Raw genomic sequence first — 72,089 nt, 5'->3', positions numbered from 1 at the left:
TTAGGCGGCAGATGCTGGATGTCCATTGGGATGTGCGGGAGGATTTGGCAGAGATCCGTGAAGGTCTGCGTGCCATGGTCTCTGTTGTGCAGGAGTCCTGCCTCTATGTCCTCAGCGTTCTCCTCACCGTGCTCCTCTTCTGACACACTACTGGATTCATTCTCTGTGGCCTCTGCGTCAAGATCCTCTTCCTCCAGTGGATCCCCCCTTGCCAGTGCCAGATTGTGGAGCGTGTAACATGCAACCACCATCAGTGACACCCAGTCAGGGGGGTATTGTAGTGCTCCCCCTAAATGGGCCAGGCGTCGGAAGCGCATCTTGAGAAGACCTATGGTTCTCTCTATCACAACGCTGCTCTGCCTCTGTTCTTGGGTGGTGGAGAGGTGTCATAAGCCACCTTTGCAATGGTTAGCCCTTGTCACCCAGCAGCCATCCATCCAATTGGGCTGGAGCACTGAATGGCCTTGGCACCTGGGAGTATCTCAGGATGTAAACGTCATGGGAGCTGCCAGGGCACCGTGCAGACTTGCAGAATCTGTGTCCTGTGGTCACACACTATCTGCACATTCATCGAGTGGAATCCCTGTTGACGAGTCACCCAGCTGACGTGCTGGCGCCTTGATGGCCACATGTGAGCAGTCGCTGGCACCCTGGATTCAGGGGAACCCAGTAACTGCTGCAAAGCCTCTGGCTCGCTCAGCCTGGCTGGCATTGTCCATACGAAAATGAATAACTATCATTACCCACCTGAACAGAGCTTCTGTCACCAGCTTGACACCACTGTGGACAGCTGATTGGGAGACTCCACACAGATCCCCCACTGACCCCTGGAAAGAGCCGGAGGCATAGAAGTTGAGGGCCACTGTGACCTTCAGAGCCACTGGCATGGGGTGTCCACCCACACAGTAGGAGCTGATCTCAGACCCAATCATCTGACAAATGAAGGTCACGCTCTCCCTGGAGAGGCGAAGCTTCCTTCGGCATTGCACCTCGGACATATTGAGGTAGCGACATCAGTGCCTGTAAACCCTGGCAGCAGGATAGTGGCGTCTTCTGTGGCCCCTTCTGCTTTGGACTTCCTGCTGGCCCTGCGCACCTTGTGCCTGCACCTCTCCTTCCACAGGTCCCTCCCCTGGAGGCTGAATAGGGACATCTGGCCTCCTCCCCCTTCTGCCCCTCTTTTCCTCCCCAGAGGAGGTACCTCCAGTGGACAGCATTATCCCCATTACCAGTGTAAGGGAAGGCTGTCTGATACCTGGAAGGGTCCACACGCTCCGAATCCTCCAGGGGCCTTGGAGGTACCAACGAATCCTGAAATGAAGCCTGGAAATGCTAAGGATAAAGCTCAGAACAGAGATGAAACTGCCAAGCTCCAATAAGAAACCAGTAGCAAACTATCTCCAAACCTCCTCACTACTCACACTGACAATGCTGCTGACCCTTTTTGTCCCGCCCTTGGGTGAGATTTTGCAAAATGTGGGCTGCCCGTTCGCCATTTTGCTTGAGTGACAAGTGCAAAATTACACGGGCAACATTCAATCGGATTCAATTGGGTTTGTAATGGCCTTAAGTGGCCTCTTAATTGATGGTGAGTGCGGCTCTGACTCCTACATGCACCCTCTGACCTGAAGATTGTACATGTACGGAATGATGTTCTGACGCTTGCCTGATGTCTTCTTGCGCTATTTTATTCCCAATCAGGTTGGGCACCGCCCACCTGCGAGGTAAGATTCTGGCCCAGGTGAGGTTGAATCAGTGTTTATGAAAGTTCATCGTAGCTTCCCCTCCGCACCGACCCCAGTCTGTGACCCTCCGCACTGCCCTCAGTCTGTGACTCCCCCCTTCACTGCCCCCAGTCTGTGACCCTCCGCACTGCCCCCAGTCTGTGACCCTCCGCACTGCCCCCAGTCTGTGGTCCTCCGCACCGACCCCAGTCTGTGACCACCCCCTTCACTGCCCCCAGTCTGTGACCCTTTGCACCGACCCCAGTCTGTGACCCTCCGCACCGACCCCAGTCTGTGACCCTTTGCACCGACCCCAGTCTGTGACCCTTTGCACCGACCCCAGTCTGTGACCCTCCGCACCGACCCCAGCGTGTGACCCTCCGCACCGACCCCAGCGTGTGACCCTCCGCACCGACCCCAGCCTGTGACCCTCCGCACCGCCCCCAGCCTGTGACCCTCCCCAATGCCCCCGGCGTGTGACCCTCCCCAATGCCCTCGGCGTGTGACCCTCCCCAATGCCCCCGGTCTGTGAACCCCCTCCGCACTGCCCCCGGTCTGTGACCTCCCCCGCACTGCCCCCGGTCTGTGACCTCCCCCGCACTGCCCCCGGTCTGTGACCTCCCCCGCACTGCCCCCGGTCTGTGACCTCCCCCGCACTGCCCCCGGTCTGTGACCTCCCCCGCACTGCCCCCGGTCTGTGACCTCCCCCGCACTGCCCCCGGTCTGTGACCTCCCCCGCACTGCCCCCGGTCTGTGACCTCCCCCGCACTGCCCCCGGTCTGTGACCTCCCCCGCACTGCCCCCGGTCTGTGACCTCCCCCGCACTGCCCCCGGTCTGTGACCTCCCCCGCACTGCCCCCGGTCTGTGACCTCCCCCGCACTGCCCCCGGTCTGTGACCTCCCCCGCACTGCCCCCGGTCTGTGACCTCCCCCGCACTGCCCCCGGTCTGTGACCTCCCCCGCACTGCCCCCGGTCTGTGACCTCCCCCGCACTGCCCCCGGTCTGTGACCTCCCCCGCACTGCCCCCGGTCTGTGACCTCCCCCGCACTGCCCCCGGTCTGTGACCTCCCCCGCACTGCCCCCGGTCTGTGACCTCCCCCGCACTGCCCCCGGTCTGTGACCTCCCCCGCACTGCCCCCGGTCTGTGACCTCCCCCGCACTGCCCCCGGTCTGTGACCTCCCCCGCACTGCCCCCGGTCTGTGACCTCCCCCGCACTGCCCCCGGTCTGTGACCTCCCCCGCACTGCCCCCGGTCTGTGACCTCCCCCGCACTGCCCCCGGTCTGTGACCTCCCCCGCAATGCCCCCGGTCTGTGACCTCCCCCGCACTGCCCCCGGTCTGTGACCTCCCCCGCACTGCCCCCGGTCTGTGACCTCCCCCGCACTGCCCCCGGTCTGTGACCTCCCCCGCACTGCCCCCGGTCTGTGACCTCCCCCGCAATGCCCCCGGTCTGTGACCTCCCCCGCAATGCCCCCGGTCTGTGACCTCCCCCGCACTGCCCCCGGTCTGTGACCTCCCCCGCACTGCCCCCGGTCTGTGACCTCCCCCGCACTGCCCCCGGTCTGTGACCTCCCCCGCACTGCCCCCGGTCTGTGACCTCCCCCGCACTGCCCCCGGTCTGTGACCTCCCCCGCACTGCCCCCGGTCTGTGACCTCCCCCGCACTGCCCCCGGTCTGTGACCTCCCCCGCACTGCCCCCGGTCTGTGACCTCCCCCGCACTGCCCCCGGTCTGTGACCTCCCCCGCACTGCCCCCGGTCTGTGACCTCCCCCGCACTGCCCCCGGTCTGTGACCTCCCCCGCACTGCCCCCGGTCTGTGACCTCCCCCGCACTGCCCCCGGTCTGTGACCTCCCCGGCACTGTCCCCGGTCTGTGACCTCCCCCGCACTGCTCCTGGTCTGTGACTTCCCCCGCAATGCCCCCGGTCTGTGACCTCCCCCGCACTGCCCCCGGTCTGTGACCTCCCCCGCACTGCCCCCGGTCTGTGACCTCCCCCGCACTGCCCCCGGTCTGTGACCTCCCCCGCACTGCCCCCGGTCTGTGACCTCCCCCGCACTGCCCCCGGTCTGTGACCTCCCCCGCACTGCCCCCGGTCTGTGACCTCCCCCGCACTGCCCCCGGTCTGTGACCTCCCCCGCACTGCCCCCGGTCTGTGACCTCCCCCGCACTGCCCCCGGTCTGTGACCCCCACCTGCGCTGCCCCCGGTCTGTGACCCCCACCTGCGCTGCCCCCGGTCTGTGACCCCCACCTGCGCTGCCCCCGGTCTGTGACCCCCACCTGCGCTGCCCCCGGTCTGTGACCCCCACCTGCGCTGCCCCCGGTCTGTGACCTCCCCAACACTGCCCCCGGTCTGTGACCTCCCCAACACTGCCCCCGGTCTGTGACCTCCCCAACACTGCCCCCGGTCTGTGACCTCCCCAACACTGCCCCCGGTCTGTGACCTCCCCAACACTGCCCCCGGTCTGTGACCTCCCCAACACTGCCCCCGGTCTGTGACCTCCCCAACACTGCCCCCGGTCTGTGACCTCCCCAACACTGCCCCCGGTCTGTGACCTCCCCAACACTGCCCCCGGTCTGTGACCTCCCCAACACTGCCCCCGGTCTGTGACCTCCCCAACACTGCCCCCGGTCTGTGACCTCCCCAACACTGCCCCCGGTCTGTGACCTCCCCAACACTGCCCCCGGTCTGTGACCTCCCCAACACTGCCCCCGGTCTGTGACCTCCCCAACACTGCCCCCGGTCTGTGACCTCCCCAACACTGCCCCCGGTCTGTGACCTCCCCAACACTGCCCCCGGTCTGTGACCTCCCCAACACTGCCCCCGGTCTGTGACCTCCCCAACACTGCCCCCGGTCTGTGACCTCCCCAACACTGCCCCCGGTCTGTGACCTCCCCAACACTGCCCCCGGTCTGTGACCTCCCCAACACTGCCCCCGGTCTGTGACCTCCCCAACACTGCCCCCGGTCTGTGACCTCCCCAACACTGCCCCCGGTCTGTGACCTCCCCAACACTGCCCCCGGTCTGTGACCTCCCCAACACTGCCCCCGGTCTGTGACCTCCCCAACACTGCCCCCGGTCTGTGACCTCCCCAACACTGCCCCCGGTCTGTGACCTCCCCAACACTGCCCCCGGTCTGTGACCTCCCCAACACTGCCCCCGGTCTGTGACCTCCCCAACACTGCCCCCGGTCTGTGACCTCCCCAACACTGCCCCCGGTCTGTGACCTCCCCAACACTGCCCCCGGTCTGTGACCTCCCCAACACTGCCCCCGGTCTGTGACCTCCCCAACACTGCCCCCGGTCTGTGACCTCCCCAACACTGCCCCCGGTCTGTGACCTCCCCAACACTGCCCCCGGTCTGTGACCTCCCCAACACTGCCCCCGGTCTGTGACCTCCCCAACACTGCCCCCGGTCTGTGACCTCCCCAACACTGCCCCCGGTCTGTGACCTCCCCAACACTGCCCCCGGTCTGTGACCTCCCCAACACTGCCCCCGGTCTGTGACCTCCCCAACACTGCCCCCGGTCTGTGACCTCCCCAACACTGCCCCCGGTCTGTGACCTCCCCAACACTGCCCCCGGTCTGTGACCTCCCCAACACTGCCCCCGGTCTGTGACCTCCCCAACACTGCCCCCGGTCTGTGACCTCCCCAACACTGCCCCCGGTCTGTGACCTCCCCAACACTGCCCCCGGTCTGTGACCTCCCCAACACTGCCCCCGGTCTGTGACCTCCCCAACACTGCCCCCGGTCTGTGACCTCCCCAACACTGCCCCCGGTCTGTGACCTCCCCAACACTGCCCCCGGTCTGTGACCTCCCCAACACTGCCCCCGGTCTGTGACCTCCCCAACACTGCCCCCGGTCTGTGACCTCCCCAACACTGCCCCCGGTCTGTGACCTCCCCAACACTGCCCCCGGTCTGTGACCTCCCCAACACTGCCCCCGGTCTGTGACCTCCCCAACACTGCCCCCGGTCTGTGACCTCCCCAACACTGCCCCCGGTCTGTGACCTCCCCAACACTGCCCCCGGTCTGTGACCTCCCCAACACTGCCCCCGGTCTGTGACCTCCCCAACACTGCCCCCGGTCTGTGACCTCCCCAACACTGCCCCCGGTCTGTGACCTCCCCAACACTGCCCCCGGTCTGTGACCTCCCCAACACTGCCCCCGGTCTGTGACCTCCCCAACACTGCCCCCGGTCTGTGACCTCCCCAACACTGCCCCCGGTCTGTGACCTCCCCAACACTGCCCCCGGTCTGTGACCTCCCCAACACTGCCCCCGGTCTGTGACCTCCCCAACACTGCCCCCGGTCTGTGACCTCCCCAACACTGCCCCCGGTCTGTGACCTCCCCCGCACTGCCCCCGGTCTGTGACCCCTGCCCGCACTGCCCCCGGTCTGTGTGACCTCCCTCGCACTGCCCCCGGTCTGTGATCTCCCTCGCACTGCCCCCGGTCTGTGACCCCTGCCCGCACTGCCCCCGGTCTGTGTGACCTCCCCCACACTGCCCCCAGTTTCTGACCCCTGCCCGCACTGCTCCCCCGGTCTGTGACCCTCCACACTTCCAGTGTAATTCCTGAAATAAATTCACTAAACATATCCCTTTGAATGTCAGTTCTCCTCCACATTCATGGAGACATATTGCAGTGACAGGATAAACTGGTGGTAAAATAGAAGAAAGACTTGGGTAAGAAATTTCCCTTCGGCGAGCGGAACTCCCAATGTCACCCCACGTCATTTGCATTTTCAGGTAGGCGGGGGCGCAGCAGCGTCAGCTGTATGCCCGCCAACCTCTTAACGGCCTATTCAGGCCATTTAAAAAACAATTAAGCTCATGAGCGGACCTGCCCGTCCAACCTTAAGGTTGGCGGGCAGGTTGGGAGCACTGGCGGCTGCCTCATTCACGGGCAGGATGAAGTTTCATTGTTGAATCAAAAAATTAACAGACACTTTTAATTAACATTATGTCCATGTCCCAACTCATGTGACATTATCATATGAGGGGACGCGGATGGTGAATGAAATTTTCAACGCAGTAACTTTTTTTTACTTTGGGAACCGATCTCCCTGAGGAAGCACTTCCGATTTTAGGAATCCACCCCCCCACCCCAGCCTACATAGGAAGTGAATAGGGCTTCACTGTGGACGTCACACTGGGCGGGCCTTAATTGGCCCACCCACTAAAAATGGCAGAGCCCAGCCCCCAGCCCCCGATCGGGGGCGCTGATCAGAGGGCTGCCCGCCCATGCCTGCCCCTGCACTTCCCCCCCAACCGGGGGAAAATTTTGCCCTTGCATTTACATAGCCTCTTTCACAAGCTCAGGATGCCCCAAAGCTTTTTACTTCCGAAGAAGTGTGATGGAACTATAGTCACTGTTGTAACGTAGGAACTGCGACACCTAATTTGTGCACAGCAAGGTCCACAAACAACTATGAGATAAATAACCAGGTCATTTGTTTTTCAAATGATGCAGGTTTAGGGTTATATATTAGCCAGAACACTGAGAACTCCCCCACCACCTTTTCTTCAAAATAGTGTTGTGGCTTTTTTATATATCCGCCTTAGAGGGCAGCCAGAACTTTGGTTTAACATCTCAATACAAAGGATAAGAACATAAGAACTAGGAGGAGGAATAGGCAATTCAGCCTCTCGAGCCTGCCCCGCCATTCAATACGATCAGGGCTGATCTCATTTCGGCCTCAACTCCAATTTCCCGCCCTCTCCCCATAACCTTTCAACACATTAATAATTAAAAATCTGTCTATCTCCTCCTTAAATTTATACAGCGTCCCGGCATCCACTGCACTCTGAGCTAGTGAATTCCACAGATTCACAGCCCTTTGAGAAAAGTTAATCCTCCTTATCTCTGATTGAAATCGACCATCTCTTAGTCTAAAACTATGGCCTCTAGTTCTAGAATGCACCACAAGGGGAAACATCCACTCCACGTCTACTTTGTCTATCCCCTTTAGCATCTTATGTACCTCAATTGGATCTCCTCTCATCCTTTACTCTAGTGAGTATAGGCCTAAACTGCTCAATCTCTCCTCATAAGACAAGCCCTGTATCCCTGGAATCAATCTAGTGAACCTCCTCTGAACCACCTCCAGTGCAACCATATCCTTCCTCAAGTAAGGGGACCAAAACTATGCACAGTACTCCAGGTGCTGTCTCACCAATGCCTTGTACAGTTGCAACAACACTTCCATAGTTTTATATTCTATTCTTTTAGCAATAAATGCCAAAATTCCAGTTGCCTTCCTTTGTACCTGCATACTAGCTTTCAGCAATTCATGCACGAGGACACCCAGATCCCTCTGCACTGAAGCATTCTGAAGTTTCTCTCCATTTAAATAATAAGCCTTTTTATTCTTCCCACCAAAGTGGATAACCTCACACTTATCCACATTAAACTCCATCTGCCAAATTTTGGCCCATTCACCTAACCTCTCCGTATCCATTTGTAAATTTCTTATTTCTTCTTTGTAACTTACTTTCCTACTTATTTTGGTGTCATCTGCAAATTTAGCTATAGTACCTTCTATCCCTGAATTCAAGTCATTAATACAGATTGTAAATAGTTGGGGCCCAAGGACCAAATCCTGTGGCACCCCACTAGTTACAGCTTGCCATCCAGAAAAAGACCCATTTATCCTGACTCTCTGCTTTCTGTTGGTTAGCCAATCCTCCATCTAAGCTAATATATTACCCCTAACTCTGTGTGATCTTATCTTGTGTATTAATCTTTTGTGCGGCACCTTATCAAAGGCCTTCTGGGTTTCCAGATATACGACATCTACAGGATCCCCATTATCCACTTTGCTTGTCACATCTTCAAAGAACTCTAGCAAATTAGTCAAACATGATATACTCTTCATAAAACTGTGCTGACTCTGATGGATTGCATTTTGACTTTCCAAATGCCCCATTACTACTTCCTTAATAATGGATTCCAACAATTTCCCAACAACAGACATTAAACCAACTGGTCTATAGTTTCCTACTTTCTGCCTCCCCACCTTTTTGAATAAGGGCGTTATATTACCATTTTTCCAATCCACTGGAACCTTTCCAGGATCGAGGGAATTTTGGAATATTATAGCCAATGCATCCACTATCTCCGCTGCCATTTCCTTTAAAACCCTGGGATGTAGACCATCAGGTCCTGGGGACTTGTCACCCTTTAATCCCAATAGTTTGCTCAGTACTTTTTCTCTAGTGATGGTGATTTTTCTAAGTTCCTCCTTCTCTATACCCTCTGCACTACCTGTTACTATTGGGGTGGTACTAGTGTCCTCCACCCGTAAAAACTGAGGCAAAATATTGATTAAGCGTCTCTGCCATTTCTGCGTTCCCCACTATTAACTCCCCAGTCTCATCCTCCAAGAGACCAACATTCACTTTAGCTACTCTCTCTTTCCTTTTATATACTTGTAGAAGCTTTTGCTATCAGTTTTTACATTTTGTGCTAATTTTCTTTCATAATTTACTTTTGCTCTTTTTATTATATTTTTAATAACCCTTTGTTGATCTTTAAAAGTTCCCCAATCTTCCAGCCTGCCACTGACCTTTGCAATTTGGTATGACTTAGTTTTTGCCTTTATGTTATCTTTAACTTCCTTGCTTAGCCATGGATACTTTTTCCCCCTCTTACCATCTTTCTTCCTCTTTGGAATATATTTTACTTGGGAGGAATTGAATATCTGCCACTGTTCATCAACTATCCTACCTTGTAGTCTTCCTGCCAGTCCACTAGGGCCATATCTGCCCTCATGCCTATGTAGTTACCTTTGTTTAACTCCAGGACATTAGTGGTGGGACTCAAGTTTCTCGCTCTCAAACTGAACTTGAAATTATAGCATGCTTTGATCACTCTTCCCTAGACGATCCTTTACAATGAGATCATTAATTAATCCCATCTCATTACACAAAACCAAATCCAGAATAGCTTGCTCCCTGGTTGGTTCCACAACATATTGCTCCAAGGAACAGTCTTTAATACACTCTATGAACTCTCCCTCGAACTTACTCTTGCTAATTTGATTAGTCCAGTCTATATCATATTAAAATCACCCATGATTATTGCCAGGCCTTTCTTACATGCTCCCTGTATTTCCTGGTTTATACTGTGCCCTACTGCTAAACTACTGTTTGGGAACCTATAGATTACTCCCACCAGGGACTTCTTTCCCTTGCTATTTCTTATTTCTACCCAGACTGACTCTACATCTTGCTCTCCAGTGCCTATATCATTCCTCGCTATAGCACTGATTTCTTCCTTTACTAACAAAGCTACACCACCTCCTTTTCCTTCCTGCCTATCCTTCCGAAACACTGATTACCCTTGGATATTCAACTCCCAAACCTGTTCTCCCTGTAACCACATCTCAGTAATCACCACCAAACCATACCGATTTATCTATGTTTGCGTTGTTAACTCATTAGTTTTATTCCGAATGCAACGCACGTTCAGATACAAAGCCTTTAAGTTTGCCCTATTGTCAATTTTCCCTACTCTTATATATTCTTTGGTGCAATAAGGCGTTCACACACTCTGTCCCTTCCTTTCACTTTTTGGTAATGACCAGCCTCGTCAATAACCTGCACTCTTACCCTCTCCTTAAACTTTGATTTTTTAATATTTCCATGCAACTGAACCATCCCCCTAATATCTAGTTTAAAGCCCTATCCACAACCTTAGTTATGTGATTCACCAGGACACTGGTCCCAGCATGATTCAAGTGAAGCCCGTTCGAATGGAATAGCTCCCTCTTTCCCTGGTACTGGTGCCAATGTCTCATGAATTCGAACCCATTTCTCCCACACCAATCTTTGAGCCACACATTCACTTTAATCTTATTGACCCTGCGCCAATTAGCTCATGGCTCAGGGAGTAATCCGGAGATTATTACCTTTTTGGTTCTGCTTTTTAATTTAGCCCCTAGCTGCTCATATTCCCTCAGCAGAACCTCTTTCCTTGTTCTTATATCATTGGTACCTACGTGGACCACGACAACTGGATCTTTCCCCTCCCATTCCAAGTTCCTCTGCAGCCCAGATGAGATATCCTTAACCCTGGCACCAGGTAGGCAACACAGCCTTCAGGACTCTCAATCCTGGCTACAGAAAACAGTACTTATTCCCCTAATTATACTATCCCCGATTACAACTGCATTTCTCTTTTCTCCCCCCACTTGAATGGCTCCCTGTACCACGGTGCTATGGTCAGTTTGCTCGTCCTCCCGGCAGTCCCTGCTCTCATCCACACAAGGAGCAAGAATCTCAAATCTGTTGGATTAGGGCAAGGGCTGAGGCTCCTGCAGTGCTACTTCCTAGATCCCTCTACCTGCCTCACTCATAGTCACACTCTTCTGACCCTGACCACTGGCTGAATTTAAGGTAGCTAATCTAAGGGGTGTGACTGTCTCCTGAAACACAGCGTCCAGGTAACTCTCCCCCTCCCTGATGTGTCACAGTGTCCGAAACCCAGACTCCAGCTCATCAAGTCTGAGCCAGAGTTCCTTGAGCAACCAACATTTGCTACAGATGTGGTCGCTAGGAACCACAATGGGGTCACCAGCTCCCACATCATGCAGCTACAACACATCACCTGGCCCTGCATCTCTACTTTATTTAATTAGTTTTTAAATTTGTTTTTAAATTTCCTACTGGTCTTTAGTTTCTCAATCTGTAAAATATTTCTCCTATTTACCTTTATTTATCTTTAATCTGAAACATTTAACAGTGTAGCAGTCCCTCAGTACTGCACTGTTAGCCTCGATTTTTGTCCTGAAGAAGGGAGTGGGATTTAAACCACAAACTTCTGACTTAGGGGCGTGTTACCCATTGAACCATGGCTGACACCATGGGTTTCGGGTTGACTGCTGCCATTGTACTTGTATGAGGGATGCTTCTAACAGGTCATTCAATTCAAATACAAACATTCTGTGGGAATGTTTATAGAACATATTTGCTGTCAACTCTAGTATGGGAAAATGTGCACGTTGAATCCTGTAAAATTCATCTCCCCTGTCAAACCCTTTTAGAATCTTAAATGTTTCAATATAATAACCTTTCATTCTTGTAAACTCAAATGAGAATAGGCAGAACCTGCTCAACCTTTCCTCATAAGACAAGCCTGTCATCCCTGGAATCAATTTAGTGAACCTTCTCTTCTTAAGTAAGGAAACCAAAACTGTATGTAATAGTCCAGGTCCAATCTCATCAATGCCTATTGTAGTAAGATTTCCCTACTTTTATACTCCATCTACCAAATTCTGCCCACTCACTTAACCTATCTATATCCCCTTGCAGAGCCTTTGCGTTCTCACAACTTGCTTTCTTACCTATCTTCGTATCATCATTAAATTTAGCTACAATACACTTGATCCTATCATCTAAGTCATTGATATAGATTGTAAATAACTGAGGCCACAGCATTGATCCCTGTAGCACTCCACTTGTTACAGCTTGCCAATTTGAAAATGACCCATTTATTCCAATTCTCTTGTTTCCTGTTAGCTAACCCTATACCAATGCTAATACATCACCCCCAACACCATGAGCTCTTATCTTGTGTAGTAATCTTTTATGTGGCACGTTATCGAATGCCTTTTGGAAACCCAAATACATTAAATCCACTGGTTCCCCTTTATCCACCCTGCTTCTTACATCCTCAAAGAACTATAATAAATTTGTCAAACATGATTTCCCTTTCTTAAAACCATGTTGACTTTGCCTGATTGTATTATGATTTTCTGAATGTCCTGCTATATCACAATGGATTCTAGCATTTTCCCAATGACAGATGTTAGGCTAACTGGTCTGTAGTTTCCTGCTTTCTATCATCCTCCTTTCTTGAACAGAAGTGTTACAATTATGGTTTTCCAATCTGCTGGGATCTTTCCAGAACGTAGGAAGTTTTGGAAGATTAAATGCATCCATTATCTCTGCAGCCACTTCCTTTCAGACCCTAGGATGCAACCATCAGGTCCAGCAGTTTTGTCAGCCTTTAGTCCTGTTAGTTTCCCGAGGGCAGGATCTTCCCCCTGTTGGGGGGGGTTGTGTGGGAGCGGGTGCGAGTGGGCAAGTTCCCAATTGGCACCCCAAGTTGGGGGCACGCTGCCATTTTACATGGGTAGGCCTATTAAGGCTCGCCCAGCGTGACGTGCCAGGAAGTGCTATGCGCTCCCTGTGCAGGCGAGGCGGGAGGGGTGGAAATTCCCTGAGCCGGGAGTGTGCTCTTTTGCACATGTGTGTGAAAGAGCGCGCAGATCTTCCTGAGGCAAAGTGCTGCCTCAGGGAGATCGGCTCAGGTTTCAAACATTGAATAAAGATGAGAAAATAAATTATTGATGTCTCCTCATGTGACATTGTCACGTGAGCTGAGACATGTCCATTACTTTTATTTTAAAATTTCTGGAACATTTTAAATCCCCCATGAAACCTCATCCCGCCTGTGGATGAGGTTTCATGTTTTTTCTGAAATCCGCTTGGGCTCTTCGTCTGCCCGCCAACCTTAAGGTTGGATGGGCAGGTCCATTAAGTGTTTTAATTACTTTATTAATGGCCTTAAGTGGCCGTTGACAGGTCGGTAGGCACACAGCAACATCTAAATGACGTAGGGTGACGTTGGGACGCACGCCCAATGTCACCCCGCGTCATTTTATGCGTCAGCGAGAGGGCCCTGCCCCCGATTGCCAACCTAAAAATTCTCCCCCTAGTACTTTTTCTCTAGTGATAGTGATTGTTTAAGTCCCTCCCTTTTGCCCTTGATTTTCTCCTATTGTTATTGGGATGCTTTTGATGTCTTCTACTGAAGACAGATATGAAATACTTGATCAAAGCCTCTGCCATATCTTAATTTCCCATTATTAATTCCGCACTCTCATCCTCTAAGGGACCAATGTTTACTTTAGCTACTCCCTTCCTTTTTATATACTGGTAGAAGCTTTTACTATCTATTTTCATATTTGTTGCTAGTTTTCTTTCATACTCCAATTTCTCCATTTTGTTTTTTTAAGTCAACCTTTGCTGGTTTCTAAAATTTTCCCAATCTTCTGGTCTACTACTAATCTTCATGGTATTACATATTTTTTCTTTCTATGATACCATTCTTAACTTTCTTTGTTAGCCATGGATGGTGTACCCTTCTTGTAGAATTTTTCTTTCTCAATGCAACATATCTTTGTTGAGCGTTATGAAATTTCTCCTTAAATTTCTGCCAATCCTTCCCTCCCATCTTACCTTATAACCTATTTTCCCAGTCCACTTTAACCAACTCTATCTTCCTACTTTTGTAATTGCCTTGATTTATGTTTAAGACACTAATTTCAAACCCAGGTTTCTTACCATCAAACTGAATGTGAAATTCTATCATGTTATTACAATACTTGCATAGATGTGGTAATTCATCAATCCTATCTCATTACACGTTACCAAGTCTAAACTAGCCTATTTCCTGGTTGATTCCAGAATGCATTGTTCTAGGAAACTGTCCTAAACATAGTCTATTAACACACCTCCAGGCTACTTTCCCAATGTGATTTGTACAATCTATATGAAGATTAAAATCGCCCAGGATTTTTGCAGTACCTTTCTTACAAGCCCTTATTATTTTGTGATTTATACTCTGTCCAACAGTGTAGCTACTGCTAGGGGTCCTATAAACTACTCCAACCGTTGACTTCTTTCCTTTATTATTTCTTATTTCCACCCAAGCTGATTCCACACCTTGATCTTCCGAGCCAAGGACATTTTTCACTATTGTACTGATCTCAGCCTTTATTAACAGAACTACCTCTCCTCCTTTTCCTTTCCTCCTGTCATTGCAAAATGTAATATACCCTTGAATATTTAGGTCCCAGCCTTGGTCACCTTGCAACCCCGTCTCAGTACTGGCTATCATATCATATCCATTTATTGCAATTTGTGCTATCAATTCATCCATTTTGTTACAAATGCTGTGTACATTCAGATAAAGAGCCTTTAATTCTGGCTTTTTATCATTTTTCCCTATTGTGACCCTATTTGCTTGTGCACTCTTTTGTTTGTATCTCTGTCCCTTCCTGTCACATTCTGGTTACTCTGTTTCACTACCCTGCACTATTGCTTTGTCCTTTCTCATTAACTTTCTAAACCTCCCCTCATGTGAACCCTCCCTCTGACTACTTAGTTTAAGGCCCTCTCTACAGCACTATTTATACAGTTCACCAGGACACAGGTCTCTGTAGGGTTCAAGTGAAGTCCATTCCAATGGTATAGCTCCCTCTTCCCCCAGTATTGGTGCCAGTGCCTCATGACTTGAAACCCATTTCTCCACACAAGTCTTTGAGACATGCATTCAACTCTCTGATCTTATTTACCCTATGCCAATTTGCTTGTGGCTCAAATATAAATCCAGAACATTTGTGGTTCTGTTTTTTTAATTTAGTCCCTAGCTACTCATACTCCCTTAGCAGAACCATTTTTGTTGTTCTTTCTAGGTTGTTGGTAACCCCCCATGGACCACGACAACTGGATCCTTTCCCTCCCACTTTGTGTTCCTCTCCTGCACCAAGGAGATTTCTTTAGCTCTGTCATGGGGCAGGCAATGCAGCCTTTGGGGCTCATGCTCTTGTTTGCATTAAAAAAGTGTCTATTCCCCTAACTATACTGTCTCTTATTACTATTGCATACCAGGAATGGGCAGGTTGTCACTTAATGAAAGATTGGACAGGTTAGGCTTGTATCCACTGGAATTTAGAAGAGTAAGAGGTGACTTAATTGAAACCTTTAATTGAAACCTGAGGGGTCTTTACAGGGCGGATGTGGAGAGGATGTTCCCACTTGTTGGAGAATATAGAACCGGGGTCACTGTTTAAAAATAAGTTATCCCTTAATTATGACAGAGATGAGGAGAATTTGTCTTTCTGAGGTTTGAGAGTCTTTGGAACTCTCTTCCTCAAAAGGCGGTGGAAGCAGAGTCTTGAATATTTTTAAGGCAGAGCCAGATAGATTCTTGATTAACAAGGGGGTGAAAGGTTATTGGGGGTAGGCAGGAGTGTGAGGTTCAGGTTACATTCGGATCAGCCACGATATTATTGAATGGTGGAGCAGGATTGAGGGGCTGAGTGGCCTACTCCTGCTCCTAGTTTGTATGTATGTTCATTTGTACTCCCCCCATTTGAATGCCCTCCCCCCACCACAGTGTATTGGTCAGTTTGCTCATTCTCCCTGCAATCCCTGCTCTTATCCACACAAACTGCAAACCATCAAACCTGTTAGACAATTGTAATGGCTGAGGCTCCTCCATTGCTACCTTTTGAATCCCCATACCTGCCTCACTCGTAGTCACATATTCGCGTCCCTGACCATGGTCCGAATCTGAAGTACCTCGCCTAAGGGGTGTGACTGCCTCCTGGAACAGTGTCCAGGTAATGTTTCTCCTCCCTCATGCATCGCAGTGTCTAGACTCTAGGTCATCAATTTCCGAGCCAAAGTTCCTCAAGCTGTAAGTGCTTACTGCAGACATGGTTACTGTGGATTACATTGGTGTCCACCACCTCGCACACGCTACAGCTGCAACACATCACTTGCCCTGCCAACTCTACTGTAATTTATTTATTAATTAGCATTTCAAGTTTAAAAATATCACTAAACAATTATTTGTAGTTACATCAAGTAGTTTAACTAGCTGAGCTATAAATTTAAGGAGTATTTATGCTCCCCAGTACTTGTTTAAATTGCACTCCCCAAAAAAGCTTTAAAACTCACCAGCCATTCATCTACCCTACTTACCTATTTTAGGATATGGCAGGTGGTTTTTGCTGGGCTGACAAAATCCCAAAGGGAAACTTGGTCAGGCTACTACAATGATTTTTCCAATTTGTATTTATTACGAGAAGGTATGTGTACTGAAGTCAGAAGTAAAGAATGTACTACCACTTTTGGAGATTTTAAATATTAAATTAAAACATTAACAAAAGAAAACTTAAACACACAAGATTACAGTTACACAGTTAAATTTAGTCTTATAACATTTCCCAAACAATTTCTATTTAGCTAGACTCACAAATAAACACCCCTTTCCAGGCAACAGTCCCTATAGATTCTTAATCTATAAAACATCCAATAATATTACCACAAGGCACCCACTGTTGCTATAAGGGAAGTATTTCACAAGCTTCTCTCTCCCTCTCACTTGACAATGGAAATCCAAGGCTTGGAACAAAACCTTGCTTTCTGGAACAACCAGTCACTTCTCTGGGGTGGCTAAAGCTGCTTTCTTCATAGAACTATCTCACACAGCACCCTCTTCAAGATCACATGGCCACACACACCTCATACAGCTTTCAATCTTTCCTGAAATACATTTCTTCCTCTTTCATCTTTAAACCAATTGTTTTTAACTTTCTTATGAAAGTTACCGTTCCCAGAATGTAAAATCTTTCATGCTGTCATTATGGCCACCACTTTCAGGAAAAATAAACTTAATAACTTTGCTTTATTCCTATATGATCTTTGCAAGTTGTAAAACTTCTTTTTCTCTCTTTGAAATTCAACAGCTAAAAATTCAACTATTCATTTATCTCCTAATGCAAATTCCTATTCATGTTGTATTCACTGGTATCCCATCTTAGCTCACCCATTTCTACTTCAAAATGCCTGCTTTACACCTAACTCTGATGATTTAAACCTTGCAGTCTGACTGCCTTCAGTCTAATTAAACTAGTCACACATGGCAGGTGGTATACCTGCGTATAGTCACGAGGACTAGGAGGTGCTTCTGGGTGAGTGAGGAGGTGTGCAGCATTGAGCATACACACAGCCCCCATAAACCTGCTTCACAGTATCCCACAGTAATATTGGAAACATGATATTTTCTTTACGCCTAGTTAATATGTCTGGGCCTCAGCTCTCTGAGGTCAGGTCTCACTGTCTCTCATTCCCTCACTTGGACCACTCTTTGCTCTTCCCAAACTGTGCCAGATTCTCTCACTCACCTATTTCCCTGAGTTAAGTAAGTACTCTGTCTAGCAGTACTCCATCAACCTGCTTACACGAGCAGATCTCAGTTCTATACTGGCCTCCAAGGTACATACAGTGTCAGTATCTGAGCTTGGGGCTGCAAATAATGGGGTCTCTTCATCAGTGGTGTGGTGCCTTGGGGATGCTGTGGCTGGGCAGGTGCATGGTTGTCTGAAAGCATAAAATGTGAAGAGGAAGGTTGAGTATGGAAAACCAGATGTCCAAGGTCACATCATGCTAGATAGCTGGATGAGCGTGAGCTGGGAGTTGAAAAGGGACATAAAGCAGGGACTTGTCCTCAATGTTCTCAGTGATACTAGATTCTGCATGCTCAGTTGCAGTCGGCACCATGTTGCAGTGTGCCATCTCTCCCATCAGGCTATGGGGATGGAGCTTGCCCTCTGCTGACCCTTTGCACCTCCCTGCGGTTATGTGTCATCTTATCCAGTAAGAGAGCAGGACAAAATCAGTGATTGTGTCTGGGTAATGTGTCTGCTATTGCTGAATTAGTAGACGTATGAGGGTAAAGTGGAGTATCTGGATGTTAGGCGTGAGTCACGAGGACTAGGAGGTGCTTCTGGGTGAGTGAGGAGGTGTGCAGCATTGAGCAGAGATGTTGGTGGTGTCGTGAGTAGGAGCTATCAAAGGAAAATGTATTCACTGACCTTTACCACCCAAGTGGTCCTTGCCTCCAGATTTCTTGCATTGACTCCCTTCAGAAGCATTACCTTATGGCCTTCTGGCCTCACGCAGAAACATGATTTCCTGATATGGAGGCAAGGCCAGGAGCCTGGCAACACATCAGAGATGGCTTCTTGGCAGGAGGTTGGAACAGCCATCATATAATTTTGCAGATTCATGTATCATGAAGCAGAAAGGTTGTTTTCAGCACATCTGGTGCCGTTTGGAACTGTTTCCCCTGCACACTGATCTCCAAGATGGTTCTGACTGCTACTTATGGGATTGTATTTGGATTGTTAAGTAAGTGCCTCCATCTTGTGGTGTCCTCTTGCTCTCCATCTGCCTCAGCAGCCCTCACTTTTCTCAGTGGGACTGGTGCCCAACCCTCCCTTTGGCCCCTCCAATTGGCTCACCCGTGCCTGTGTGCCGCCCGCTGTCCCTAATTGGATGGTGAATGCAGAGGTGGTCTACTAACTGTCTTCCTCCTTAAAATTAGGCTGGCAGATGGGCTATCGAAACACACGGACTCGGGACCCAGAAATGGCCCCAACGTTGGCTTCCCTGTGTCCATGGGAAAATTCAGCCCATCCTGTCTCTCTTCCGGAGCCATCTCTCTGCCCTGGTATTCCATTTCCCTTCCCTCCTATTTTAGCATGAACAGTCAGGAGCAACCCCCTTCGATTCATCGCAGCTTCTCTTGAAAGGGGCAGACTGCCTTTATGAGCTGGAACATGTGCTAGCCTCTCACATTGTTAGATCACCGTTGAACCTGTAGTCAGCCGACAGGGTGGGTCATGCTGGGTGGCATACTGATATCAAGCAATGGAGGAAACAGCATGAAGTTTACCTGCTGTCTATCTCAATGGGAACAGGCATGGGCAGATTGCAAATCGTTTTCCCTGTGACCAAAAACAGGTGGAAACCAATTTTTAACCTTTTGCCTTTTTAAAATTTCAACACTGAAAGTAACAAAGTGAGAAATTGCCTTGAATATGGTTTGTGTGAGCATTGTTAACTTATCTGATAAATCTGTTTATAGCCTGAGCCACAGGCTAACACAATTCGGCCATGTCTTACATATTGTAGGTGGAAAATCAGTACAAGAGCACTTTGTTCAGCCCCCAGCTGGTAAAGGTACAGTCTGGTTCATAGCTCACCTGGGGTCTGATCCATGGGAGGCCCAGGGAGAATACCTGGCTAATAATAAAAAGCCGTGTGCAACATTGACCACTAGAGCAATCAAGGCAAGGAAACATCTGAATAAAAGGCGCCTTCATTTCAGACTCCAACACAAGTTGGACATTGCCATTTTAAGAAAACAAACTGGGTTGGTGGGTGCAGCAAAGTACAGGATCTAATACAGGCACAGTAAGGATCAGCATCCTCACACGAGTAAAGAAAAATTGTACTAAACAATCAAATGTTTTGTTGAACTAGCTTTTTTAAACAAGGGCGCTTTGCAATTCTGAGATTAATGTTACTTTATTCTCCAGAATGAGTGCAACAGTGAACTTATTCACCCGATCAGACAGTTCTCAATCAACCCACGCACTCCAGCTTTATTTCAAATGATAGTGAGGCGTTACTTGCTGGGACAGAAAGTTTGACTATGTTTTTCATTCACACAAACAGCCTCACTTTTTCCTTGATTGTAAAATAATAAAGAAACTTTAAATTTATTCTTTCATGTGACGTGGGCATCGCTGGCAAGGTTAGCATTTATTGCCCATCATTAATTGCCCTTGAGAAGGTGATGGTGAGCTGCCTCCTTGAACCACTGCAGTCCCTGTGTTGTAGGTACACCCACAGTGCTGTCAGGGAGGGAGTTCCAGGATTTTGACCGAGCGACAGTGAAAGGAACGGCGATATATTTCCAAGTCAGGATGGTGAGTGACTTGGAGGGCAACTTCCAGATGTGGTGTTCCCATACACCTGCTGCCCTTGTCCTGCTAAGTGGTAGAGGTTGTGGGTTTGGAAGATGAATAACTTGCATTTATATAGCACCCTTCAAAAGCTCAAGCCATCTCAAATACTTTACAGCCAATGAAGTAATTCTTGAAGTGTCATCTCTGTTGTAACATAGGAAACACAAGAGCCAATTTGTGTACAGCAAGCTCCGACAAACAACAATGTGATAACGACCAGATGTTGTAATCTGTTTTATTGACATTGGTTCATGGATAAATCCTTGCCAGGAGATCAGAGAAATCTCAAAAGAAATGAAAAGTCACAGATCTAAAACTTTAACTCTGTTTCCCTCTCCACAGATGTCAGACCTGCTGAGTATTACCAGAAATTCCTGTCTTTATACCAGGGAAATCTCCACTGGTCTTCCTCAAATAGTTCGAATGGATATATTCTGTATAACTAAGAGGTCAGACAGGGCCTCAGTTTAAATTTCACCTAGAAGATGGTTTATATGGAGATGCACAAGTTAAATAAATGACTGACATTTGAGGGCTAATTTTAACCTAATCTGTGTTGCTGCATTTGGTTCCAACATTTGTTTAACAACAGCCCAATTGTTACTTTCTGCTCAATGGAGGGTTTGATGGGGCAGTGGAAAATATGGAGAAGTAGGATAGTGGGGTAAGATAGGACAGCTGGGTATGAGAATGGGCAGGCGAGAGGGGGCGGTTATGAGAGGGGACGGGGGCAGAAGTGAATGTAAGACAGGGGTGGGTGTGTGGAGTGGTGGGTGTGAGAGGGGCTGGGTGTGAGACAGGGTGAGTGTGAGACAGGTTGTGAGGGATTGGATGTGAGATGGGGTGAGTGCGAAAGAGGGGGGGTGAGAGACTGTGGGGGGGGTGGGTGATGAGACCGGGGGGGGGGGGGGGGGGGGGGGGGGGGGGGGTGTTGATGAGACTGGGGGGGGTGCGGTGAGACAGGCTGAGTGTGAGACGGAGTGGGTGTGAGACGGAGTGGGTGTGAAGCAGGCAGCTAGGCTGATCCTGTAGGTCCATTCTGCTGTGGGGTTTGGTTAAAATTATCCCCTGATTTTAGTTTTGAATGTATGATCTTTGCTCTAGACAGTCTGAGATTTGTTAATTTGTCACCTTTTATACGCAAACAAAAAATAGATTTCAATTCTTATGGTGCAGTTTAGTAACATTTTGCATTTCACAGTACTAGAGTTTTTCATTGTTTTCAGACACAAACATAATTTTTATTTGGAAGTTAAAAATAGGGGGATAAAGCAGATGAATGTGTGGCTGGAAAGATGGTGCAGTAGGGAGGGCTCTGGATTCTTGGGATATTGGGACCGGCTTTGTGGGAGATGGGACCTGGACAGGCCAGATGGGTTCAACCTAAATAGAGCTGGTTCCTTGTGGGCAATTTGCTAGTGCTATTGGGAAGGGTTTAAGCTAACTTGGCAGGGTGTGAGAACCAGAATGCAATATCAGAGAGGAATACCAAGGTGCACAGAATACAGGGAGGGACAGATAGCACTAGAGTAGGAAATAGTAAAGTATTAGGTGGGGTCAGAGTAAGGGAGAAAGTAATAAAGTCTGAATCAGGGTTAATACCCATGTATGTGAATGCACGGAATACGGTTAATAAGATTGGTGGGTTACAAGCACAGATTGACATGTAGAAATATGTCAATGGTAGAAAACTAGTGAGGGATGCAGACAAGTGCTTCTGCGGCTGTAGATGTGACTCCAGGATGGTATGATGCCTCTTGGGTGCCAGGGTCAAGGACATTATGGAACGGCTGAGGACATTCTGAAGGGGGAGAGTGAACAGTCAGAGGTCGTGGTCCACATAGGAAGAAAGAGAAATGAGGTCCTGCAAGCAGGTTTTAGAGAATTAGGTAGGAAATTGAAAAGCAGGACTTCAAAGGTAGTAATCTTTGGATTACTCCTGGGGCCACGCAGTAGTGAGTATAGGAACAGAAAGATAGAGCAGATGAATGCGTGGCTGGAGAGATGGTGCAGGAGGGAGGGCTTTAGATTCTTGGGATATTGGGACCGTTTCTGGGGGAGGTGGGACCTGTACAAGTTGGACGGGTTACATCCGAACAGGAACGTGACCAACATCCTCACGGGAAGGTTTGTTAGTACTATTGGGGTGGATTTAAACTAAATTGGCAGGGACATGGTATCCTGAAAAGTGGTTCAGAGGAGAAAGAAGCTGAAATGGAATTAGAAGTTAAAACACTAGTAAGTGCATCTGGAAGGCAGAGGAAACAGGCTAGATAAGAAAGAAGTGAGTTTAGTAAGGCTAAATGGAATATATTTTAATGCAAGGAGCCTGAGGAATAAGATAGATAGATGAGCTGAGGGCACTGATAGGCACGTGGGAGTATGATACCATAACTGTGACCGAGACTTGGCTAAAAGGGCAAGATTGGCAGCTCAACATTCCTGGTTATAGGGTATTCAGACGAGATAGAGAGGGGGATAGAAGAGGAGGGGGTGTGGCAATATTGATCAAGGAATCAATTATATCAGTGAGGAGGGATGATATCTTGGAAGGATTATCAAATGAGGCCATATGGATAGAAGTAAAAAACACAAAAGGGGTAAACACGCTGTTGGGTGTGTACTCTAGGCCCTTAAACAGTCAGGGAGAGATAGAGGATTAAATATGTAATCACATTTCAGAGAAGTTTAAGAATGATAGGGCAGTAATAGTAGGGGATTTTAACTACCCAAATATTAACTGGGATAGTTTTAGTGTTCAAGATAGGGAGGGAACAAAATTCTTAAGTTACATCCAGGAGAACATTTTTAGCCAGTACGTAGAAAGCCCAACAAGGGAAGGGGCAGTTCTGGACCTAATATTTGGAAATGAGCCTGGGCAGGTGGAAGGTGTTTCAGTAGGGGAGCATTTCGACCAAATCTCAGCTAGGTTTAGGATAGTTATGGAAAAGGATAAGGTTGGGCTAGGAATAAAAGTTCTAAACTAGGGAAAGGCTAATTTTACTAAGATCAGAAGCGATTTGGCACAAGTGGACTGGGAGCAGCTACTTGCAGATAAAACCTTGAGGTACTCGTACCTTGAGGAGGTACTAGTGGGTTTACTGGCCTTAAAAGTGAATAAATCCACAGGCCCGGATGTGATGTATCCCAGGCTGTTAAGGAAGACAAGGGAAGAGATATCATGGGCCTTGGCAGTAATTTTCAAATCCTCTCTGGCCACAGATGAGGTGCCAGAGGATTGGAGGACTGCTAACATTGCCCCATTGTTAAAAAAGGGAGGAAGGAATAGACCAGGAAATTACAGGCCAGAGACTAACCTCGGTGGTGGGGAAGTTACTGGAAAGAATTCTGAGGGGCAGGATATAGCTGCACTTGGAGAGGCATGGATTTTTTAAAGGTAAAATCATGTTTGACAAATTTGATTGAATTTATTGAGGAGCTACCCAGGAATGTTGATGACGTTAATGTATTTTACGTGGTCCACATGCACTTTAGCAAGGCTTTTGATAAGGTCCCTCATGGCAGACTGGTCAAGAAAGTAAGAGGCCATGGGATTCAAAGCAAAGTGGCACGTTGGATCCAAAATTGGCTGAGAGGCAGGAAGCAGAGGGTGATGGTAGAGGGATGTTTCTGCGACTGGAAGTCTGCTTCCAGTGGGGTTCCGCAAGGCTCAGTGCTGGGGCCCTTGCTGTTTGTGGTGTACATAAATGATTTGGACTCAAATATAGGGGGTATGAGCAAGAAGTTAGTGGATGACACAAATTGGTTGGGTGGTAAATAGTGAGGAGGATAGCTGTAAACTGCAGGAGGATATCAATGGACTGGTCAGGTGGACAGAGCAGTGGAAACTGGAATTCAACCTAGAAAAGTGGGAGGTAATGCTCTTGGGGAGGGCTAACAAGGTAAGGGATTATGCTATGAATGGTAGGACCCTGGAATGTACTGAAGATCAGGGGGACCTTGGTGTGCATATCCATAGATCACTGAAGGTAGCAGGGCAGGTAGATAAGGTGGTTAAGAAGGCATATGGGATACTTGCTTTTATTAGCTGAGGCATAGAATACAAGAGCAGGGAGGTTATACTGGAACTGTATAAAACACTGGTTAGGCCACAACTGGAGTTGTGCAGTTCTGGTCACCACATTATAGGAAGGATGTGTTTGCACTGGAGAGGGTGCAGAGGAGATTTACCAGGGTGCAGCCTGGGCTGGAAGGTCTGAGCTATGAGGAAAGATTAGATAGGCTGGGGTTGTTTTCCTTGGAGCAGCTAAGGTTGAGATGGGACTTGATAGAGGTGTATAAGATTATGAGGGTCATAGATAGGGTGGATAGGAAGGCACTTTTTCCATTAATAGAGGGGTCAATAACCCAGGGGCATGGATTTAAGGTAAGGGGTAGAAGGCTAAGGGGGGTGTTGAGGTGAATTTTTTTACCCAGAGGCCAGTGGGTGTCTGGATCTCACTGCCTGAAAGGGTGGTTGAGTCAGAAACTCTCAGATCATTTAAGAAGTATTTAGATGTTCTCTTGCATTGCCATAGCCTCCAGGGCTATGGGCCAAGCGCTGGAAAATGGAATTATTGTAGTCAGATCTTTGTTGACCAGCAAAGACATGATGGGCTGAATGACCTCCTTCTGTGCTGTAAACATCTATGAATCTAAATATGATATTGTGGCTATAACAGAGACCTGGTTCAAAGAAAGGCAGGACTGGGTGTTAAATATTCCTGGATACATGGTGTTCAGGAAAGAAAGAAAAAGGGGAGGAGTGCCAGTATTGATTAAGGGCAGCATTGCAGTGGTGGAGAGAGAGAGAGGATGTCCCAGAATGGTTGAAGACAGAATCAATTTGACTAAAGTGAAGGAACAAAAAAGGTACAATTACATTGCTCGGTGTAGTCTATCGACCGCCAATTAGTGTGAAGGATGTAGAGGAACAAATTTGCCCGAAAGTTACAAGAGGTACAAAAATTATATTGTAGTTATAATGGTGGCTTTAATTACCCAAACATACACTTGGACAGTAGTAGTGTGAAGGGCAGAGAGGGACAAGAATTCTTAGATGCGTTCAGGAAAGTTTTCCAAAGCAGTATGTTTCCAGTCCAATGAGAAAGGAGGCACTGCTAGACCTTGTTCTTAGGAATGAGGTGGGCCAAGTGGATCAAGTGTCAGCAGGAGAACATTTAGGGGACAGTGATCACTGTACCATAAGGTTTAGGTTGACTATGGAGAAGGACAAAGAACAAACCAGAGTAATTGCTGAAAAAAAGAGATATGCTGTTGGAGCTTTTTATCTTGCACTCATCAGGACAGACATAAGAATACCAAATCTCAAAGGGATTAACAATTAGAAGTGCATGAGAAGAGGGTGCCGATTGGTTGGCAAGTAGACGCTGATTGGCAAAGGCATTGCCTTGGAGAATGCACCAGGGAACAGTTAACTGCCAAGCCTTAGATTAAAATCAAACCCTGTGAACTCTGACTGGTCAAGGCATTGCCATGGGGAATGAACCAGGGAATGGTTGTGCCCAAGCTTTTATTCAGTTGAAAGAGGCACAATGCATGGACACGCTCTTTTTACTGGTAAAGGACAAGGCCCTGTGTGTGAATATATCTAGCTTCTAGCACATGCAAGTGAGTCACACTGCGAGCCCTAATGATAATCTTAAATTGGTTGTCAGTGTAATTCTTAGGACAATCAGGATTGTTTAGTGTTGTCCAATTGCAGAGTCACATCTAATGTTGGACACTATATTTTGAGTTTTGCAAGCATGGGCTGGTTGATTACGGTCAGTACTTTGTCTGTTGTGAACAGCCAAAGGGACGTGCTGTCTGAAACAATCCACCAGTTTGGGCATGAGGCCTACATACCGGCATCACACCAGCACTGAAATTCAGATACCTTATTTGGGTGGTAGGTAGAATGTCTTTTTGTCTTGACAGCAGCATCCTGCTCGAGTCCAGAGTAAGAATAATTAACTGGGGGAAAGCCAACTACAATGGAGTAAGAATGGATCTGGGCCAAATAAATTGGAGTCAAAGGTCAGCGAGTAAAATGGTAGCTGAACAATGGGCTACCTTCAAAGAAGAAATAGTTCAGACACAGTCAAGGTATATTCCCTCAAATGGGAAAGGTAGGGCCAACAAATCCAGAGCTCCTTGGATGACAAAAGAGATAGAGATTGGGATAAATAAGAAAAGTGTGCTGATGACAGGCGTCAGGTAAGAAATACAACTGAGAACCAGAAGGTTCAGAGGGGAGGTGAAAAAGCAAATAAGAGAAGAGGGAGTATGAAAAGAAACTGGCAGCCAACATAAAGGGAATCCCAAAGTCTTCTAATGGCAAATAAATAATAAAAGGGTGGTAAAAGGAGTAGGGTTGATTAGGGACCAAAAAGGAGATTGGGGGGAGGCGGTGGCATAGTGGTATTGCCAAAGACCCAGGGTCTCTGGGGGCCTGGGTTTGAATCCCACTACAGCAGATGGTGAAATTTGAATGCAATAAAAATCTGGAATTAAAAGTCTATTGATAACCATGAAACCATTGCTGATCGTCGTAAAAACCCATCTGGTTCACTAATGCCCTTTAGGAAAGGAAATCTGCCATCCTCACATAGTTTGGCTTACACGTGACTCCAGACCCACAGCAATGTGGTTGACTCTTAAATGCCTTCTGAACAAGGGCAATTAGGGATGGGCAATAAATGCTGGCCTAGCCAGTGACACCCACATCTCAATGAATAAAAAAAAATTACACATGGAGGCAGGCTGAGATATTTAATGAATACTTTGCACCTATCTTTACCACGGAAGAAGATGCTGTGCAGGCCATGGTAAAAGGGAAGGTAATTGAGACACTAGAAGGATTTAAAATTGATAGATATTAGATAGGCTGTTTGTCCTTAAAGACGATAAGGCACAAGGACTGGATGAGATGTATCCAAAGGTACTGAGGGAAGTGAGAGTGGAAATTGCAGATGCACTGGCCTAATTTTTCTGTCCTCCTTAGACTTGAGTGGTGCCAGAGGATTGGGGAATTGCAAACATTACACCATTGATAATTTGGGACAAAATTAATAGTGATATGGACAAATGTAGGTTAATTAAGGAAAGCCAGAATGGATTTCTTTTGGGAAAATTGTCTTTCATGAGGGCAATGCTGTAGGTGAGGTGTACGTGGACTCCCAGAAGGCATTTGATACAGTGCTGCCAACAAACTTGTGAGCAAAGTTAGAGCTCATGGAATAAAAGGGTGAGTAGCAACATGTATAGGAAACTGGCTGAGTGACAGGAAACAGGCTAGTGGTAAATGGATGTTTTTCAGACTGTAGGAAGGTTTGCGTGGAGTTCCCCAGGGGGTCAGTGTTGGGACCCTTGCTTTTCCTGATATATATTAACCATCTAGACTTTGGTGTACAGGGCACTATTTCAAGATTTGTGGATGGTATGAAAATTGGAAGCATTGTGAACTGTGAAGAGGATAGTGCAGAACTTCAAAAAGGACATGGAGAGGTTGGTGGAATGGGTGGGCAAGTGGCAGATGAAATTCAATGCAGAGAAATGTGAAATGATTCATTTTGGTAGAAAGAATATGGAGAGATAATATAAAATAAAGGGTACAATTATAAAAGGGGTGCAGGAGCAGAGGGACCTGGATGTATATGTGCATGTATCATTGAAGATGGCAGGACAGGTTGAGAGTGCGATTAATAAAGCCCAGTGTCCTGAATACAAGAGGAAGGAAAAATAAAAACAGAAAATTATGGCAAAGTTCAGTAGGTCTGGCAGCATCTGTGGAGAGAGGAACACAGTTAATGTTTTGAGTCCATGTGACTCTTCTTCAGAGCTAAAGAGAAGTAGAAATGGGATGGATTTTATACAGTTTAAGAGGGGGTGGAGCAGGTGGAGCAAGATAGAAGTTCAGGGACAGATGGGTGCTAAGGAGAGATTAACAAAGGCGTCATGGACACAGGACATAGGGAGCGTTAATGGTAGTGTTCAAGACTAAAGAAGGTGCTGATAGTGGCATAAAGGTAAGATAGCAGTTTGTGTTAATAGCAGAACAAGGGTCAGCACTCTGTGAAAGCACAACATAGAAATAAGTGACAGATGGCCCTGTGGGGCAGGGTGGGGAAAATGGATAAAAAATGAATAAATAAATATATTTTTAAATGAATTAAAAAAAGAGGTAAAGATGGAGGAGAGAGTTCATGATCTGAAGTTGTTGAACTCAATGTTAATTCCAGAAGGCTGTAAAATGCCTAATCTTACCTTTACATCACTATCAGCAACTTCTTTAGTCTTAACACCACTACAATTAATACTCCCATTGTCTTGTGTCCATGACATCTTTGGCAATCTCTCCTTAGCTCCCACCTGTCCCTGATCTTCTATCTTGCTTCACCTGCTCCACCCCCTCTTAAACTGTATAAAATCCATCCCATTTCTATTTCTCTTTAGCTCTGAAAAAGAGTCATTTGGCCTCGAAATGTTAACTCTGTTTTTCTCTCCACAGATGCTGCTAGACCTGCTGAGTTTTTCCAGCATTTTTTGTTCTTATTTCAGATTTCCAGCATCTGTAGTATTTTGTTTTCAAAAGTGGTAGGAGGTTATGTTGAACTTGTATAAAACACTGGTTAGGCCTGAGCTGGAGTATTGTGTACAGTTCTGGGCACCACACTTTAGGAATGATGTGAAGGCATCGGAGAGAGTCCGGGAAAAAATCATGAGAATGGTTCCAGGGATGAGGAACTTCATTTATGAAGATAAATTGGAGAAAAGAAGGCTGAGAGGACATTTGATAGAGGAATTCAAAATCATGAGATGTCTGGACAGAGTTGTAAGGTACAATTCTAAAGGAGGTGCAGGAGCAGAGGGACCTGAGTGTATATGTACATGTACCTACTCATGAAAGGATTGAGAATTAGAAGGCACAGATTTAAAGTAATTTGTTTTGTCAATATGAAATGAAAGAAATCCAAACTATATGTATCAAAACTTTATTCTTTTTGCCATTTTTAAAATGGACTTTCTGCTGAACCAAAAAAGATGGCTGCTACAAGTCACATGACTACAGGATTAGCCCTTCATTCTGGAAGTGAGGGGATGCAGTGGTGTAGTGGCATTGTCACTGGACTAGTAATCCAGAGACCCATGGTAATGTGACCCAAGTTCGAATCCCACCATGGCAGATGGTGGAATTTGAATTCAATAAGTGTCTGGAATTACAAGTCTAATGATAACAATAAAACCATTGTCGATTGTCGTAAAAGCCCATCTGATTTGCTAATGTCCTTTAGGGAAGGAAATCTGCAGTCCTTACCTAGTTTGACCTACATGTGACTCCAGACTCCCAAAAACGTGGTTGACTCTTAAATGCCCTCTGAAATGACCGAACAGGCTAAAAATAATTCAATAAGGAATGAAACTGGACAGACCACCCAGCATTGACCTAGGCACCAGAAACAACAACAGCAAATTCAGCCTTGTCGAACCTGCAAAGTCCGCCTTACGAACAGCTAGGGGCTTGTGCTGAAATTGGCAGAGCTGTCTCACAGACTAGTCAAGCAATAGCTTGACATAGTCATGCTCACAGAATCATACCTTACAGATAATGTCCCAGACACAACCATCACCATCTCTGTGTATGTCCTGTCCCTTCGTCACAGTGGTATGCAGTCAGGAGGGAGTTGCCCTGGGAGTCCTCAATATCGACTCTGGACTCCACGAAGTCTCATGGCATCAGGTCAAACATCTGCTGAATACCATGTGTTGGCCACACCCACCCCACCCCCCCACCCCCCATTGCCCTCAGTTGATGAATCAGTGCTCCTCCATGTTGAACACCACTTGGAGGAAGCACTGAGAGTGGCAAGAGTGCAGAATGTACACTGGATGGGGGACTTCAACGTCGATCACCAAGAGTGGCTCGGTGGCACCACCACAGGCCAAGCTGACTGAGCCCTAAAGGACATAGCTGCTGGACTAAATCTGCGGTAGGTGGTGAGGGAACCAACAAGAGGGAAAAACATACTTGACCTTATCCTCACCAAGCTGCCTGCCGCAGATACATCTGTCCATAACAGTAGCGGTAGGAGTGACCACTGCATAGTACTTGTGGAGACAAATTCTCGCCTTCGCATTGAGGATATTCTCCATCGTGTTGTTTGGCATGACCACCTTGCTAAATGGGATAGATTTCGAACAGATCTAGTAACTCAAGACTAGACAACCATGAGGGGCCTGTGGATCATCAGCAGCAGCAGAATTGTACTCAAACACAATCTGTAACCTCATGGCCCGGCATATCCCTCACTATACCATTGCCATCAAGCCAGGGGATGCAGGAGGGCATGCCAGGAGCAGGACCAGGCATAACTAAAAATGAGGCGTCAACCTGGTGAAGCTACAACACAGGACTACTTACATGCCAAACAGCATAAGCAGCATGCAATAGACAGAGCTAAGCAACCCCACAACCTACAGATCAGATCTAAGTTCTGCAGTCTTGCCACATCCATCGTGAATGGTGTTGGACAATTAAACAACTCACTGGACAAAGAGGTTCCACAAATATCCCATCCTCATTGATGGGGGAGCCCAGCACATCAGTCAAAAGATAAGGCTGAAGCATTTGCAAGCATCTTCAGCTATAAGTGCCGTGTGGATGATCCATATTGGCCTCCTCTGGAGGTGCCCAGCAACACAGGCACCAGTCTTCAGCCAATTCGATTCGCTCCACGTGATATCAAGAAATGGCTGAAGGCACTAGATAATGCAAAGGCTATGGGCCCTGACAATATTCCAGTAATAGCATGGAAGATTTGTGCTCCAGAACTTGCCGTGCCCATAGCCAAGCTGTTCCAGTACAGCTACAACACTGGCATCTACCCGGCTATGTGGAAAATTGCCCAGGTATGTCCTATACACAAAAAGCAGGATAAATCCAACTCAGTAACTACAGCCCCATCAGGCTACTCTCAATCATCAGTAAAGTGATGGAAGGGGACATCAACAGTGCTATCAAGTGGCACTTGCTTAGAAATAACCTGCTCATTGACACACAGTTTGGGTTCTGCCAGGGCCACTCAGCTCCTGACCTCATGACAGCCTTGGCCCAAACATGGACAAAAGAAATGAACTCCAGAGATGAGAATGACATCAAGGCTGCATTTGACTGAGTGTGGCACCAAGGAGCCCTAGCAAAACTGGAGTCATTGGAAATCAGGGGAAAACTCTCCACTGGTTGGAGTCATACCTAGCACAAAGGAAGATGGTTGTCAATCCCAGGACATCATTGCAGAAGTTCCTCAGGGTAGGCCCAACCATCTTCTGCTTCTCTATCAATGACCTTCCCTCCATCATAAGGTCAGAAGTGGGGATGTTCACTGATGATTGCACAATGTTCAGCACCATTCGCAACTCCTCAGATACTGAAGTAATCCATATCCAAATGCAGCAAAACCTGGACAATGTCCAGGCTTGGGCTGACAAGTGGCAAGTAACATTCGCACCACACAAGTGCCAGGCAATGACCATCTCCATCAAGAGATAATCTAACCATTGCCGCTTGACATTCAACATCATTACCATCACTGAATCCCCCACTATCAACATCCTGGGGGGGAGGAGGTGGGGGGGGGGGTTACCATTGACCAGAAACTGAACTGGACCAGCCATGTAAATACTGTGGCTACAAGAGCAGGTCAAAGGCTAGGGATCCTGTGGTGAGTAACTCATCTCCTGACTCCCGAAAACCTGTCCACCACCTACACAGCACAGATCAGGAGTGTGATGGAATACTCTCCACATGCCTGGATGAATGCAGCTCCCACAACACTCAAGGAGCTTGACTCTGTCCAGGACAAAGCACCCGTTTGATTGACACCACATCCACAAACATTCACTCTCTCCACCACCAATGCTGCAGCAGCAGTGTGTACCATCTACAAGATGCACTGCAGGAACTCACCAAGACTTCTTAGACAGCACCTTTCAAACCACAACCACTACCATCTAGAAGGACAAGGGCAGCATATAGATGGGAACACCACCACCTGCAGGTTCCCCTCCAAGTCACTCACCATCCTGACTTGGAAATATATCGCCGTTCCTTCACTGTCGCTGGGTCAAAATCCTGGAACTCCTTCCATAACAGCACTGTGGGTGTACCTACACCACATGGATTTCAAGAAGGCAGCTCACCAGCACCTTGTCAAAGGCAAATAGGGATGGGCAATAAATGTTGGCCTATCCAGCGATACCCACATCCCATGAATGAATAAAATAAAGCTACCAACAGGAGTTACAAGAACAAAAGAATCTTCCTCTCATCATCGTGGAATCTCATACCCAATTGTAAGAACATTATATTTAAATTTAAATTCAAAACCTTTGCACTCTCAAATTATGTTAATGGCAATGGAACTGAGCAGGAGGTTGTGGCCGTGATGCAGTGTCTTCCTGTTTGACCAGAAGGCTCTTTTATAGCTTACCTGTAGCTGTAGCATTGTCAGCTGATGACAGGTTTCACCAATGAAAAGTTTCCCTGCCATGTGATCGTGCTTATGTCCCGTGTATGTCATCAGCACTTTAAATTATAATTGTAATCATGTGGGAACCAGGAAAAGGCAAGAGAGTGGAAGTCGCGTCCACTTCCTGTTCTGCCGTTGGGAATGCTGGCAGCCAAAGGTAAAATTCCGCCTTATTATTAAATCAGTTGCAGGGATGATTGCATGAAAACTGTACAGGGATCCCTAAAACCCAACAGCTAGCACATAGAGAAGCACAGTTCCCATCACTTACAATGCCCTTGTCTACTATGTGCAGCAGCCTATCAGGCAAACAGTGCTAACCATTAGCCAACACCATAGGTGTCAATTACAATGGTGTCGCTTATATCATATTAAACACACCACCTTTCAGGTAGTTCTTCACACCTCGTTAACTGGTGTTCACTGTTTACTGATGGGTGATGTTTGGTTTTAATCCCCAATGTTAGTGCTGCCGTCTCTCTCTCAATTCTCTCTTCGCTGGCAGTCCCACAATTTCTGTTGGAGTTTCTCTGGGTCAGAACAGGAATTGAGTGGAAGCTGCACCCTGCTCCAATCAATGTTTCAGTGATTAGCAGAGGCCTCAGGGGTCCCAGCAGGCAGAGGTCAATTTTACTGTTCATTGCAGATCATGGGTAAATTGCGTTAACACCAGCAAGCCCAATATAAATGGTGGGGACGACAAGAGATTAACCATCATAAGCAATGTAACCAGCATTAGGTGAGGTACAAACCCACGTCCTTCCCAACACTACACACAATGAGGCATCTTGTTGTACTGGGTTAGCTCTGAAAGTGTCAAATTTTTGAGAGTGTAGAAATAAGACACCAGAACAACAAAGAATAGGTGTTAAAAGCAAAATACTGTGGATGCTGGAAATCTGAAATAAAAACAGAAAATGCTGGAAAAACTCAGCAGGTCTGGCAGCATCTGTGGAGAGAGAAACAGAGTTAACGTTTCAAGTGTGTGTGATTCTTCTTCAGAGCTGGGTCTTGATGGAACCTTGAGAAAATATGAAGACCGGTATTGATGAAGGTGTTTTGAGCCACTTTGTTATGTAAATGTGAACAGGACAGGGGTATGGTGGCGTACTGTTCCTGTTATAGAACTCATATTCCAGACAACATGAGTTCAAATCCCACTGTGAATAAAAAGCTGGTCTCAGTAAAAGTGATCATGAAGCTATCGGGTTGGAGTGTAAACCCAACTGGTTCACCAATGACCTTGGGAAGGGAACCTGCTGCTCTTACCTGGTCTGGGCCTATATGTGACTCCAGTCCCACATCAACGTGGTTGACTCTTAACTGTGCTGTGAAATAGTCTAATATTCATTGACCCCCAGTCCCACCAGCTTTTTGGGGGACAGAGTTCCAGATTTCCGCTACTGTGTGTGTGAAAAAGTGCTTCCAGACATCACCCTGAATGGGTGAGCTCTGGTTTTAAGGTTCTTCCCCCTTTTGCTGGTCTGCCCCCTGCCCCCCCTCAACCCCAGCAGGGTTTCCCTCTATCTCCCCTATCAAATTCTTTAATCAACTCAAATTTGATCACCCCTTAACCTTCCATATTCAAGGGAATCCAAGCCTATTCTGTTGCAACCCGTTCTCATAATTGAACCTTTTAACAAAAAGGTATAATTCCAGTGGATCTGTGCTGCACACCCTCAAAGGCCAATCCACCCTTCCTGATGTGCAGTGCCCAGAGCTGGATAGTTACTCCAGGCAAGTGTCAGTGTGGAGAATTTTATGTCTGCACCATTTGTACAATTACCATCTGAATTGCAACAGGCAAGCAGCTGCTGCTGTATGCAGTCATTCAGCATTTGATTATGTGTGTTAACTGTTCTCGTTCTCTGCGACTGCACAAACAGGCTTGACTAACAGCACACCGCAGAGAGAACAGTCAACAGACACACACAATCAAATGCCAAACAATTAAATACAATGGCACAGAGCTTCCAGTCTTCAGATGGTTGGAGAACAGATGTATCTCGGGAGGTGCACTATGAGACCCCTCGGAAGTCCTAAGGCATGGACTCCAAAGGAATTGCCCAGCAAATCTGAAATTCTAATGGGAAATTCCCCTGCTCCCCTGGACTTACTGAACAAGTCTCCAATTCTGTTACAGGAGACTTAGAACTGTTCCAACTTGCTTACCTGGATAGTTACCTAGGAAATGTTAGACAGAAAAAATGCTAATTCCTGGGTAATTGTACAACTGACCCCCCCCTCACCCAAATACACCCTTCAACCCTCCCCTGAACCCAACACCCCCCCCCCGATCAATGACTATCCTCCAACTTGACCTGACCTGACCCCACCACTTGATTCCCCCCTCCAGTCTCTCCAACTCGATCTGACTAGCCCCCAACCCAACCTGACTCCTCACTGTCCTGATCCTCATCCCAGGGCCCAACCCACCCACTTGCCACCCTACCCACCTGCCATTCCCCTTACCCATTTACATTATTCTCCCTACTGTCTTAGCCATCCTTATCCCCTTACACGCTTACCTTCTCTCTGTAGTATTTCAAAGGAGCTTTGGGGATATTTAAATTCTTTAATTACTGGAATATAGCAGCTCATGCCATAAAAAGGTGGGGGAGGGGGTGGTTTCTGCTGCTCTGAGATCTCCTGCATTGAGAAAATTGTGAAGGATCCTCCATCAAAAGATCACTCAGGAAAATCGGAGGGAGCGTGTATTTTTTTGTCTGATCAGGGTCGGAAATAGGATTTCCAATCCTAATTGGAAGATCTGGGCCAGTATCTTTTCCCTCCTTGTACTGATTTCCAGCTGTTTGTTTCATCATCATGAACAACAAGCAAAAATCATTGGTTCCTGAGGGCTGCTTGCACTTCTCAAAAAATATCTACTTGGAGGCGTTGTCATGATCTTGTTGTCCAGGGTGTTGGTTGTCGTGGTGAGGGACACAGTTTAATAGATTTTTCACTGAATGTACAAGCTGCAGTTTCTAACGAACTCTTCATGTGGTGATCTATTGCCGGTCACTAGACTACTTCACGGGGTCGTTGTTTCATTTTAACAACTCCCAGATGTCCATCATCGGCAAGAAGCAAATACTGGGATAACTGCTTGCGTTTTGCCTGAGATACAGGTGTCATCAAACAGCGCAAGTTCATTGCGTATTCTGTGGTATTGAACCAGTTCTTTCTCTATTTCGCAAGGCCACTCAGTTTTAAAGCACTGACTTACTTTCTGTAGTATGCTGTTTGTCTCCGATTCTGCCTTATTGCACAGGCCATGCATGAAGGCTGGAATCAGGAAGGCTCATCCTAGGGGCACCAATTACCTATGAATCATCCATCACATCAAACCTGGCACACAACTTTGTTGTGGCAACGCCTGGCATCCTCAAGGTTTACATAACGAGTTGGAACTGCCAGCATTCCTGGCCAGTGTCAATTAACTGGCACCCATATAAATTTCGAGACAGTCAAACTCTTGACTAATTGTGCATGACCTTAATAGTCCAAACCTCGCATCCCAGGTTTTCAGAACACTTCTCATCTGATCCACAACAGATCAGAGTGGAATTAGCTTGGATTTAACTCTAACCTTATACAAAAGCTTATGGATACGGGGGGGGGAGTTTCGGCGGGGGGGTGCGGGTGAGCATCAGTTGCAATTTTCAAGGTGATTGGCACAGGCTGATAGAGATTTTGATGAAGTAAGGGTTAAGGGATATGGAGTCAAGGCAGGTGAATGGATTTGAGGTACAGGTCAGCTATGATTGAGTTGAATGGTGGAACAAGCTCAAGGGGCTGAATCGTTGAATGATAAAGCACAGAAGTAGGCCATTCAGCCATTGTGCCTGTGCTGGCTCTTTGAAAGGGCTATCCAGCTTGTCCCACTTCCCAGCGCTTTCCTGGTAGCCTTGTAAATGTTTGTCGTTAATTTGAATGTTACTATTGAATCTACTTTAACCACCCTTTCAGGCAGTACATTCCAGATTGCAACAACTTGCTGCATTAAAAAGAAGTTTCCTCTTCCCACCCACTGCCAATCACCTTCAATCTGTGTCCTCTGTTTATTGACCCCACTGCCGCTGGAGAGTTTCTCCTCACTTATTCTATCAAATCCAATAATACCTTTTAAATCTCCTCTTAACCTTCTCTACTCTAAAGGGAACAATTCCAGTTTCTCCAGTCTCTCCACATAACTGATCCTCATTCCTGGTCCATTCCTGTAAATCTCTGTAGCCTCTCCAAAGCCCTGACATCCCTCTCGAAGTGTGATGCCCAGAATTGGACACAATCCTCCAGCCGAGGCTGCTAATCAGTGTTTTATAAAAATTTAACGTAATATCTTTGTTTTTTTGTGTTTCATGTCTCCACTTTTAAAGCCCACCATCTCGTGTGTGCTTTTAAACAGCCTTCCCAACTTGCCCTGTGACCTTCAAAAATGGCCACCTCCTGTTCCTGTGTTTCTTGAAGGGGTAGAGATTGAAGTAAAAGAAATTGGAAAGAGTGAAGACTCGGACAAAAAAGACAGGGTGTCCGGGAAGCTTTTTGAAGACAGGATGAAAGAAGCCCAGGCGACTTGTTTTTGATGGCAATTATTGGTAAAACTCATACTGTTGAAAACATGGGGTGCTCAGCACATTCTCTTTTGGGTCAGAAGGCAGCCAGAGGCTGAGTTAAAATCCAATTAATGTGATCCTGCATCTTTTATTTTTCAGTGTCTGTCCTCTCCACAAAGTGTCTGTCCTGTTGGGTGTTTCCAGATGCTTTTTTTTTTTTTACAAACATACAAATTAGGAGCAGTAGTAGGCCATTCGGCCCCTCAAGCCTGCACCACCACTCAATAAGATCATGGCTGATCTGATTTTAACCTAAACTCCACAATTCTGCCCATCCCCAATAACCTTTCACCCACTTGCCTATCAAGAATCGAACCACCTCTGCCTTAAAAATATTCAAAGAGCCTGCTTCCACCATCTTTTGAGGAAGAGAGTTCCAAAGACTCATGACCCTCAGAGGAAAAAATTCTCCTCATCTGTCTTAAATGGGTGACCCCTTATTTTTAAATGGTGAACCCTAGTTCTAGATTCTACCACAAGAGGAAACATCCTTTCCATATCCGCTCTGTCAAAACTCCTCAGGATCTTATATATTTCCCTCAAGTCGCCTCTTTCTCTTTTAAACTCCAGCAGATACAAGCCCAGCCTGTCCAACCTTTCCTCATAAAACAAGCTACTTATACCAGTATCAGTTTTGTAAACCTTCTCTGAACAGCTACATCCTTCTGTTTCAAGTTTACAGTATATGTTTTATCTGCCTTTTTATTAGGACTCACTCTTTACCTGAAACCAAACTCGCTCTCTATCTGGTGAGACGGAGCTACTCATAGAATGTACAGTTCAGAAGGAGGCCATTCAGCCCATTGTGTGTGTGTCGGCTCTTTGAAAGTGCTTTCCAATCGGTCTCACTTCCCTATTCTATCCCCATAGCCCTGAAAATGTTTCCTTTTCAAATTTATTATTCAATGTGCTTCCACCAACCTTTCAGGCAGTGCATTCCAGATCAGAACAACTCACTGTGTAAATTAATGTCTCCTCATCGCTCCTTGTTCTCATGCCAATTATCATCAATCAGTGCCCTCCAGTTGCCAATCTTGGTTAGGTTTAGAGACTTCATGCCCAAGTTAGCGAAATACAAGACTGGTGGAGTCCCAGGTGTTTGTAATGCGGTGACTAGTGTTTAAACAAGTAAAGCTGGCACAAACATGCTTTCCCCTGCTAACCAACTTTTCTTATTTCTTCTCAGGACGTGGGCATTGCTGCCAAAGTCCATTTATTGTCTGCTCCTAGTTGCCCAGAGAAGACAATGGTGAATCTACCAGTAAGTTATTTGTTACACAATCGACTAGCTTACTTGGCCGCTTCAGAGGCCATTATATAGTGTGGAGAAGAGTCACGTGTAGGCTAGGCCAGATAAAGGTGGCAGGTCCCCTTTCTTGAAGGACAGTAGTGAGCTAGTTAGGTTTCTCTGTCAGTTTGTTGTGGTTACTCCTGTAGTGCTAACACACACACATTACCAGATTTAGAAAACAGATTTATAGCTGATCATGAGGGATGTCATTCATGATGCCAAGATTAAGAAATTGCACCTATCCTGACCTCAGAATGCCCCAAAGTGCTGTGGAGTACTTTTGAAGTGTAGTCACCTGTTGTAGGAAACTTGGCAGCCAATCTGCAGATAGCAAGATCCCATAAAGTGGAATCATAGCCAGGATTAATTTGTTTTAGTGATGTTGCTTGAGGAATAAACAGAGAGAACTCCCCTAGTCCTCTTCAAGATAGTGCCAGGGAATCTTTTGCGCCCACCTGAGAGAGCAAAGGTTTAACATCTAATCCAAAGGACGGTAACTTCATCAGTGCAGCATTCCCTGAATGTCAGGCTGTATAATGTGCTTGAGTTAGAGTGGGAGTTGACCCCACTCAGATGTGAGAGTGATTCTCATGAGCTGCAGATGTTAATCTACCTGGGACCGCTCTCCCCACCAGGGCTTCGGTTTGCAGTGCTATCTGGAGATGACCAGTAGAAATTCTAGCCACACACCCTCTCAGTACCCAATTGGTACCATGTTAACCCTCCAGGGTTCCATAAGTGAGCCAGATTGACTGGTAGAGTCCTGTACATTTCCTTGGTTAATTTACCACATTACTGAGACAGCCAGAGAGGGTTAAATCCTTTACAAACTTCCACTGTTTGGTGTATCCTTCTGGAGCTAACTCAACGTCAAAAGGACCTTGTTTTAACTCCCCCTCCCACCCAGCCACCCTGCTCCCCCGCAAGGAAGACAACCACCAGCCACATATTCCAAAACCCTTAACCAAGAATCTGAGCCCTCAGTTGGAGAGCAGCATGACACACCACACCACAACATGAGTGTGTTCATTGTCACCATCATCCTGACCATGGCACAGCACACACCATATCCACTACACCATGGATCCATCAGCTGGCAATCCGGTAAGTCCGCCATTGGTGCTTACTTAGAATTTACAGCACAGAAACAGGCCATCAGCCCATCTGCTCCAATTCATTGCTCACAATCCAGAGAAACCTCCTCTCACTCTCATTAGCTCTTTCCACCTTGCTCCCGAATCCCTCTATTCTCATCTCCCTCATATTTGCATTAGGCAAATGTTAAATGCATCAGTACTCTCTGCTTCAACCACTCTTAAGTGGCAGTGAGTTCCACTCTATGTAAACAAATTCCCAAATTCTTTACTTGATCTGTTTGGGACTATTTTACATGCTATGCCCCCTTGTTCTGGACTCATCCACACGTGAAAACAAATTCACCACATCTACTCTATCCATTCTCTTCACCAATTTAAAGACCTCTCTCTGGTCTCCTCTCAGCCTTCTCTTACCACAGCCTGTTCAATCTTTCCTGACACTGATAATCTCTTAATTCAGGTAACCTGCTTGTAAATTACCTTTGTATTTTTTTCCATGCTTCAATATTCTTTTTGAAATATGGAGAGCAGAACTGCACATGGTGCTCCAAGTGTAGTCAACCCAAAGTATATAAATTGAATACTCTCTCCCTCCTTTCGTATTTTGTTCCTCCAGAAATGAACCCCAATACTTTGGAAGTCATTCAAGAAGTCAGTGGCACACAAGCACACCTGCAGCCAGCCTTCAGAATCCCAATCACACACCCTGCACTGGTCAAAGCCACCAAGTAGTGAAGTGGGGAGTGCTGATTCATTTAAAAGGAAGCTTGATTTATATTTAAAAGGAAAGAGAATAGAAGGATGGGAATGGCAGAGCGTGAAGAGGCTATTAGAGTAGGAAGAAGCTTCTGCAAGATTTAAACACAGTCATTGACAACTTGGGTCGACTGGCCTGTTTCTGTGCCAGATGCTGTATAGTCCACCTTGATCAAATATCTTGTGCACTAATTTACTCATCACAAATGTCAGGAAGGTATAATAATTTTCATAATGTTATTAGAATTTACTGTAGAGTAATAATGGGGTGTGTAAGTGATTGTGTGATTTACTTGAATTAAAGGCAGCTGGTCTGAAGGCTTTGATGTATCAGAAGATAAGCTTGGTTTGAAATGTTAAGTAGGTAAACATAGGTGTAAAGGGGACATTTGAATTTTAAATAAACCAGACTAGCTTGAATTCAAAAGGAGGAGTGAAATGTTTCACCTAGCCAGGAAAAGTTAAGAAACAGTGTGTTTATTTTCCCCAAAGATTACTGGTGAAATTTGGCACTATGAAGAGATTTTTATTATTAGAAAGATAAAGTCCAAAAACATAGTGAAACAATGGAATTTGCATTCAAAGGGGGAAAATATGGATAAAGGAGAGAAGGCTACATGCAAAGGAAGGCATTCTAAGATCTAACAAGTGTGAAAAGCCTCCAGCATCTAAGCCTTAAAGTGCTGTCTACAAAGAACTGAAGTTAAGAAAACTCGCTTTGAATTGAATTGTTCAGGGTATTGTGTTTCTTTGCCTGGGTCTTTTAAAATCTGTGTGTCTTACTGTTGCCTTAACAAAAATGTAACTGGGAGTTAGATTAACTAGGGGATTTAGAAGTTATCATAGTAGTAATTTGTAGATTATGTATGTATTTAAAATCATTTCTTCTTTTAATAAATGTTTAATTTAGTTTTATAAGAAACCTACAGGACTCAGTGGTCTTATTAATACTGAATTCAAGGCACGCATCTTGAAATATATACAAATTGCGAAACAGTTGTGGCAGTTGTTTCATGTTTCTCTTTGGAATTTGAACAGCTCAGCATTTACCATCGGCTGTGCCATAACACAAGGATGGTTGAATCTCTCAACATGTCATGGGTTCTGTGAATGTCTTTTTTCAGCTGTTATTACTGATTGAGAATTATCCTTACAACTTCAGGAGATAACCACATTACTTATAGACTCAGACTGATTTTATATTAAAACCTATGTCTTGATCTCTTGTTTTGGCTCAGTGTCTGATTGTGCCTCTGTGAAGTACCTTGGGATGTTTTTCTACATTGAAGGTGTTACTTTATCACTGTGTGGCACTCTTGCATCGCAGCCTCCCTTCAGGGACTTGAGCACGTTATTGAGTCTAGCCCTCCCAGTGCAGTACTAAGGGAGTGCTGTACTGTTGGAGATGCCATCTTTTGGATGAGATGTTAAATCGAGGCCCAGACTGCCGTCTCAGTAGATGTAAAAGATCCCATCAGCATAACTTAAAGAAGCATGGGGAATTCTCTCAACCAACATCACTAAAACAGATCCTTCACCATTTCTTTAATTGCTAATTGTGGGATCTTGGCATGTGCAAATCGGCTGCCTCACCTCTCCCATTACAACACTGTCTACACTTCAAAATGTACTTCATTGGCTGTAAGTTGCTTTGAGACATCCTGAGGTTGTGTATAGCACTATATAAAAGCAAGTTCTTTCTTTATGTTATTATTAAATTGACTTCACGTATTTATCATATTTTCTGCAGCCTGTTCCCTGATTGGTGTGTTTGCTCAAGACAGAAAGTAAATATAGCTCGTGTAAAAGTTGACCCCCTTATGTTTGGTCTGGAAAAAACCCATAATTTTTCATTTCCCTCATAAAAGTCAACCCTAGTTTTTCAGGGAATCAGAGCCCAAAAATTTCAGAACCAAAATATAATCCTGGATATGTTAAGGATTCAAATCTATTGTAAACATATTAATACTAATAAAAATTAATTAATTAATTATTAATAAAAATTACCAGGAAATAAATACTTAAAACACATATACATTTAAGTTTTGTTTTTATTTATTCAAATGATTAAGGTGATCAGATTATGAATGACAAACAACATTGTGCTAACTAGTTACAATTATTAATAATCTTCAGTATCGTTGGTTTTTACTTTAATCCATTGCAACCATCTATTTAGGATTTCACTTGGGCCCAAATCAAGCTAACGTGTCAACTGCTCAAAAACATCACAAGTGTAAAGGTCGACCCCATAACTTTTGGCCTAAAAATTGGTCTCCAAAATTCAACTTTTTCGCATGTCTATCCAGTAAGTCCTTACTTGCAATCTATTGGGGAAAGGACTATGCAGAAAGTAACTAATAAAGTACAGAGTAGCTTGTTAATAATCATTGTTCACATACAAATACATGTAACAACATAGCTGGCCTGAATTCTATAAAGGAATACATGATAGACTGGCTGATGCCTGTTACATTACCATTGCATTCACTGCTGGAGTTGTCTGCTCAAGCCCGCCTCTTTTGGCCCTCTCTCTCCACTTCCTGTGCAGCTTTCAAATAAATCCTGAGATGAAAATGTTCCGGAGCGAATGGGTTCCTTGTAGCATCAACAGTTTGATGCAATCACTGGTAATAGCTCCTAAGTGTAGAGATAATTAAAACGATCAGTAATTGTGGATTTTTAAAAATAGCACAATAGTACAAGTTCCTTCTTATTGTTAAACTCCCTCAATCAGAATCACCAATCAAAATTATTTAAAAATTGTGCAGTGTACCTCACATTCTTAAACTACACCTGATAACTCAATGAGATCACTTTCTCCAGGCACATCAGAAATACTTTCAGTCTAGTCCTGAGGTATTTATAATTGACTGAGGACTTTTGTATTGAACAGTTATTCATGTACATCAGAAATTAAGTGAACTTGGCAGCCAATCTGCGTGGAGCAAACTCCCACAATGAAATAATGACCACATAATCAGTGATGTTGTGTTGGTTGTAGGATGGTTGAAGGTAGAGATAGATGAAAACCACCTACACATTAGCCCAGAAGGGAATTAAGCGAGTAGATGGGAGTGAGAATAATTACATCTCCAATTGATTGGTGAGCAGCTACCTGCTTTATTACAACGGTGCAAGAGGCCAAGGTGAAATTGGAAATGGGCAGGATGCAGGCAACTCATGGTAACATAGGAATAGGAGGAGACCATTCAGCATTATTCTGACATGCGATCTAATCATGGTTGACCTGTACCTCAATTCCATTTATCAGCCTCGGTTCCATATCTCTAAATACTTTTACCAAAAAAATTCACAGTCTTAAAATTTGCAATAGACCCCCTCAGTATCATAGCTTTCTGGGGCAAGAGTCCCAAATTTCCACTGCATCTTGTGTTGTGAGAAAGCATTTTCTGATTTTCCCCTTTGAATTGCCCCTTATTTCCACCAGAGGAAACAGATTCTACTCTGGGTAAGCCCTTTAATAACACCTTCATTAGAGCATTCAGCTCCCTGCAGTGCGGCCAGCAATGATTATTTATAGTTTGTTGAAGCAAGTGGGTGAGAGATGAAAACAATTATCAGTTCCTTCCTTTTGGTGTTGAGTTTTATTTTTGCATCAGAGACAAAGGGAGAGAAGTTGATAATTCATTTTCAAGAAAAAAAAAACAAAAAATGCAGGTTAGAGAATTACATCCCCGTGAGTTTGGCTGCAAAGTGATTGCAGATAGTGATTGTTATTGTGTGTTGGGATGCCTGGGATTCATTTCACTGTTGCTCAGATCAGAGCAACTTTCCGCAGCCAGGAGCAGCAGCGGCGCATTGCGCGGCGTAGCGCGGGAGCAGCAACGGCGCAATGGAGGAGAAGCACCGGCGGATTTTGCGGAGGTTGCGAATGGAGCTGGCCAGGCAGCTCAGGGTGGATCTGGTGGTTGAGTATTTGTACCAGGAGGGGATCCTGAACCAGAGTTTCCTGGAGGAGATCCAGGCGGAGCCGGTCAGTGTCCGCAGGTGCCTCAAACTCTTGGATTACCTGCCGAGCCGTGGAGCCCGGGCTTACCCCGCTTTCGCCGACTCTCTCCGGGAGGAATTTCCGTGGCTGCGCCGGCGGCTGGAGGAGGAGGAACGGGCGGAGGAGGAGCTCGGAGAACCAGCAGGTCAGACCAAAAAACTCACTCCAACTCGAACCCCCCCCCCCCTCGCCAAAACTCACCCAACACGAACCCCCCCCCCAAAACTTACCCAACACCCTGAAAGCCCCCAAACTCACCCAACACCCTGAAAGCCCCCAAACTCACCCAACACCCTGAAAGCCCCCAAACTCACCCAACACCCTGAAACCCCCCAAACTCACCCAACACCCTGAAACCCCCCAAAAACTCTCCCCCAACCCTGAAACCCCCTAAACCCATCCCAAGAAAACGTCCCCCACACCCTGAAACTCCTTCTGAAACAAACCTCAAAACTCCAATTCCAATCTCACCCCGAAACGCCCAAAACACTCACCCCAAAACTCACCCTGCCCCTGAAACTCCGCCTGAACTCTCCAAAACCCAAAACATCTAGACTCCCCAAAACCCAATCCCACCCTGCACCATCAAAACTGAAATTCCACTTCGTATCCTCCATATCATCCTGAACCCAGCAACACACCCCAATGACACCCAATCCCACACACCAAAACCCAACCTCAGTCTGGATGCCAACTGCCCCCCTCCCCCAGTCTGGATGCCAACTGCCCCCCTCCCCCAGTCTGGATGCCAACTGCCCCCCTCCCCCAGTCTGGATGCCAACTGCCCCCCTCCCCCAGTCTGGATGCCAACTGCCCCCCTCCCCCAGTCTGGATGCCAACTGCCCCCCTCCCCCAGTCTGGATGCCAACTGCCCCCCTCCCCCAGTCTGGATGCCAACTGCCCCCCTCCCCCAGTCTGGATGCCAACTGCCCCCCTCCCCCAGTCTGGATGCCAACTGCCCCCCTCCCCCAGTCTGGATGCCAACTGCCCCCCTCCCCCAGTCTGGATGCCAACTCCCCCCCCCCTCCCCCAGTCTGGATGCCAACTCCCCCCCCCTCCCCCAGTCTGGATGCCAACTCCCCCCCCCTCCCCCAGTCTGGATGCCAACCCCCCCCCCTCCCCCAGTCTGGATGCCAACTCCCCCCCCCCCTCCCCCAGTCTGGATGCCAACTCCCCCCCCCTCCCCCAGTCTGGATGCCAACTCCCCCCCCTCCCCCAGTCTGGATGCCAACTCCCCCCCCCTCCCCCAGTCTGGATGCCAACTCCCCCCCCCTCCCCCAGTCTGGATGCCAACTCCCCCCCCTCCCCCAGTCTGGATGCCAACTCCCCCCCCCTCCCCCAGTCTGGATGCCAACTCCCCCCCCCTCCCCCAGTCTGGATGCCAACTCCCCCCCCCTCCCCCAGTCTGGATGCCAACTCCCCCCCCTCCCCAAGTCTGGATGCCAACTCCCCCCCCTCCCCCAGTCTGGATGCCAACTCCCCCCCCTCCCCCAGTCTGGATGCCAACTCCCCCCCCTCCCCCAGTCTGGATGCCAACTCCCCCCCTCCCCCAGTCTGGATGCCAACTCCCCCCCTCCCCCAGTCTGGATGCCAACTCCCCCCCCTCCCCCAGTCTGGATGCCAACTCCCCCCCCCTCCCCCAGTCTGGATGCCAACTCCCCCCCCTCCCCCAGTCTGGATGCCAACTCCCCCCCCCTCCCCCAGTCTGGATGCCAACTCCCCCCCCCTCCCCCAGTCTGGATGCCAACTCCCCCCCCCTCCCCCAGTCTGGATGCCAACTCCCCCCCCCCCCCCAGTCTGGATGCCAACTCCCCCCCCCCCCCCCCCGTCTGGATGCCAACTCCCCCCCCCCCCCCCCCCCCCCGTCTGGATGCCAACTCTCCCCCCCCCCCCGTCTGGATGCCAACTCCCCCCCCCCCGTCTGGATGCCAACTCCCCCCCCCCCGTCTGGATGCCAACTCCCCCCCCCGTCTGGATGCCAACTCCCCCCCCCGTCTGGATGCCAACTCCCCCCCCCCCCGTCTGGATGCCAACTCCCCCCCCCGTCTGGATGCCAACTCCCCCCCCCCCGTCTGGATGCCAACTCCCCCCCCCCGTCTGGATGCCAACTCCCCCCCCCGTCTGGATGCCAACTCCCCCCCCCGTCTGGATGCCAACTCCCCCCCCGTCTGGATGCCAACTCCCCCCCCCCGTCTGGATGCCAACTCCCCCCCCCGTCTGGATGCCAACTCCCCCCCCCCGTCTGGATGCCAACTCCCCCCCCCCGTCTGGATGCCAACTCCCCCCCCCCCGTCTGGATGCCAACTCCCCCCCCCCGTCTGGATGCCAACTCCCCCCCCCCCGTCTGGATGCCAACTCCCCCCCCCCGTCTGGATGCCAACTCCCCCCCCCCGTCTGGATGCCAACTCCCCCCCCCGTCTGGATGCCAACTCCCCCCCCCGTCTGGTTGCCAACTCCCCCCCCGTCTGGATGCCAACTCCCCCCCCCCCCGGTCTGGATGCCAACTCCCCCCCCGGATGCCAACTCCCCCCCCTCCCCCAGTCTGGATGCCAACTCCCCCCCTCCCCCAGTCTGGATGCCAACTCCCCCCCTCCCCCAGTCTGGATGCCAACTCCCCCCCTCCCCCAGTCTGGATGCCAACTCCCCCCCTCCCCCAGTCTGGATGCCAACTCGCCCCCCCCCTCCCCCAGTCTGGATGCCAACTCTCCCCCCCCCCCCAGTCTGGATGCCAACTCTCCCCCCCCCAGTCTGGATGCCAACTCCCCCTCCCCCCAGTCTGGATGCCAACTTCCCCCCCCCTCCCCCAGTCTGGATGCCAACTTCCCCCCTCCCCCAGTCTGGATGCCAACTCCCCCCCTCCCCCAGTCTGGATGCCAACTCCCCCCCCCCTCCCCCAGTCTGGATGCCAACTCCCCCCCCCCCTCCCCCAGTCTGGATGCCAACTCCCCCCCCCCCCTCCCCCAGTCTGGATGCCAACTCCCCCCCCCTCCCCCAGTCTGGATGCCAACTCCCCCCCCTCCCCCAGTCTGGATGCCAACTCACCCCACAACCCCAACCTCAGTCTCACCATCCTGAACCCCAAATTAGTGCCCGAACACCAGCCCCAAAACCCAGCTTCATCTGGGCTTCATTTCCCCCAATAGCCCTCACTGAACCCTGGCCTCAATCCCCTGAACAACGAGCTTGAGTCATAAAATCCTGATTAGGCCATCTGGCCCCTTAAGCCTGCTCTGCCATTCGATAAGATCCATGATTTCTGGGATGAAAGTGTTGTCTAATCAGGAAGCTGACTGTGGCCTTAACTTCACTTTCCTGCCTGTCCCCCATAACCCTTGACTCCCTTGTCAATCAAAAATCTATCTAACTCAGCCTGAATATTTTCAATGACCCAGTGTCTTCTGCTCACTAGGAAAAAGAATTCCAAGCACTAATGATGCTCAGAGTAGAAATTCATCCTCATCTCTGTCTTAAATAAGAGACCCCTTGTTTTTAAACTGTGCCCCCTCGTTCTAGATTCCTCCTCAAGAGGAAACATTATCTCAGCATCCACCCTGTCAAGCCCCCCTCAGAATCTTTTATGTTTCAATAAGATCACCTCATTCTTTTAAACTTTGATGAGTATAGAACCAACTTGCTCAATCCTTCCTCATAAGACAACACCTTCATCCCAGGAATCAGCTGAGTGAACCTTCCATGAGCTTCTTCCAATGCAATTATATCCTTAAGTAAGGACACCATAACTGTACACAATTCTCCAGGTGCTGTCTTACCAATGCCCTGTAAAGTTGTAGCAAGACTTCCCTACCCTTATACTATGTGCCCTTTGCAAGAAAGGTCAATACTTCATTTGCCTTGTAAATTATTTGGGGTACCTGCATGCTAATCTTTTGTGATTCATATACAAGGACACCAGATTCTGATCCCTCCGTACTGCAGCATTCTGCAGTCTGCCTACATGTAAATAATATTCTGCTTTTCTGTTCTTCCTGCCAAAGTGGCCAACCTTTCATTTTCCCACCTTATGCTCCATCTGCCAATTTTTTTGCCTACTCACTTAACCTATGTCGCTTTGCAGTCTCTTTGTATCCTTCTCACAAATTGCTTTACAATATCTTTGTATCATCAGCAAATTTGGATACAATACTGTCGGTTCTTTCATCTAAATTATTAATTAGAACGTAAATAGTTGAGGCCACAGTGTACAGTGCTAGTTACAGCTTGCCAACCTGAAAATGACCCATTTATCCTTTTATTTATTGTTGCCTGTTAGTTAGTTATTTAGCCCTTCATCCATGCTAGCATATCACCGTTAACACCATGGACATTTAATATAAAATAAAAACAGAAAATGTTGGAAAAAGTCAGCAGGTCTGACACCATCTGTGGAGAGAGAAACAGAGTTAATGTTTCATGCCTGTATGTCCATATGACCCTTCTTCAGAGCTAAAGAAGGGTGCTTCAGGGTGCTTTTACCATGAGCGGTTATCTTGTGCAGTAACCTTTTACCTTATCGAATGCCTTTTGGAATTCCAAATGCGCTACATCTACTGGTTCCCCTTTACCTCCCCTGCTTGTTACATCCTCAAAGAACGCTAATCAATTTGTCAAACACGATTTCCTTAAAACTATGCCTGATTGTGTTATGATTTCCTACATATCCTGCTCCTGCCTCCTTAATAATGGATTCTAGCATTTTCCCAATGACAGATGTTAGGCTAACTTGCCTATAGTTTCCTGCTTTCTGTCTTCCTCCTTTCTTGATTAGAGGAGTTTTATTCACTATTTTCTAATCTGATGTGTCTTTTCCAGAATCTAGGAAATTTTGAAGATTACATCCAATTCTTCTGCTATCTCTGCAGCCACTTCCTTTAAGACCCTAGGATGCATGCCATAAGGTCCAGGGACCTGTCAACCTTTAGTCCATTTAGACTTCCTAGTACTCTTTCTTTAGTGATCATGATTGTTTTAAGTCCCTCCCTCTCTTATGCCCCTTGATTTTCTGCTATTCTTGGGTGCTCTTTGTGTATTCTGCCATGAAGATAGATACAAAACACTTGTTCAAAGCCTCTGCCGTTTCCTTGTTTCCCATAATTAATTCCACAGTCTCACTCTCTAAGGGACCAATGTTTAATTTAGCTACACTCTTCCTTTTTATATACTTGTAGAAGCTTTTGTTGTCTGTTTTAATATTTGTTGTTACTTTTCTTTCATACTCCAATTTCTCCATCTTGTTTTTTCTTCAAGCTTTGCTGGTTTCTAAAATTTTCCCAATCTTCTGACCTACCACTAATCTTCGCAGTATTATATGCATTTCCTTTCAATTTGATACGATCCTTAACTTCCTTACTTAGCCACGAATGGTGTATTCTTCTCATACAGTCTTTATTTCTCAATGGAATATATCTTTTAGTTGTTTGTTAATACAGAACTTGAGTATTGCTGAAAAAAGAGACGTCTGTTGAAGTTTTTCATCTTGCAATCATTAAGACAGATTCGTAAGAATTCCAATTGTAAAGGGAACAATAGTTTATACTGTATGAGAATTTTCCTTGAATAGCAATTTATATTGCATAGCAATGCCCCTATCAATCAGAGTCCACTTGCCAACCAATCAGCGCACTATTCTCTTGCAGTATAAATTGTTGTTCCCTTTACATTTGGTATTCTTATGAATCTGTCCTGATGAGTGCAAGATGAAAAGCTTTGATAGCATGTCTCTTTTCTTCAGCAATACTCAAATATATCTTTGAGTTATGAAATTTCTCCTTAAATGTCTGCCACTATTTCTCTACCATCTTTCTTTTAACCTATTTTCCCATTCCAATGTAGCCAACTCTGTCTTCATATCCTTGCAATGTTTTTATTTAAGTAGAAGGCACTAGTTTCTCACCCTGTGAATTCTATTCTGTTACGATCACTCTAGAGGATGCTTTACTATGAGGTCATTAATTAATCCTGTCTCATTTCACATTACCTGATCTAAAATAGCCTTTTCCCTGGTTGGTTCCAGAATGTATTGTTCTAAGAAACTGTCCTGAACACTATGAATTTGTTCTTCAGGCCACTTTTGTCAATTTGATTTATCCAATCTGTATGGAGATTAAAATCACCCACAATTATTGCAGTATTTTTCTTATGAGACTCCTTTATTTCTTGATGTATACTCTGCCTTACAGTGTAGCTACTACCAATGGGGCCTATAAACCACTCCCACCTGAGTTCTTTCCTTTGCTATTTCTTATCTCCACCCAAATTGATTCTGCGTTTTGATTCTCTGGGCCAAGATTATTTCTCACTACTGTACTGATCTCATCCTTGATTAACAGAATCACCCCACCTCCTTTTTCTTTCTTCCTGTCCTTGCGAAATGTCAAATACTCTTAAATATTCAAGTCCCAGCCATGTCTCTGTAATGGCTATCATATCATGCTCATTTATTTCAATTTGTGCTATCAATTCATCCATCTTATTAAGAATGCTGTGAACATTCAGATAAAGAGCCTTTAATTCTGTCTTTTCAACCACTTTTCCCCAGTCTGATATTATTGGCTCATCAACTGTTATGTTTGTCTGCTCTGTCCCTTCCTGTCGCATTCTGGTTACCATTATCCGTATTGATCTCCTGACCTATTGTCTTGTCCTTTCTCTTTAACTTTCCAAATCTCTCCTCATGTGAAGCAGCCGCCCACTATTTCGTTTAAGGCCCTCTCCACAACCCAAGTTTTACAATTTGCCAGGACATTGGTCCACAGCATGGATCAGATGCAGGCCATCTCAATGGTACAGCTCCCTCTTTCCCCAGGGCTGGTGCCAGTGACCACAGATCAAAATCCATTTCTCCCACACTAATCTTTGAGCCAAACATTCATCTCTCTGATTTTATTTACCCTATGTTAATTTGCTTGTGGCTCGGGTAGTAATCCAGAGATTTTTACCTTTGTGGTTCTGCTTTTTAGTTTAGCCTCTAACTGCTCATACTCCCCCAGGAGAATCTCTTGTTTAGTCCTACTGATATCATTGGTACCCGCATGGACCATGATAACTGGATCCTTCTCCTCCCACACCAAGTTCCTTTCCAGCCCTGAGGATTTCTCCTAAACCTTAGCAGTGGGCAGGCAATACAGCCTTCGGGACTCATGCTCTTGGCTGCAGGTTATTATCTCTATCCCCTACTACTACTGCATTCTTTTTCACTCCTCCACCACCCCTTGTACTTAAATGACTCTCTTCATCAAGGTGCCATTGGCAGTTTGCTCATTGTCCCTGCTCTTGTCCACACAAGCTGCAAGAACATCAAACCTGCTGCTCCATTGCTACCTTCTGGATCCCCAAACCTGCCTCACTCATCACACCTCCCTGGCCCTGACCACTGACCAAATCAGAAGACCCTATCTTAAGGGGTGTGACTACCTCCTGGAATAAAGTTTCCAGGTAACTTCCCCCTGACGCCACACCCCCCCCCCCGCCCCCATGCTGCCCCCCCATTCCCCTGTGCCCCTGCTGCCCCCCGCCTCTTGAAAGCAGCCTGACTTTGAGTGTTTTCAGCATCCTCAATTTTTATTTCAGATTTATAGCATCCACACCAGTTTGCTTATTGTTATTCTGACTTTATTTATTCCTTCAACCCTCAGCTCAGGAAATGATGGGGCCCTTTCAGCCCCATAAACATTTGGGTTCTTGTCAGTCACATGTATGTTATGTGCTATTTGCTCTCAGGCTGAGTTTCTAACTCTGTGACTTCTTCATTGCTGACATCCATCTACACAACACTACCACCCCTCCCCCAAGCTCAGCTTGTCCATTGAAACCCTCATCCATGTCTTTGTCAACTCCAGATTCAATGACTCCACTGCTTTTCTTCTGGCCACTCTCCCATTCTCTATCCTCCATACACCAGCTCACCTCAAGTTCCGCTGCTGGCACCCAATCACATCTCAAGTTCCGCTGCTGGTACCCAACCACATCTCAAGTTCCATTGACCCATCATCCCATGCATAAGGCTTTGAACAGATGAGCTGAAGTCAGGTCAGGGATAGGTGATGTTGTGTAGGTGTATATAGGTGATGAAGAGGTCACAGGATTTAGAAACACAGCCTCTGATTGAATAAACCATTAGACTCGTGCAGCACCTTTGGGGTGTTTGCTTCCCTCAACAGTGATGGCGCAATATAAATGCACATTATTGTTGAATAGGAATTTAGACTTTGAGACTTGCAAACTCCAGCTAACAACTGGCACCAATATATTTTCTCAGTGTTTAAACATGAGTGTTATTATTGTGGCACAGTGTGTACTGCTGTTTGGCTGGGAGTTTTCAGTAACAAAGTAAAGTCAAGTCTGAAGTATAAATGGTTTCAGTAGTTTAGCTGTCTCACTTTCTGTGTTTGCAGCATTAAGTTCTAGGTAAACTTCTGTAGAGAGTCTAATGAAAGAATAGAACCATTTTCTTCTAGTGATGCCTCACATTTTCTGATAATCCCTATTGAAATAGCATTTGCTTTTATCCAACATACTGCCTACAAGGATAGCTTAAGGCTTATCAGAGGCTGACACAGGCAGGCTGAACTAAATGTCCTCTCTCTGAATTTCAATATTACTTTCTGACACAATTTTATTAATCTTATCATAATTATTGATAAACAACACTGTAGTTGAGATTTTTTTTCACATTTTGCCCATGAGAAGCTGGAAGGACATTCATTTGCTCCCAACGTGTGTTCTGGTATATAGAAGCTTCTGTTAAAATTGCAGAATCTGCCGATAGATGAAACGTCGGTGCATGCCACTCGGTCCACAGTGCTCAGTACCTTGCTGGTTTTATTGAGCAGCGCTTTTGGTTTCTGCTTGCGCTGTTTATGGTTTCCACCCCTCTGGGATTGCCCAGCAACATCCAGGAATTGAATACTAATCTCTAGGACACTGCTGGGAGCAAACCCTGGAGAAATATCATAAGGGCATTAAAATAAATGGTGCACTTCCTTTCAACAGTTTAGTTTCTCAGTTAGAAGAATACTAAAGATGGGAGTGGAGGGAGGGGAATGGTTATTTGATGGTCTGAGGCAATTGGAGGTGAGAGGTAACACGATATGAAAGTGCATCAATTTCCACATGTACACTGACAACAGCCGGCTCTGCCTCAGCTCCGGCTCTGCCTCAGCTCCGGCTCTGCCTCAGCTCCGGCTCTGCCTCAGCTCCGGCTCTGCCTCAGCTCCGGCTCTGCCTCAGCTCCGGCTCTGCCTCAGCTCCGGCTCTGCCTCAGCTCCGGCTCTGCCTCAGCTCCGGCTCTGCCTCAGCTCCGGCTCTGCCTCAGCTCCAGTTCTCTTGACCCCTCCACTGTTTCTAAATTATCACACTGTTTGTCTGATGTCCAGTACTGGATGAGCAGAAATTTCTAATACTTGCAAAGTCCAAAGCTATTGTCTTCGGTCCCTGCTATGGACTCCATGCCTTTCCATGGTGACGGTATGAAACTGAGCCAGCCTGTTCACATCCTTGGTGTCGTACTTGACCCCAACATTAGCTTCTGACCACCTATCCAAGCCATTACCAATACCACCCACCTCCGCCTCTAACGTTGCCTGACTCCTCCTTTACATTAGATCACCTGCTACTGAAATGCCTTTCTTGCCTCTAGACTATTTCAAATTCTCCTGGCCAGCCACCCATCCTCTGCCTTAGGTAAGCTTTAGCTCATGAGAAACTCTGCTGTCCGCATCCTAACGTGCCCCAAGTTTCATTCCCCCTTCGCCCTGTGCTCACTGACCTACACTGGCTCCCAAACCAGCAAAGTCTCGATGTTAAAATTCTCATCCTTGTTTTCAAATCCATCCATGGCTTAGTCCCTGTCTATTTCTGTAATCCCCTTCAGTCCTACAACTTTACAAGACACCTATGCTCCTCCAATTCTGGCCTCTTGCATATCTCCAATTATAATCACTCCACTCTTGGAGGCTGTACCTTTGGCTATCTGGGCCCTAAACTCTAGAATTCCCACACTAAACCTCTTAGTCTCACTACCTCTCTCCTTCTTTAAGATGCTCGCTAAAACCCACTTCTTGACCAAGCTTTTGGCCACCTGCCCTAATATCTCCTTATGTGGCTCGGTGTCAAATTTTGCCTGTTAAACACTATTGTGAAACACTTTGGGACTTTTGAAGGTGCTATATAAATGCAAGCTGTTGTTGAAATCATACGTTGAAACATTCCAGTAGTGTGTCCAATCTAGAGTTATTTTCAATGCCTGTTTTTAATTTATTCTTTCATGGGATGTGGGCATCACTGGCATAGTCAGCATTTGTTGCCCATCCCCCTAGCTGCCCTTGAAATGAGTGGCTTGTGAGGCCATTGCAGAGGGCAGTTGAGAGTCAACCACATTGCCATGGGTCTGGAGTTGTGTGTTGGCCAGAACAGGTAAGGAAAGCAGATTTCCGTCCCCAATGGAAATTAGTGAACCAGATGGATTTTTATTAATAAGTGATAGTTATCATGGTCATCATACTGAGACTAATTTAAATTCCACCAGCTGGCTTTGGTGGGATTTGAACCCACGTCTCCAGAGTTCAGTGACTTTACCCTTACACCTCCGTTTCCCCAACATTATTTTACGTCATTCGGCATGTGAATAGTTTTGTGTGTTCCAGTATTTGTATTGATGCTTTTGATCATGTGCTCTGGTGGCCTCACAAGACCTAACAGGGAGAGATTAATCCGGATAATCTTTCACACCATCGGAAAACCAATACTCGTTCAGGGAAAATAGCAGGAGTTATTCATCAAGGAGTCCAGGTCTCGTGGGTGCAAGTGGGATTAATCAGCAGCTCTTCTAACCATTTGCTGTTGAGGAATGAGTCAGGATTAAAAAAAACACAACCTTCCACCTCCTGAGGCCTCAACAACAACAAAGATTCTCATGTTTAAGAGAAGTTCGAACAAAAGCATCAAGAAGTGGTTTAGGCCTAGGCCAGCAATTAAGTAATAGCCAGTCAGAATATAGTGATGGACTGACTAGACAGAGGGTAAAATAAGACAGTATTCTTTCACTGTCTTGTTTTGTGCATTCTGGCTTCTGTTATGGAGGAAATAATCAACTCTGCAAATACTACCCTGTTCCCTAGTCTGTTCTTCTGTTCATCAATGTGCCGAACAGTTCCATCTAGAGGAGGTTTGGGGAAGTTCACAGGAGGGCCCATGAAGAATATGATATCCGGTTCGTATGACAGGGTGGGGTCTTATTCTGATAATCCTCATTGTTACCCTATTGTACAATGAAAAATTACTGGGAAGTACAGGCAAACACTGGAGCATAAGGGACACAGAGTCCACTTATGGGAGAAAACCCTAAATCCAAGAGAGAATCCGTGCAAGATGTGAGGGACTGAATTTTTGGGCCCCACCAATGGCAGGAATGGAAACGGATGGGGCCCAGATTTACGAGGCTGACCATTTTGGCCAGTGTGGCTTTGGAGCCCAGGAAGGCTGCCCACTTGCACAAGGAGGGCAGGCAATTAGGTTCATTTAGAGCCTTGTTAACTAGAGATTTTCTATGCCAATTAATGGATGCCCTGGTCAAAATCCCAGACCAGTGACTGTTTCCTCCCGTGGGCGTGTTCAGCACCTGAAGACAGTTCCAGATCCTCTATCCCGCCCCCAAACAATATATTCAGCCTGAGATTTGTGATGTCCTCTGTTTCCCTGGTGAGGATCAAACAATCGCACATTTCTAAATGTCTCTCGTTGCTGGCTACATTGTATAGCACACCCTGTAAATATACTGAGGTTTCCAAGCCAAAATTAATATTTGGAATGAAATGATAAAAGTGATTCTCTCTACTTTCTCCCTAGTGTCCTGGACAATATTTATCCCTCAGTCAACATCACTTTAAAAAAACAACATGCTCGGGTTATTATCTCTTTGTTTGTGAAACCTTGCTGTATGCAAATTAGCTTTCCTACAATACAAAAGTCACTAAACTTTGGACTGTAAAGCAGTTTTGGATATCCCAAAATAAAAGCAAGATACTGTGGATGCTAGAAACCTGATACAAAAACAGAAAGTGCTGGAAATACTTAGCAAGTCTGGCAGCATCTCTGGCAAGAGAAAGAGAGTTAATGTTGATGGTCCTTTTTTGGAACCCGGAGCTCCGAAGACTAGTCACATTCGACTCAAAACATTAACTCTGTTTCTCTCGCCACAGATGCTGCCAGACCTGCTGAGTGTTTCCAGCGTTTTCTGTTTTTATGGGACATCCTGAGGTCACTCTGTTAAAGGGAGGTGAGGACCATCAAAAATTACCCCTCAGAACTTCCCAAAGTGCTTTTCAGCCAACAAAGTATTTTTGGAGTTCAGTAAAGAAGGTGCCTCCAATAGTACACTGTTCTTTTAGTACTACACTGAGCGTTCACCTGGATTCTGTGCTCGAGACTCTGCAGTGGGGTTCGCAACCTTCTGACTTCTAGGCAAGAGTGCTAATCGCTGAGCCAAAGCTGACCTGACACATCCAGGTACCGCTGAAGGATGTTAATACTGCAGCCCCTGCCCCTTCATACAAACCTGGGTTTTGCTGATCTGATACAAACATATGAATTTGGAGCAGGAGTAGGCCATTCAGCCCTTCAAATGTGCTCCGCCCACTAAACCTTGCCTTTAATGGTTCACCTGACACTGGCAACAAGACTAACACCTTCTCTCCAGCAACAAAACTATGAGCTTTTGCCCTCTTATCTGCACTTGTCTTCATTACCTTCTGTGATACCTTTCAAACGTTCCTTAGCTAACTCACATGCTCTGTTCAGTCTTTCACTGAATTTTGTCACATAACCCAGGAGAATAGTTTCTGAGCTTTGACTCACTAGTTTCTCCTGAATCAACTTAAGTGCCCCCACTTACTTCATGACCAAAGACTAATTCAAAAGGACTAAACCCTGTTGATTCACTAGGGGTATTCCTAATAGCAAATAATATGAATGGGCTCTCTCGATCCCAGTCCTGTGGGTAGTTTTGACTATATTCTCTCATCATAGCTTTAAAGTTTGATGCCATCTCTCTAAAGCACCTTGTGATTCAGTTGCTAAGCTGATGACTTAAACTGCTTTATCCCCTGGCTGTTCATTACTTCCTTAAACAGCTGTGAGATGAAATTTGAACCCTGATCTGACTATTTCTCCTAGTAACCCATATCTTGTAAAGAATTTAGTCAGCTCCTCAACAATCCTCTTTGCTGTGATATTTCATAAAGATATCGCTTCTGGAAACCCTGTAAACACATCGATTATCAGCAACTACTGATTTCCACTTTTGGTCTTGGGGAGGAGCCCTACACAATCAATTAGGACCCTGGTAAAAGGTTCCTCAGATGCTGGAATCGAAATTAAAGGTATAGGTTTAATCACTGCTTGAGGTTTTCCTGTCACCTGACGTGTGTGACATGCTCTGCAGAATTTGACTATGCCTTTATGCAGTCCAGGCCAATAGAAATGTTTTTGTATTTCACCTGAGTTTTCCTAATTCCTAAATGTCCAGCTGTTGGAATTTCATGAGCCACTCTCAATATTTCATTTCTGTATCTAGATGGGATTATTAATTGATGTTCTTAACCCCCACTTCTCATCGCTAGAATATGAGATGCTCTCCATTTCCTCATTAACACATTATTTTTAAGGTACTAACACTCTGGAATACATTTTGCCTCTGTTTCCGAATAAGCTGTCTGGTATGACTGCTTTATTCATAGATCTTTGTGCTGTAACTCTACCAATTTCACTGAGCTAAACACTTCAGCTTCACTCGCTTCCTGAACAACCTTTTCAAAGACAGGTCCAGCTAACTAGATGTTAGCGTTCTTCCCCTACCTTTTAGATTCTTCCTCATCTTGTTTCAACCTGTGAGTTTGTGATCTCATTACCACGCAATCTGGAAACAATCCAGGATGCTCTTTCTGCAACACCTCTGTTGAATGCATTTCCACAGGCTGCTCAACTACTGTAGGCATCACCAACATCTGCAACCCAGCTATATCATTATTTAGGATAAATTGAGCTTCTGCAATGGGCAATTTTTCCACTACCCCAACAATCACCTCGCCTATTTTCAACTTGCTTTTTAAATTTACCTTCCACAATGGAATAGGTTTAGCATCTCCTCCATGAATTCCATTTATTACCACTCTTTTCTGCAATATCCCCTCTGGACAACAAATATCACTATCCCTTAATATTAAGCTTTGACTAGCCCCTGTGTCTCTCAACATTTTAGTATCTTTACCTGCTCCACCTTGTACACCTGGAAAGACTTTCCCTTCACATACAAAATCTTTAAACATCTCTGTAACCTGCCCTTCAGAACTCCCTTGGGTAAATTGTGAACACATTCCCACTTCTTTACCTAACACTGATTCTTCCTGCTCCACCTGTACACAAACCATTGTTTTTTTTCTCATCCGTGGATCTCAAAACCCACAGTACTCTTATTTCCAGAACTTTTCTGTGTTTAAATTACTGCTATAAATTTTCCCTGTAACTTCTAAATTTCCTGAGAATTTCTAACTGAACCTTCTCTTTCCTGACTACCCACCTTCTTTTCATCTTCCACTTTCTATCCTTCTTGGATTTAAAAGGGTGATGGAAAAAAAAATTTGGTCTATGAACTAGCTCAGAATCATCAGCTATCCCTGCTGCTTGCCTAGCCATTTTAACCTTCTGTTCCTCCACATGAATTCTAATTACCGAAGGAAGTGAATCTTTAAATTCTTCCAAATGAATTACTTCTTTAAGAGCTGCATATGTTGTCTCTACCTTTAATGCCTGTATCCACTGGTCAAAGTTACTTTGTTTTACTCTCTCAAACTCAATATAAGTCTGTCCAGACTGTTTCCTTGTGTTTTGAAATTTCTGCCTGTATGCCTCAGGAACCAACTCATATGCACTCAAAATAGCCTTTTTTTACTGCATCATAATCCACAGATACTTCTTCTGACAGCAATGCATATACCTCATGAGCTCTACCTACCAACCTGGGCTGTAAAAGCAACGTTCAGATTTCTTGTAGCCATTTCGTTTGCTTAGCTATCTTCTCAAACAAAGTAAAGAAGGCCTATACATCCCTTTCCTGAAACTTTGGAAGAGCTTGTACAAAATTAAACATCTCCCCACTGGGTTTTGGGTTGGAAGTGGTTGTTTCCATATCAGAACCTTCCTCAGCATCTGAGGCACCTTTTTTTAAGGTCCAGCCTTTTAATCTGGTATTCTCTGTCTCTCTCCTTTTTCTTTTTCCTCCATTGCTAACTTCTCCATTTCCAATTAATTTCCTTTCCAGTTTTCTTTCCCTCTCCTGCCTTTCTGCTTGCTCCCTTTTGAAATGCTTGTCCTCTCCTTTTTCTTTTTCTTTTGCCTCTAATTCAAGTTTTTTCATTTCCATTGCATTCCATTCCATTTTGAAGTTCAAACTTCTTCATTTGTATCTGAAGTCTCACCACTTCCAGCGGTGACTCACCAGTGTCAGTATTTCAAATGCTGTGCTATTACTTCAATTATGTCTGCTTTCCTAGCCCCTGCGGTCAATCCTAACTGCAATTTATCTGCCAATTCCATTAACTGAGCCTCAGTGACTTTTTGTAAACCAATCAGGGTTACACCTTCTACTCCCAGAAAAGTTTTAGCAATGGCTAAAGCCATGTTCGAAGTCCAACCACTTTAAAATCCCTCAACACCAACTCCTGAGTTCAATGTTATTCTTGTGCTCGTAGCCTTGAGACTCACCCAACTCCAACCAATCAAGGAATTTTAAAAATCCTGGATAAGCCCCCAGTTTTGTAATGATATGGCAGGTGGTATTTGCGAGGTTGGCTAAATCCCAGAGGGAAACTCAGCCAGACTATCACATGATTTTGCAATTTGTATTTATTACGAGAAGTCAGAAGTAATGAGTCACCACCTTTAGAGATTTTAAAGATTAAATTAAAATATTTATTAAGAAAATAAAACTTATTAGGCTGATTCCTGTGATGAAGGGGTTGACTTATCAAGAACGGCTAAACAGGTTAGGCCTTTATTCATTACAGCTTAGAAGAATGAGGGGTGATCTTATTGAAACGCACAAGATTCTGAGGTGACTTGACAGGGTAGAGGTTGAGAAGATGTTTCCACTAGTGGGGGAATCTCGAACTAGGGGGCATAGTTACAGAATAAGGGGGCACTCACTTAAAACTGAGATGTGAAGGAATTTCTTCTGAGGGTAGTGAATGTCTGGAATTCTCTACCCCAGACAGTTGTGGAGGCTAGATTACTAAAAGTATTTAAAGAGGTGATAGATAGATAGATAGATTTTTGAAATATCAGGGAGTTCAGGATTATGAGGAGCTGGTGCGAAAGGGGAACTGAAGCCTGGAGCAAATCAGCCATGATCTTGTTGAATGGTGGGGCAGGCTTGATGGGCCAAATGGCCTACTCCTTTTTTCATGTTATGTTCTTAAACATACAAGATTACAGTTATATTTAGTATTATAACAGTTCCCACAAGATTTCTACTTTACTAGACTACACACCCCTTTCAAGCAACAGTCCAAATAGATTCTTAATCTATAAAACATCCCATCAATATTACCACAAGCACCCACTGTGGCTGTAAGGGAGGTATTTCACAGCTTGTTTCCTCCTCTCACTTGACAATCAACAATCGAACTCCAAAGGCATTTAACAAAACCTTGGTCACTGGAAGAGCGGACATCTCCAGGGTGGCTAGAGACTGTTTTCCGACAGGTTTGTTTCACACAGTACACCTTACAAGATCTCACGTGGCCACACTCCCATTTAGCTTTTCATCTTTCTTTAAATATATTTCCTCCCTTTTGATCTGTGAATCCTGCTGTTTCAACCTTTCTTTGGAAGTTGCTTTTCCCAGAATATAAAAATCTTTCATGTTGTCATAGCCAGACTTTCAGTAAAAATAAACTTAATAACTTTGTCTTATTTATCTTGCTAGATGGGAAACACCTGGTCATGTCACTTTGAAAATCAAGCAACCTCTCAACTTACCTAAAAATGCAAATTCCGTTCACGCTGTATTTGCTGGGACCTCATCTTAGTTTACCCTTTTCCTAAATATACCTGTTTACTCCTAATCTCTTTGATGATTTAAACCTTGCAGTATGACTGTCTGCAGTTTAATTAAATTAGTCTCACACACAGAAATATACAACCACACCCCCTAAGCCTGCTTCAATATCCCACAGTAATATTAGGGAAAAAAATTATATTTCCTTTACACTAACAATCCTTGGAGGAAATTTTTTCCCCTCAGTCTTAAATGGGAGACCTGTTATTTTTAAACTGATTAATTAGCAGATCAAGCAATCTGACCTTCCTCATGGAAAGGCTGATTCCGTTCTTTGCTGATAGTCTTATGAGGGAAAATAATTTTAAGCTTAGTTAGTTCAACAACATTCAACTTCATGTAATTAAAGTTGTGGAAGAAAAATAAAATTCCACAATGTTATAATTAGCAACAAAATGGGCTGTGCTTCCACCTCAGATTCCAGGGCACCACTGAAGCACTGGCTATTCTCTCCTTTCCTTGGCCAACATTCCTCCCCAACCGATATTTCCAAATAGTCCCTGGTGTGCACTTATTTAATCAGAACCATGTTATCAACTCAGTATCACAAAGTCATCAGTTTGCCTCTGTTATTGGAGATGGCTGCTGCTTGCATACCTAGAATCATCTGTTGTGCATTCTAGTGCAGCTGTGGAGTAGACTTGCATGGCTTTCCACAGTGTTGGCAAGGATGAGTTGTCTGATTTTGTTGGGTTTTCCCAGTCCAGCCTACATAGAGGCCAGAACAGCCGGTCTCTAAAACTATTGATCAGAAGAAGTTAACTTATGTTTGATTGCACAAAGTGTTAATTAGTTAGGTATAATTGGCACTTTACTCTTTAGAAGGTAGAAATTGGACCATGTTACATCCTTTTATGGGCTAAAATTGGAGCAATGAGCACTAGCTTCGGGGACCTAGTGCACCCAAAAGGGATTTTATAATGTGGATACCTGGAGGTTATTTCCTCTTGTGGGGAGACTAAAACCCGAAAGGCATCTGCCCTGACATTTGTTTGGGCCATTTCTTTTGCAGTAGGCCCCTTGCATATGTAAGTGAAGGGAAAAATACCTGCTTGAAGTCCCCTTGCTGAAATTGAGATTTAATGGATATGTAAACATGTTACACTGTAATTACACCCTTTTGTCAATGGAGGTGTTGTATCACCTGTGCTGTGGGAATGGGTGGAATCTGGGTATAGTTAGGATGAAGCTGTGACAGTGATTTCATTCTAAGGTTGGTTCCTTATAGCAGAGGTAGGATTTTTAAGCTACAGATTCATAGAGGGAGCTCAGGGAACATTGTAAAAAAAAAAAAAAAAAATAATTGTGTTGGTGTCAGGAGGACCAGAACTGTTCCCTTGATTGCACAGTAGCCCCCTCTTCGCCTCCCAAGTCTTTCCTGGTAGCGGCTTGAGGGTAAGTAGCACGATATTAATATTCTTAAAGATGTGCAAGCTGCCTGGGGAATAATATTAATGTGGTCGAGGCCCAATTTTGTAGTGGCCCTGAGGCCTCCCATTTCAGGCCTGAGAATGGGCCTACGTGATTCCATCCCTAGATGTCCCATTTTCATTTGGCCCCAGCTTGCACTCCAAACCTTGTCATATTGGCAGCCTAAACATCATTTAATCTCATGGTGGGACATGCTGTAATTTCTAATTCTAACCAACAGCAGAATCTGTAACAACACAAAAACAGAATTACCTGGAAAAACTCAGCAGGTCTGGCAGCATCGGCGGAGAAGAAAAGAGTTGACGTTTCATGAGGACTCGAAACGTCAACTCTTTTCTTCTCCGCCAATGCTGCCAGACCTGCTGAGTTTTTCCAGCTAATTCTGTTTTTGTTTTGGATTTCCAGCATCCGCAGTTTTTTGTTTTTAGCAGAATCTTTAACCTAATCTGTTGTCTAATTAACCTGAGCTACATCACCTTGTCAAGGCTGAGTCATCAAAGAAAGCTGCCAAGGAATAAAAAGCGCGATTGGATGTTTAAGTTAGTAGAGGCAGTGGAAGAACTGAAAACAAAAGTAATTTTATTTAGCGTAGTGGAAATATTTGCCCAGCAATAGTTAAGGATTAGAGGCCTGATGAAAACAATTGAGGTGGGAGCTGCAACAATCAGCTTGGAATTAGTTCATTATAATTGGCTCAGTGTAGATGTTTGTGGATCTTAATTACCAAGCCAAAGATCTTTTAATGTCAGACTTGATTGCTTTATGCTTTCCAGGAATGGTTACAGTGAGAGACTTCCTGCTTGGTATGTTTTTTCAATTCATTCGTGAGATGTGGGCGTTGCTGGCTAAGTCAGCGTTTATTGCCCATCCCTAATTGCCCTTGAGAAGGTGGTGGTGAGCCATGTTCTTGAACTACTGCAGTCCATGTGGTGTAGGTACACCCACAGTGCTGTTAGGAAGAGTGTTCCAGGATTTTGACCCAGTGACAGTGAAGGAACGGCCGATATATTTCCAAGTCAGGATGGTGAGTGACTTGGAAGGGAACTTGCAGGCGGTGGTGTTCCCTTGCCCTTCTAGATCAGGCTTGCCCAACCTTTTTGCTCGGGGCGGGGTGGGGTGGGGGGGGCATTTGCATATTTTTTGATTTCGATGGGCCGATGAGCAGATTTCGGAAAGATAAGATTTGGCAGAACAATAAACTGAATTTCAAAAAAGAGCTGAGGCTTTAAAGAAAGAAACAATGGCTGAGCAAAAGTACAGCAATGTCATAGCAATAAATTGTTAATTTCAAAAAGAATAATTCATAAAAATGGACAGAGTGTGAGAGGGTCAGAGTGATTGTGTGTGTGTCCGGCTCACCCCGGCTCACGGCCTGAAGTACCTGGCTTCCTGGGCTGCTGCACCAATGCACCTTCGCTTCCCTGGCCTGGCTGCCCTCAGCACACTTAGCAACACCGGTGTTCGCTGCTTCTCCAACCAGAGGCTGTTTCTCTCCCTCATTTGCTGCTGATAGGCTTACTAGTGAGGCTATCTTCAGCAAATACGGGAGAAAATTCTCTGATTGGAGGAGCAACTCCATGCCGAATCTTCCACTGAAACTCATCTGTTTGACCAGAATTTTGAAAACTGGCTCCAGAGGCCGCACAGAGGGGACTTTGCAGGTCGGACATTGGACAAGCCTGTTCTCAGTGGTAGGTTTAGTGGGTTTGGAAGGTGGTGTCTAAGGAGTCTTGGTGAGTTGCTGCAGTGCATCTTGTAGATGGTACACACTGCTGCTACTGTGCGTCAGTGGTGGAGGGAGTGAATGTTTGTGGAAGGGGTACCAATCAAACAGGCTGCTTTGACCTGGATGGTGTCAAGCTTGAGTGTTGTGGGAGCTGCACTCATCCAGGCAATTGGGGAGCATCCCATCACACTCCTGACTTGTGTCTTGTAGATGGTGGACAGGCTTTGGGGAGTAAGGAGGTGGGTTACTCATCACATGATTCTTAGCCTTTGACCTGCTCTTGTAGCTGCAGTATTTATATGGCTAGTCCAGTTCAGTTCCTGGTCAAAGGTAATCCCCAGGATGTTGATAGTAGGGGATTCAGTGATGGTAGTGCCATTGAATGTTAAGGAGCGATGGTTAGATTCTGTCTTGTTTGAGATGGTCATTGCCTGACACTTGTGTGGCACAAATGTTACTTGCCACTTGTCAGCCCAAGCCTGGATATTGTCCAGGTCTTGCTGCATTTGGACATGGACTGTTTCAGTACCTGAGGAGTCATGAATGGTGCCGAACATTGTGCAATCATCAGCGAACATTCCTACTTCTGATCTTATGATGGAAGGAAGGTCATTGATGAAGCAGCTGAAGGTGTTTGGACCTAGGACACTACCCTGAGGAACTCTTGCAGTGATGTCCTGGAGCTGAGATGATTGACCTCCAACAACCACAACCATCTTCCTTTGTGCTAGGTATGACTCCAACCACTGGAGAGTTTTCCCCCTGATTCCCATTGGCTCCAGTTTTGCTAACAGCTAGCTTCTAATACTGTTCTTTATAGGCCTAAGAGGTTAGAATACCAAGAGTGGAAAATGTGACATAACACACCATTAAAACGGTCTCCTAATGGGCAGTTATTCTCATGCTCAGCTGATACTAGCAGTTTAGGACACCAATGAAGTACTTTTTATGCTCAAAAGCTGCTTTCTTTTAAAAAAAAAACTTTTCAAGTGGAAACTACTGAGGGGGATGTGGTGGCATAGTGGTATTGTCACTGGACTAGTATTCCAGGGACCCAGAGTACTGCTCTGGGGACCAGGGTTTGAATCGCACCACGGCAGATGGTGAAATGTGAATCAATAAAAACCTGGAATTAAAAAGTCTAATGAAACTATTGCCGATTGTTGTAAAAACCCACCTGGGTCACTAATGTCGTTCAGGGTGGGAAATCTGCCATCCTTACCTGGTCTGGTCTACATGTGACTCCAGATCCACAGCAATTTCTTTAAAAAATTAGGGATGGATAATAAATGCTGGCGTAGCCACCGACACCCACATCCCATGAACGAATATAAAAAAAAACTTGCCGGGGTTGGGCAAACACACTTCCAATTTTAAACATCACATTCATTTGACATTTCAGCCTGAGTATAGTGGTGGCAAGCAACTTGAGCCAAAGTAAACTGATCCTCGTGGGTTGTAAACAATTGCAAAACGTCAGCCTGGAAAGTTTTGTTCCTTGGAGGTACTGTTGGTAATACATAACTAGCCAAGTAAGACATGCATTGTAAAAACACTTCAGGTGTCTCAATGTACTGAAGCCCATGACTACAGTACTGACAGCAACATCAGCGCTCAGATGTTTAACTCTTTCATAGGAAGTTCCTCCCTTTATTCTTAGTGGAGATGTTAACCCTTTATCCAGCAGATAACTGTGATGTGAAAGCATTCCAAGACTAATGTTATTAATAGCAATTTTTAGTCTTAAATATGAAGTGACATTTGTTACTCCTTTTAATTGTCATGCACGTAGGAGAATTGGAAAGCAAGATTTATATTTATAAACTGCCTTCCATAACCTCAATGTTCCAACTCACTTCACAGCCAGTGAAGTTTTTTTTGGGGGGAATAACCATCAGAGTGAGCCAAGTTGCTGGGTGTCAGTTTGGGAATTTGCAAAAAGACTGAGGGAGAGGACCTTCAATGGTCACTGGATGTTAGGTCTCAGTGAAACAGGGAGAAATGAACCCGTTAGAAACCAGGAGTGACTTTGGACTGTTTCTTGTAAAGATTAAAATTCTGTGGAGAGTGTGCTCTCATATACGTGACCAAACAAGTCTCTTTAGAAGAGGAGTAGACCAGCGGAAAGCTTGCTGTTATAGTCAGGAGAACTCATGGTATTTCAACAATATGAGATTGGATCATTAGCCTAGTAGTGTTTTACAGAATGGAATATATTGGTCAGTCCTCTCTTTATGTGGTGAGCCTTTATCATTCTCACTTCTAAAGGGTTCAATCCCCACTACACACTGTCCCAGTGAGTGGAGACTAGATTATGGTCCCTGAATACCGCGTTAGCGTCTAGCGAAATACTCGCATCCGGATGGAGTGACTTGTGCTTCAGGGGAAATACTCACACCTCGGAATCAGGAAAAAAAAGGAAGGCTTGCATTTATATAGCACTTTCCATGACCACCAGCCATCCCTCTAAGTGCTGCACAGACATTGAAGTACTTTTTGAAGTATAGTGACTGTTGTAATGTAGGGAACAGTCAATATATATACACAGTAAGCGCCTACAGAAAGTGAGGTGATAATGATCAGATAATCTGTTGTTGTGATGTTGATTGAGGGATGAATATTGGCTGGGACACTGGGGAGAACTATTCTTCGAGGAATAGTACAATGGGATCTTTTACGTCTACCCAAACAGGCATGTGGGTTTAAAATCTCAACTGAAAGGCAGTACCTCCGACAGTGCAGCACTCCCTCAGTGTGCCACTGGAGTGTCAACCAAGGTTGTTGGGCTCAAGCCAGGAGTGGGACTTGAGCCTGGAATCTTGTGAAGGGTTGGGTTTCGGTCACACGCAGAGCCCCAGTGAGGGTAGTGTGGATGATATCCAGTGAGCATATCTGCTTCCAGATCACGTGTGTCATGTAGGGAAGGTTCGGCTCCTTTACCTTGACATCTACCCAATGAGAAGGTATTCTGAAGGTAAAGGCCACATGGACGTCAACAGGAAACCACATCCACAGTAAATGAGACTCAAGAACCTTGTGTGAGATCTGAGCTATGACATGACTTGGAGGCAGAGCATGGACTCTCTTTAATCAGCACAGATTAGTTTTACAAATCCTGTGTGTCTGCCAATCTGGTGTGATGATCAGAGTTCGTCTCCAGACTGTTCTGAGATGTGTCACATGCGGTCTCTCAGGAAGAACTTTACCACATGCTGCTTCCTGTATGAGCTAATTCTTGGGAAAACAAGGAGCGTGAGGGGAAGGGAAAGAGGAAAAAAAAGTGAAAAATTGTGGCTTTTTGGGTTTTTGATGGGTGTGATGCATGATTGATTTCAGTGCTCAGTAAGTGAGGTCATCAGTCATGTGACTGAGCTTGACTACATTGCGCCCTCGTACCCTCTGGGTCGAGGATCTGATCTGCAGACTAGTCGTGTTCAAAAATAGTTATGTCTGGAAGAAAACATGGTTGTCTGGCCTTTCAAACAAAAGCCTAATTGGATAGACTTGTAATTGTTATTGAAACACAATCAACTGCTTCAAGTGAAAAAACAGATCTCTAACATCATAATGAAATTCATCTGGTTGCTTTATTGACACTGGCAGTGAATCAGCATTATACAGTCTCGAAACCCCTTTTACTTGGCAAGTTGTTCAGTAAACACAAAACACATTGTTAATTTTGATTCTGTGTAGTCCTAGGCATTTGTACAGGTCAATCCATAAGGACTTTTTGGGCCAAATTTTTCTCTTTCCAATAACGATAGAGAAAGAAGTGAGTGGGACATAGTTTTGTGCCAAGATCAAAGACATTGATAAAGCTCTGGTTAGACCCCATCTGGAGGGCGGTGTTCAAGTCAGCAATGCACCTCTGGAAGCATAGATTTGGCCTTGGAGGGACTCCAGCATAGATTCACCAGAATTAAAAGGGTTTACTTACGAGGACAAGTTCCATTGATTAGGCTTGTATTTGTTTTCATATAGAAGATTAAGTGGTTATCTAATGGAGGTGTTTAAGATGATTAAAGGATTTGTTAGAGTAGATAAGGGGATCTCATAAGGGGAGTTGGTGGTGTAGTGGTAATGTCACTAGACTATTAATCCAGAGATAAAAACAAAAAAACTGCGGATGCTGGAAATCCAAAACAAAAACAGAATTACCTGGAAAAACTCAGCAGGTCTGGCAGCATCGGCGGAGAAGAAAAGAGTTGACGTTTCGAGTCCTCATGACCCTTCGACAGAACTTGAGTTCGAGTCCTAGAAAGAGTTGAAATATAAGCTGGTTTAAGGTGTGTGTGTGGGGGGCGGAGAGAGCGAGAGAGAGAGAAGTGGAGGGGTGGTGCTGTGGTTGTAGGGACAAACAAGCAGCGATAGAAGCAGATCATCAAAAGATGTCAACAACAATAATACAAAAGAACACATAGGTGTTAAAGTTAAAGTTGGTGATATTATCTAAACGAATGTGCTAATTAAGAATGGATGGTAGGGCACTCAAGGTATAGCTCTAGTGGGGGTGGGGAGAGCATAAAAGATGTAAAAAATAAATAAATAAATAATAAAAATAAATAAAAAAAACAGCCATCCGGACTGAATATTGAATTCAACAGCTTTAGGTCGTGAGCTCCCTCCCCCATCCCCACCCCCTTTCTACTTCCCCCTTCCTTTTCTCTTTTTTTTTCCAATAAATTATATAGATTTTCCTTTTCCTACCTATTTCCATTATAAAAAGAGAAAAAGAAAAAAAAAAAATTTTTTTTAAATTTATTTTATTTTTTTTACGTCTTTTATGCTCTCCCCACCCCCACTAGAGCTATACCTTGAGTGCCCTACCATCCATTCTTAATTAGCACATTCGTTTAGATAATATCACCGACTTTAACTTTAACACCTATGTGTTCTTTTGTTCTATTGTTGTTGACATCTTTTGATGATCTGCTTCTATCACTGCTTGTTTGTCCCTACAACCACAGCACCCCCCCTCCACTTCTCTCTCTCTCTCTCTCTCCGCCCCCCACACACACACCTTAAACCAGCTTATATTTCAACTCTTTCTTGGACTCGAACTCAAGTTCTGTCGAAGGGTCATGAGGACTCGAAACGTCAACTCTTTTCTTCTCCGCCGATGCTGCCGGACCTGCTGAGTTTTTCCAGGTAATTCTGTTTTTGTTTTTGTATTAATCCAGAGACCCAGGCTAATGCTCTAAGGGCACAGGTTCAAATCCCATCATGGTAGCCAGTGGAATTTAAAATTTAATTAATATTTTTGGAATTGAAAACTAGTCTCATTAATGGTGACCATGAAACTATAATCAATTGTCATCCTTCACTAATGTCTTTTAGGGAAGGAAATCTGCTGTCCTTACCTATTCTGGCCTACATGTGACTCCAGACCCACAGCAATGTGGTTGATACTTAACTGCCCTCTGAAATGCCCTAGCAAACCACTCAGTTCAAGGGCAATTAGGGATGTGCAACAAATGCTGGTCTTGGCCGTGACATCCACATCCCATGAAAGAATAAACAAAAGTGGAGGGAAACTATTTCCTTTGGGACAGGCTAGAACAAGGGGGCATAACCTTAAAATTAAGAGTTAGACCAATCAAGGCTGGTATTCTCACCTCTGAGTAAGAAGACAGAGGTCCAATTCCATTCCAGAGACCTCGGCACATAACCTAGGCCGCTTTCTAAACCATCAGAGGTCTGGTCTTTTAGATGAGCTGTTAAACTGATGTCTTGTCTGCTCTTTCTGGTGGATACAAAAGATCCCATGGCACTATTCATACAAGAGCAGGGGTGTTCTTCCCAGTGTCCTGGCCAATACTTATCCCTTAGCCAATCTGAATAAAGCAGAATATTTGGTTAGTTTTTAAATTGCTGTTTGTGGGAACTTGCTGTGCACAAATTGGCATGACTTCCCACTTAATAACAATGACTGCACTTCAAAAGCACTTAATTCTCTGTGAACTCCCATACAACCTCCAGGAGTCATGCAGGATGCTATATAAATGCAGGTGTTTGTTTATACATGTGGCTGTTTCTTGAATACAAATAAACAGACTGAGGGATTGGTTCGCATTTTAATTGAAATGCAATGCTGGCAAATTTAATGTTATGACTGTGCTCATCAATTGGATCAAAATGTATGTGAAGAAATGAGCTTAGAATTAATCAATGTCTCTTTTCTAGATGAATTGCGAGCAACTATTTCAGACCACACCCTGAAGAGTGTACCTACTGACAAGCAATTAAACCAACTTTCCAGCCACCTGGGACCAGAGTGGGAGAGAATTGTGGTGGATCTCGGACTGAAGGAGTCAGATCTTTATCGATGTAAAATGAACCACCAATGCAATCTCCAGGCACAGATCCTGGCTGCCTTTATCCTGTGGAAACGACGACTAGGAAAGCGAGCAACTGTGCGGTGTTTGTGCGACAGTCTGATTTTAGCTGAGAGCGACCTCGGGGTGATAGCCAAAATATTCTGGGAAAATCATTGACAATCTAATCCTCAAAACCACTTTGTACCTGGTGTCCAGTTTGAAATGCAGAAAGACTACGAGGAGACTTTTCCTTCTCTCCATCAGATGGAATGAGGAGGGATATTATTTTGAGAAAAAAGAATAGTTCAGGATTTAGGGAAAAGGCACAATCTTTCTACAGTGTAATTTAATGATTTTTTTTTGTGTTTCTTTTCTAACAGTAGCTTTAAACTGAAATAGAGATAAACAAACGGTACCTTCCCATGCAACCGCAGAAGGTGCAACACCTGCCCATTTACTTCCCCTCTCCTCACCGTCCAAGGGCCCAAACACTCCTTTCAAGTGAAGCAGCATTTCACTTGCACTTCCATCAATTTAGTCTACTGCATTCGTTGCTCCCAATGCGGTCTCTACATTGGAGAGACCAAACGCAGACTGGGTGACCGCTTTGTGGAACGCCTTCGGTCTGTCCGCAAGCATGACCCAGACCTCCCTGTTGCTTGCTATTTCAACACACCACCCTGCTCTCATGCCCATATGTCCGTCCTTGGCTTGCTGCAATGTTCCAGTGAAGCTCAACGCAAACTGGAGGAACAGCATCTCATCTTCCGATTAGGCACTTTACAGCCTTCCGGACTTAACATTGAGGTCAACAGCTTCATATCATGAACTCTCTCCTCCATCCCCACCCCTTTTCCGATCCCCCTTT

General features: G+C 45.8%; 1 protein-coding gene across 1 annotated transcript; it reads left to right on the top strand.

Moving 5' to 3' along the window:
* Positions 1-44,444: 44,444 nt before the first annotated feature.
* On the top strand, positions 44,445-71,737 carry cradd (CASP2 and RIPK1 domain containing adaptor with death domain). The gene is made up of 2 exons (XM_041203444.1): positions 44,445-44,785; positions 71,088-71,737. Exons 1-2 carry the CDS (start codon positions 44,485-44,487, stop codon positions 71,396-71,398), a joined length of 612 nt encoding a protein of 203 aa, XP_041059378.1. The 5' UTR covers positions 44,445-44,484; the 3' UTR covers positions 71,399-71,737.
* The last annotated feature ends 352 nt before the right edge of the window (positions 71,738-72,089 follow it).

The sequence above is a fragment of the Carcharodon carcharias genome, chromosome 13 (assembly GCF_017639515.1).
Source record: "Carcharodon carcharias isolate sCarCar2 chromosome 13, sCarCar2.pri, whole genome shotgun sequence".
NCBI lineage: Eukaryota > Metazoa > Chordata > Chondrichthyes > Lamniformes > Lamnidae > Carcharodon > Carcharodon carcharias.
This window is presented reverse-complemented; position numbering and strand designations above follow the sequence as displayed.

Excerpts from the sequence above, each read along its gene's own strand:
- cradd (XM_041203444.1), top strand. The coding sequence starts at position 44,485 with ATGGAGGAGAAGCACCGGCGGATTTTGCGGAGGTTGCGAATGGAGCTG. Across the intron at positions 44,786-71,087 it reads GGAGCTCGGAGAACCAGCAG|ATGAATTGCGAGCAACTATT; the intron begins GTCAGACCAAAA and ends TCTCTTTTCTAG.